The sequence below is a fragment of the Sciurus vulgaris genome, assembly GCF_902686455.1.
Source record: "Sciurus vulgaris genome assembly, chromosome: 2".
Taxonomy (NCBI): Eukaryota; Metazoa; Chordata; class Mammalia; order Rodentia; family Sciuridae; genus Sciurus; species Sciurus vulgaris.
In genome coordinates this window covers 192702291-192772821 of record NC_136462.1, presented here as the reverse complement: position 1 = coordinate 192772821, position 70531 = coordinate 192702291, and the positions used below count along the sequence as shown (strand labels likewise).

Sequence of the window (70531 nt, the reverse complement as noted above, 5' to 3'; positions counted from 1 at the left end):
TTTTGTATTTTAACATCAGTTATTTCCTAAAGTTTACATAATAGGCATATATTACTTTTAAATTCTGAATCACTGACTATTTTTATATACTTCCTAATTGGACATAAGAATTATTTTTTTTACACAGATGATATGAAAAGTATATTTATATCTTGTGAATTTTTCATGAAAACCGTTTTATTTTCAAACAGAAGCTTTCTTTGAAAATGCCATATTCTAATGAGAAGCCATTGCCAGCAGGAGGAGGAATTCATCACTATCCCTCAAGAGAAAGGACCGGATGTCAGGAGAAACTCACTGCGTGTCCTTGAACTAATCAGATGCCCTCGCTAGGTCTCAGTTTCTACATCAGCAAAACAGGGACAAGTAGACAGTTCTGTCAGCTGATGGCTGTCAAGTTGCCAAATGTGCCTTAGACATAAAGCAGATGATGCAAATAATTTTTTTTTCCCTTAAAAACCATCTGCTCTCAGATGGACCTTTAAGGAAAATCTGATGCAATGTGTGTCACAGAGAGTTGCCTTTCAGGTCAGCACTCTGTGGCTGCTGCTTCCTCTGTCTTACCAGAGTTTATGGTTGCCCTTGCGTCTTTAAAATTGTAATAATCAGTACATAAGCCATCATTTAGCCACAGTAAGAGTACATCTTGGACTGGGGCTGTGGCTCAGTGGTGGAGCTTGGCTAGCATGCATGAAGTCCTGGCTTTCATCCCCACTGCAGAAAAAAATAAATTAAAACAAACTTCCTGTGTCCCCATTGAGGCTGATCACAAGGTGCCTTCCTTTGGAGAGTGGCACAGAGGGGAGAGGTTCAGTATCTACCCTGCCTTGGCAGCAGGGACTGTGTCTTACATCACCAAGGAGCATCTGTATTGGGAAGACTTGACTTACAGAGAATATCAGCTAAAGACAGAGCTGGAACCACAGGCATAGATGCCAGTCATGTCACAGCCTTTAGGGTACAGTCAGGTCCCCGCTTGGGGACCAGCAAGTGGGGTGTGTGGAGTCACTTGGACACTGCGAGAGAACCCAGTCTCCTGCCACAGGACAGAGTACATACCTAAAAAGCCCCTTTCTCCCAAATCAGGACTTTTGCTGGTACTTTCATCAGTACTCTCAAAATAAAAAGTGAGAGGGGTCGGGATGTGGTTCAGAGGTTAAGCGCTGCCAACTCTGATCCCTGGTACCGATAAATAATAAATGCAACGCGATGCCACATGGCATGCAGTGCTGCCTGCAATGCTTTCTTGCCGAAATATTTACCTTGACTCCACCAAGCCTTTGGATGAAACACCCAATTCCAGGAGCTGCGGGGTGTGGAGGAAGCAGGAAGAGGACCCCGGGACAATCAGCGGACCAGGGAAGGAATGCGTGCTCCAGACAAGTGGACAAGCCCGTGTTCCCAGGGAAGGGACATGCAGGTGCTAGCATAGAAGGCACCGCAGAGACACTGCGGGCTCATGGAATGCACAGAACTTTGAGGGACAAGCGGGAAATTGATTCATGTGGAGAAATGAAGATAGGTAACAGAGAACAGGTCACAACAGCATTAGAGTATAAGGCCACTTGGGAAAAAATACATGTGGCATAGATAAACACTAGAAAAAGACCTAGGAAGACACACAGTGACATTAACAGTGGCGGCTCTGAGTTGCTGTATTTTTTTCTTTCTTTTTGTATTTCTGACTTTCTACAATGCACATATTCTGGTTTGGCAATGATGAATGTATTTTTAATTCTTTATTTTTAAGTAATTATAGACTTACAGAGAGCTGCAAAAATAGTACATAGAATATTGTGTACCCTTCACTGAGCTACCCCCCCCCCCCCCCCCCCCCCCGTAGCAACTTACATAACTGTAGTATGGTATAAAGCTAAAAGGGAATAGTTAGATGTGATACTGTTTAATGAGATTCAGACTTTATTCTGTTGTCACATTTTTGTACACACACAATTCTGTGCAACCTAATGCCTATATAATTCTGCACGATTTTATCCCAGAGATTCCTATTTTCCTGTAACCACCAGCACAATCAAGATAGAGAACTCATCACCACAAAAGGATCCTTGTGCTATCCCTTCAGGCCTGAGCTCCTCTCACCCAGTCCTGCCATGAGCTAGTCTTCATCTCTGCAGTGATTTTTTGAGAATGCTCTATAAATGATCATTTAGATGCAAGCTTTGACACTGGCTTTTGTCACTAAATATGTTTTGTTTTTTTTTTTTTTTTTTTTTTTGGGTGCTGGGGATTGAACCCAGGGCCTTGCAATTACAAGGCAAGCACTCTACTAACTGAGCTATCTCCCCAGCCCCTAAATATGTGTTCTTAAGGTCCAAGTCTTTGTTATCAATAGTTCATCCTCATAATAGTTATTTTTAGTAAGAATATATTTGAGTGTATATCCCACCTGAACTTTAATATGACTTTAATGTTTTTAAATAAATAATTATGTCCCTATTTTCAATGTGAAAGAAACCAAACACCCAGGTAGATCAGCAGCTTCGTCTTTTCTCCCTTGAAATTCTATCCTGACTTAGGTAGTTGGTGTCTTGGCTGTGACCTGCAGTGGGGCCCAGATGGGGGTGATTATCCATATTGTCTCCACTTTGGCTCAGAGCAATGCTTTGTCCCCAGGGGATGTTCAGGACCGGCTTCTTAAAATGGTCCTAATTAAACCCTTGGGGAGGGGCAGGGATACGCATTGACTAGGAGTTTATTCTCAGAATAAGTCTTATAAAACTCAACACCATTTTGCCGGTATTTTTAACAAGACCAATTGCCTGGCAGGCACAGAGAATGTGTTTGGCAACATTTCCTTCAATTGTTGTGGAAAAGCGGTGAAAATGAGAGCAGACGTGGTCTCAGCCAGGATGGAGATGCCGAGCAGTCAGCAAGGGGCGCTGGGAGGCCTTCGCACAGGTTATGTTGGAATCAGGGGTTCAAATCCAGCTCTGCCTCGGTGCCCACCATAGACCACTGGACACAGAGGGGCTCAAGTGGGGTGTAATTCCAGAATGACATAAGGGCTAGTGCAGAGCCCTGGAGCTGGAAACGGAGGAGGCACCCCTAACTTGACGGGGCCAGAAAGGAGCAGTGACTGAGTCCAGAAGGAGAGTCAGTGGCAGGAACCCTGGAGAGATGCTGGCCTCTGCTGGCCGCCCCCTCCCCCACCACAGCAGGCCCTCCCACCAGCACACAGTGGCCCTGTGTTGCTGGTCTATTTTAGCAAAAGACCATTTGTTTAAAGGATCCTGCCAAATGAGAGGGTCCAGATTTCTCCTTTTCCTTTAAAAAAAGTCACAGATAAAAATAAGTTTCAGATGGTCTGTTTCTGCCAGAGCTGGTTTATCCCCCAACACTCATGTTGAAATTTGACTGCCCTTGTGGGGGAGTTGAGAGGTGGGACCTTTAAGAATGATTAGGTCACTAAGAAGCATGCCTCTCTCTCAGGCCTGGGTTATTCTCATGCAACTGGAGTAGTTATCATCCTGAGAGCAGTTCTTACAATGTGAAGCTGCCCCTCGTACTCGCCTCCTGTGCACAGGTGCACTTACTGAAAGAATGGACATTTTTTTAAGCTGTCTATTTTATCTCAACTCCCTAAGGTCTCCCTCCCAGTGCTGGGAACAAAGCCCTTAAAGCTGTTCCAGGAAACAGCCCCAAACAGAGAGTAAAAGAGTAATTGGAGCAAGATAGTATTCAGGCAGTTAAGACACCAGAATCTACACCCTGTTGTAAAACATTGTGAAACATGTTGTATGTTATCAGCAAACCCAGACTCCCTTTGAAATTTCCCGGCAGCTTTGTTCCCCTTTTCCCTTTCATGTGCGACCCCTCCCGATGTGTGGTCTCTGCCTTTATAAACCTACAAGATTTTTTGCTCTGGACCCAACTCCTCGACTCCTGCAACTCCTGCGACTCCTGCGTGAGTCATGAGTTGGGTCCCAGCGCGCTGGAATAAACACCTCTTGCGGTTTGCATCAAGTGACACCTCCTGCGGTTGATTGGGGTTGCCGTCGATCCATGGGACAGAGTTGGGGTTTCCTTTTTGGGGGCCTTACATTACTTTTCTGTTTTCCGCCTTTAGTTGAAGCAGCATGAGGCCCTTGCCAGCTTCACGCTCTTAGGCTTCCCAGCCTCCAGAACAGGGAATCAAAATAAACTCCTTTCCTTTTAAATCATCCAGTCTAAGGGATTTTGTTATTGCAACATAAGCTGGACCAAGACACCTTCTAAACAGAATTGTAATCAACTACCATCAGGACCATGGAAGGAGGGATGAGAGAACCTGTCAGGTTGGCCACCCGCTGCCAAGTCCACCCACCCAGGCTATGAAGCCAGTTTGGAGACTGACTATTGGGCAACTCCACACCCCAATGCCCCCAGATAACCTTGGGGGAAAAAATTCAAGTTGACAAATTATATGAAAGTTACTCAGGAGGTACCAGGTCCACGGAGCTGCATCTTAAAGAACAGGTGCCACCGTCCCAAGCCTAAGCCAGGTGCCCTGAGACAGGGGTTGCCAGGTTTTGCAAATAAAAATACACAATGTCTCATTAAATTAGAATATCATATAAACAAGGGATCCAAGATGGCGGACTAGAGGGAGGCTGCATTCCTTGTCGCTCTGTAACTCCGGTTTCAAGCAGAGGATATCTGTTTCTTGGTGCCTATCATCCGCCATTTGCCTACCTCTCGCCTGTCCATCGCCTGCCTTACACCTATCCATCACACGAGGTTCACCTCCCGCTAGTCCAACAACAGTCAGCAAACTGATCGCCAACCGCCAGTGGAGCACCAGCTGCCTGCTGTTGCCTGGAAGTGCACTGTTACAGTACCTGCAGGATCCCTCAGCCCAACCGATCACTCCCTGCCTCTGGGGCCCTCACATCGACTGACTGCTCCCTGCCATCAGGGCCCCCAGACCAACTGCACCCTATAACCGGGACCCCAGACTGACTGATTGCACCCGGCCTCCAGGATCCCACAACCACACCAAACACACCCGACCTCCAGGACCCCTGCCTGACCATGGCCACACCCTGAGCTGCAGCTCCCCATTTGCCAACACATTTCGAAGCCAGAAAGGCCATCTTGGATAATCCTGGAAGCCGTAGCTCTGATGTTTAGGTGGGGCAAATCCCATCCTGCCATGCCTGCTGGAGGCTTGAAGCTCATTGTCAGGTAACTCTCATGCATCAGGCTACTGAACTCTGGGAGGTTTCATTACTATGACTGTTATACTGTAGATATTCTTTTTTCTCCTTATAGAAAAAATTTGTTTTTATTTCTTTACTTTTCTTGCTCTCTTTTCCTTTTGTTTACCTATTCCTCAGAGTCTCTTTCTCCCTTCTTTGCATGCTAACATCCAATTTCTTTTGATTACACTCTCACCCTTTCTATTATCTAGAACTTCTGTATAATCTTTTCTTATCCCATTAACAGCCACATTCTACATCCCTCTGCATCCTGTTTGTCCTCCATTAGAAACTGTAGACCTTATTGCAAATCTGTTTGTTTTATTGAAGATAATATTTTAACTCATTCTGTTTATTATGACAATTTTGTTATTGTCCTCATAGGGGCTATTTGGTCTAGGATTGCATAGTGTCTGAATTGGGCACTGCTAATATTGATCTCCCCTTAAAGAAAGGGTTTTGGAAACCTATAGAGCCACTATAAACCTATAGGGGGAAATCTGCAATACCCCAGATCTGCACTGCTAGAGGGGACGATATATGAACAACATGAAAAAACAAGGGAAGAAAATGATCCAAACAAATCTAGATTCTATATTAATAGAATCCAATGACAGTATGTTAGAAGAAATGTCAGAAAATGACTTCAGATTATACATGATTAAGATGATTCACGAAGCAAAGGATGAGATAAGAGAGCAAAAGCAGGCAATGAATTATAATACCAATAAGCTGAAAGAGCACCTGCAGGAAGCAAAAGATCACTTCAACAAAGAGATAGAGATTCTCAAAAACAAAAAACCATATGGAAATCCTTGAAATGAAGGAAACAATAAGCCAAATAAAAAACTCAATGGAAAGGATCACCAAAAACTAGACCACTTGGAAGACAGAACCTCAAACAATGAAGACAAAATATTGAATCTTGAAAATAAAGTTTTCCAAACAGAGAAGATGGTAAGAAATCATGAACAGAATCTCCAAGAACTATGGGACATCATGAAAAGACCAAATTTAAGAATTATTGGGATTGAGGAAGGCACAGAGATACAAACCAAAGGAATGAACAACCTATTCAATGAAATAATATCAGAAAATTTCCCAAGCCTGAAGAATGAAATGGAAAATCAAATACAAGAGGCTTACAGAACACCAAATGCACAAAATCACAACAGATCCACACCAAGGCACATTATAATGAAAATGCCTAACATTCAAAATAAAGATAGGATTTTAAAGTCCACAAGAGAAAAGCATCAGATTACATATAGGGGGAGACCAATACGGATAGCAGCCGACTTCTCAACCCAGACTCTAAAAGCTAGAAGGGCCTGGAACAACATATTTCAAGCTCTGAAAGAACATGGTTGCCAACCAAGAATCCTATACCCAGCAAAACTAACCTTCAGATTTGAAGATGAAATAAAATCCTTCCATGATAAACAAAAGTTAAAAGAATTTACAAATAGAAAGTCTGCGCTACAGAATGTTCTCAACAAATTATTCCATGAGGAGGAAATGAAAAACAACAATGGAGGTCAGCAAAGGGAGGAACTACCTTAGAGAAAAACCACTCAAAGGAGAAACCCAGCCAACTTAAAAACCAAAAATAAGCCAAATGACTGGGAATACAAATCATATCTCAGTAGTAACCCTGAACGTTAATGGCCTAAACTCATCAATCAAAAGACACAGACTGGCAGAATGGATTAAAAAGAAAGACCTAACAATATGCTGCCTGCAAGAGACTCATCTCATAGAAAAAGACATCCACAGACTAAAGGTGAAAGGATGGGAAAAAACCTACCATGCACATGGACTCAGTATAAAAGCAGGGGTTTCCATCCTTATATCAGATAAAGTGGACTTCAAGCCAAAGTTAGTCAGAAGGGATCAAGAAGGACATTTCATACTGCTTAAGGGAACCATAAATCAGGAAGACATAATGATAGTAAATATTTATGCCCCAAACAATGGTGCATCCCTGTCCATCAAACAAATCCTTCTCAATTTCAGGAATCACATAGACCACAATACAATAATTCTGGGTGACTTTAAAGCACCACCACCACCACTAGATAGATCTTCCAAACAAAAACCGAACAAAGAAACCATAGAACTCAATAACACAATCAATAACCTAGACTTAATAGACATATATAGAATATTCCATCCATCAACGAGTGGATTCACTTTCTTCTCAGCAGCACATGGAATCTTCTCGAAAATAGACCATATGTTATGCCACAAAGCAGCCCTTAGGAAATGCAAAAAAATAGAGATACTGCCTTGTGTTCTATCAGATCATAATGGACTGAGAGTAGAAATCAATGATAAAATAAAAAACAGAAATTACTCCAACACCTGGAGATTAAATAATATTCTATTGAATGAAACATGGATAACAGAAAACATCAGGGAGGAGATAAACAAATTCTTATAGGTCAATGAGAATGACAATACAACATCTCAAAATCTCTGGGACACTATGAAAGCGGTACTAAGAGGAAAATTCATTGCATGGAGCGCATTCCAGAAAAGAATGAAAAGTCAACAACTAAATGACCTAACATTACAGCTCATAGCCCTAGAAAAAGAAGAACAGAATAACAGCAAAACAGCATAAACAGAAAACAGCAAAAGTAGTAGAAGATAGGAAATCATTAAAATCAGAGCTGAAATCAATGAAATTGAAACAAAAGAAAGAATTCAAAAAACTGACAAAACAAAAAGTTGGTTCTTTGAGAAAGTAAACAAAATAGACAAACCCTTAGCCACACTAACAAAGAGGAGAGAGAAAACTCAAATTACTAAAATTTGTGATGAAAAAGGAAATATCATGACAGACACCACTGAGATACATAACATAATTAGAAGCTACTTTGAAAATCTGTATTCCAACAAAATAGAATCTACCGAAGACATTGACAAATTTCTAGAGACATATGCTCCTCCCAAACTGAACCAGGAGGACATACACAATTTAAACAGATCAATATCAAGCAATGAAATAGAAGAAGCCATTAAAAACCTGCCATCCAAGAAAAGCCCAGGACCAGACGGATTCTCAGCCAAGTTCTACAAGACCTTCAAAGAAGATCTTATTCCAATACTTCTCAAAGTATTCCAGGAAACAGAAAAGGAGGGTACCCTACCAAACTCATTCTATGAAGCTAATATCACCCTCATACCCAAACCAGGAAAAGACACATCAAGGAAAGAAAATTTTAGACCAATATCCTTGATGAATATGGATGCAAAGATCCTTAACAAAATATTGGCAAACCGTATCCAAAAGCATATTAAGAAAATCGTGCACCACGATCAAGCAGGGCTCATCCCTGGAATGCAAGGATGGTTTAACATCCGTAAATCAATAAACATAATCCATCATGTTAATAGACTTAAGGATAAGAATCATATGGTTATTTCAATTGATGCAGAAAAAGCATTCAACAAAATACAACACCTCTTCATGCTCAAAACACTAGAAAAAATAGGGATAGTAGGAACATACTTGAACATTGTAAAGGATATTAATGCTAAGCCCATGGCCAACGTCATTCTTAATGGAGAAAAACTGAAACCATTCCCTTTAAAAATGGGAACATGACAGGGATGTCCTCTTTCACTCTTCTATTCAACATTGTCCTCGAAACTCTAGCCAGAGCAATTAGACAGACTAAAGAAATTAAAGTGATACAAATAGGAAAAGAGGAACTTAAGCTGTCACTATTTGCTGATGACATGATTCTATATTTAGAGGATCCAAAAAACTCCTCCAGAAAACTTCTAGACCTCATCAATGAATTCAGCAAAACAGCAGGCTATAAAATCAACACGCATAAATCTAAAGCATTTTTTTTTTTTTTTGGGTGCTGGGGATAAAGCATTTTTATACACAAGCGACGAAACAGCTGAAAGGGAAATGAGGAAAACAACTCTATTTGCAATAGCCTCAAAAAAAAAAAAAAAAAATACTTGGGCATCAATCTAACCAAAGAGGTAAAAGATCTTTATAATGAAAACTACAAAACATCGAAGAAAGAAATTGAGGAAGACCTTAGAAGATGGAAAGATCTACCATGTTCTTGGATAGGCAGAATTAATATTGTCAAAATGGCCATATTACCAAAAATGCTATACAGATTCAATGTAATTCCAATTAAAATCCCAATGATGTATCTTACAGAAATAGAGCAAGCAATCATGAAATTCATCTGGAAGAATAAGAAACCCAGAATAGCTAAAGAAATCCTTAGTAGGAAGAATGAAACAGGGGGTATCCCAATACCAGAACTTCAACTATACTAACAAAAACGGCATGATATTGGCACCAAAATAGACAGGTAGATCAATGGTACAGAATAGAGGACACGGACACAAACCCAAATAAATACAATTTTCTCATAGTCGACAAAGGTGCCAAAAACATGCAATGGAGAAAAGATAGCCTCTTCAACAAATGGTGCTGGGAAAACTGGAAATCCATATGCAACAGAATGAAACTACACCCCTGTCTCTCACCCTGCACAAAAATCAACTCACAATTGATCAAAGACCTCGAAATCAGACCAGAGACGTTGCATCTTATAGAAGAAAAAGTAGGTCCGAATCTTCACCTTGTTGGCTTAGGATCAGACTTCCTTAACAAGACTCCCATAGCACAAGAAATAAAAGCAAGAATCAATAACTGGGATAGATTCAAACTAAATAGCTTTCTCTTAGCAAAGGAAACTATCAGCAATGCGAAGAGAGAGCCTACAGAGTGGGAGAATATCTTTGCCACTCATACTTCAAATAGAGCACTAATTTCCAGAATCTATAAAGAACTCAAAAAACTCTACACCAAGAATACAAATAACCCAATCAACAAATGGGCTAAGGATATGAACAGACGCTTCACAGAAGAAGATCTACAAGCAACCAACAAACATGAAAAAATGTTCACCATCTTTAGTAATAAGAGAAATGCAAATCAAAACTACACTAAGATTCCATCTCACCCCAATTAGAATGGCGATTATCAAGAATACAAGCAACAATAGGTGTTGGAGAGGATGTGGGGAAAAAAGTACACTCATACATTGCTGGTGGGGTTGCAAATTAGTGCAGCCACTCTGGAAAGTAGTGTGGAGATTCCTTAGAAATCTTGGAATGGACCCACCATTTGACCCAGCTATCCCACTCCTTGGCATATACCCAAAGGACTTAAAATCAGCATACTACAGAGATACAGCCACATCAATGTTCATAGCTGCTCAATTCACAATAGCCAGACTGAGGATGTGGAACCAACCAAGATGTCCTTCAATTGATGAATGGATAAAGAAACTGTGACATATATATATATATATATATATATATATATATATATATATATATATATATATAATACACACACACACACAATGGAATATTACTCAGCTATAAATAATAATAAAATTGTGGCATTTGCAGGCAAATGGATGAAACTGGAGAATATCATGCTAAGTGAGATAAGCCAATCTCAAAAATCCAAAAGGTGAATGATCTCACTGATAAGCGGATGATGACACATAATGGGGGGTCGGAGGGGGGCAAGAATGGTGAAGGAGGGACTGTATAGAGGGAAAAGAGGGGTGGGAGGGGTGGGGGGGAGGAAAAAATAACGGAATGTATCAAACATCATTACCCTATGTAAATGTATGATTACACAAATGGTATGCTGTTACTCCATGTACAAACAGAAACAACATGTATCCCATTTGTTTACAATAAAAATAAATTTTAAAAAAAGAATATTATATAAACAACAAGCAATTTTTTACTATGTCCCAAATATTGCATGGGACATAAACACTAAAATATTATTTGTGGTTTATCTGACATTCACATCCAATTGGGTACCCCACCTTTCACCTGGCCTCCCGGCCCAGGAGCGACAGGACAGTGCCACAGGGACACAGTTGCGAAAGTCCAAACTGGCGGCCTCGGTGCCACGAGGCCCGTTCACGTGTGTTGCGGAGTTGTTTGTTTATAAAATCAAAATCAGTTGCCAAGACTTCAGGGAGTAGTAGCTGGTAGTAGCCGCCCTGCTATGAAAACAATGAAACAGAAGGAAACTTTAAAGAATGAAAATTGATTACCGATTTGTTAATGGGTTGCAGGATGGACCTGGAGTTGCACAGTTGCAGCCTGGGGAACCAGCTCCATCGCTGCAGAACATCCTAGAAGTGCTGGCTGCCAGGTCTGAAAAGCTCCCCCATCTGCAAGGCCCTGGCCAGGGCAACTTTACCTTTTGCTGGCTGGGGATGGAAGCTTCCAGGCACATGTTGATAAAATGTGTGCCCGCAGTGCCCCCTGCAGACAGAGGATGCAGCCGCAAGGTGCTGGGGGAAAGTGGGCTCCTTCCTCTCTGGTAATTGGGCAGCCACAATTAGGAGTGAGGCAGGCAAACTCCAGGAGAAATAGAAGGTAGAGATAAGCTGAGAAGAGCAAGCATTCGAGAAGTCCTTTCCAGGCAGAGTCCTAAGTGTGCGCGTACGCCCTACAATATCCCCATAGGTGGTACCATTACCGCACCCAAAATAATTGAAAACAGGGACTCAAACTGATTCTTGTGTGATGGTCACTTTAATAGTCAAAAGGTAGACACAACTGCCCATTCTTCAACAGATGAACAGACAACTAAACTGCAGCATAGACACACGGCCTAGCATTATTCGGCCACATGAAGTTCTGATTATGTGCTTCACCGCGGAGGAAGCTTGATAAGCCAGCAGACCAATTTCCAGATGAAGAAATGAGGCTCAGAGAGAGGTGAATCGCTTCCCAAAGTCACGTGGCTGGTAAGTGGTAGAGCCACAATTCAAATACAAAGAAGCTACTTCCAAGGTGTGACTTCAAGTCAGTCACTAGACTTCCCTGAGCTTCAGCTTCCCCACCCAACAATGAGCAGGGTTGGGTGCAGGCTGGTTAAGATGATAAACCAGCACGGGCCCATAGCCAGCACTCAACAAACACACTTGTTATTCTTTTTCTATCTCTCCAACATCAATAACTTTGGCAAAAAGATGTGTTTATTCATAAGATATGAATTGTGTCCCCTACCACATGTCAGGCTTGAGGCTAAGCACTTTACAGATATGATTTAATTGACCCTCAAACCTCTCTGAAGGAGGCATTGTTAAGAACCCCACCTCACAGACAAGGAAACTGAGGCTTATAGAGGTGCAGAAATTTGCCCCAGATGCCTCAGTTAAGAGGACAAAGAGTCAGGGCATGGTGGCACATGCCTGTAATCCCAGTGGCTCAGGAGGCTGAATCAGGAGAATCATGAGTTCAAAGCCAGCCTCAACAATTTAGCGAGGCGCTAAGCAACTCAATGAGACCGTCTCTAAATAAAATACAAAATAGGGCTGGGAATGTGGCTCAGTGGCCAAGTGCCCCTGAGTTCAATCCCTGGTACCAAAAAAAAAAGGACAAAGAGGAGGATCATCCTAGAAGCCTCAGATGTTTGCAGGGACTGTGGTGGGAGCTGAGGTTGGGGCGACAAGTTGCCCAGGGCAAGCACTGGAGGCCTGCCATTGTCCCCAGAGCTTGGGGAAGCAGACTGGGGTGTGGTGGGGGAGTTCTCTAGGGAGCTTTTCTGTCCCTGGCACTTCTGAACTCTGGGTGTCTCATTCACAGGGAAGTCAAGAGCATACGAACCTTGCAGAATCAGAAATGGGCTCCTTCTGGCATCTGCTGGACTGCAAAGAAGCTGAAGGCACAAACACAAGGGTCAGACTGACAGTGCTAGCTCTGCACTTACCAGCTGTGTGACCTCAGACAAGTCGTGTTACTTCTGAGCTGTCCTTCAGCCATTGAATGTGGGGTTCATAATACAACCTGCCTCAGAGGGTTGATGGACAGTGTGTTACATGTGAAGAACTGTAACAAACACATGACAATAAATCAATAAACGTTAGTTGTTGTTATATTACTATGAGCACTGTAAAGACAGTCACATTAAAAAGGAAGAGGGGATGTAAATCCCCAGTAGTAGAGCACCTGCCTGGTGAGTGTTAGTCCTTAGTTTGATCCCTAACCTCCCCACCCCCACCCCCACACAGGAGAGAGAGAGAGAGAGAGAGAGAGAGAGAGAGAGAGAGAGAGAGAGAGAGAGAGAGAGAGAGAGAGAGAGAGAGAGAAAGGAAAGAGAAGAAAGGAAAACGGAACTGGTCTCTGGGGCTGTGGGGAATTGGAAAACAAATGACCTGCCTAAGGGGGTGGACATGATTCAGTAACAGCCAATCATTATCTAGTAGAAAATAGGCGCACAATGGCTGGACTTCCCATTTTTCAAGGGAAGCCTTTTACTTCTTGAACACAAGAGGCAACGGGCACATTTTTATCTCCTGGCCTTAGCACTTGCCTGAACACTGCCTGCGGGTTTTCCTGTTCTGTACTTAAAAGCTCATCTTCGTTTCCGCATCTATTCCTTTTCCCTTGGGTTGTCTCCACTGCACCGTCCATCTCCTTAGACGCTTACGGTGTTATTTTCTATTCTGCTTCTCCCTCTACTGGCAAAGTCATCTCTGATACAGGCAAGCATTTTTTTCTGGTTGCTTTTCACTATTGTATTTCCAGCAACTAGAATAAACCCTGCCATGGGGTAGGTATTTGAGAAATATTAATGCAGTGACTGTGTGAGTACAGTTGGCCCTTTCTCCATGAGTTCCACACCTGTGGACTCAACTAAGGCTCAAGAATATTCTTTAAAAAAATGCATTTGTACTAAACATGTAGACTCCCCACCCGCAGTGGTAGGTATCAAACCCAGGTCCTCATACAAGCTAGCCAAGCACACCTACGAGCTACATCCCCATTCTTGTCAATTTAGGCCAAACGATAGCATATTTATATAACATTGCATTTGTTAGCTATTATTATAAGTACTCTGGACATGATTTAAATACTGGAGGAGATGCATAGTTTCTATGCAAATACATTTTATATATGGGACTCCACCATCCTTAGATTTTGGTATTCACAGGGATCCCTAAACTAATTCCCTAAAGACACTAAGGGACAAGTATGTATTCTTTAAGAAAACATTCTGAGGCCAGGTGTGGTTGTGTACACCTATAATCTCAGATAAGGCAGGAGGATTGCAAATTCAAGGCCAGTCTTAGCAATTTAGCAAGACTCTCTCAAAATTAAAAAGGGCTAGGATATACCTCAGTAGTAAAACATACCTGGGTCCAATTTAAAAAAAAAAAGAAAAAACAATCTGCAGCTGGGGATGCAGCTCAGAGGCAGAGTATTTACCTAGATATGTGAGGCCCTGGGTTCTAGGTACTATACCTGGCATTACCAAAAATACATTCTGTGGGTCCCCAAACATCTTCAGGCTGCCAGTTTGAGTAATGATTCAAGGAACTTTTTTTTTTTTTTTTTTTTTTTTAATTTAACACCCACTATATGAAAGAATAGCTTAAAAACTTTTGGGGACAAATAGAAAGCACTCCTTCCTCTGGTAGATAAGTCAGAGAAAAGGTGTTTCTCAGATGGAGCCGAGAACCACAGCTAAGTTCTCACTGTGCCTCTGGAATGTGCTGGTTCTCTGCTCACGGCATCGACGCGACGCTTCATGTACGTTAGCAGTCCTGCCAGGGCCAAGCTGATTCTTTTTAGTTGTGGAGGACACAATACCTTTATTTTTATGTGGTGCTGAAGATGGAACCGGGTCGCACATGTGCTAGGCAAGTGCTCTGCCACTGAGTCACAACCCCTGCTCAGATGATTCATTTTTTTAAAAATATTCTTAGATGTTGGGTGTTTTTATTGATTTATGTGGTGCTGAGAATCAAACCCATGCCTCACATGCCAGGCAAGTGCTCCACCACTGAGCCACAAACCCAGCCCCTAATTCATTCTTTTGTGTACCAATATTTACTGAGTGTCTTACCATCTTCCAGGCTCTATGCCCTGTGCCATAGAGGTGACCAAAAAGGAAGAGGTGCAGCTGGGCATGGTGGTGACACCTGTAATCCTTACCGCTCAGAGGCTTAAGTAGGAGGATCTCAAGTTCAAAGCCAGCCTGCCAACTTGGTGAGACCCTCAAAAAAAAAAAAAGGGGGGGACTGGAGCTGTGGTTCAGTGGCAGAGCACTTGCCTAGCATGTGTGAGGCACTGGGTTCAATCCTCAGCACCACATATAAAAACAAATGAAAGTGCTGTCCATCTACCAAAAAAAAAAGCCAGGTATGGTGGCACACACCTGCAATCCCAGCTCAGAAGACTTAGGAGCCTCACCAGTTCAAGGCCAGCCTCAACAACTTAGCAAGACCCTAAACAACTCAGAGACCTTGTCTCTAAACAAAATATAAAAAAGGGTGAGGGATGTCGTTCAGCAGTTGAGCAACCCTGGGCTCAATACAAAAATCAAAAAATAAAAAAGCGCTGGGGAATGTGGCTCACTGCTTAGTGCCTCTGGGTTCAATCCTTGGAAACCTCCCCCCAAAAGAGGGTGAAGAGGTGTTACACAATGGTTTAGTGGCAGGAGACAAAAACAATCATATGCAGTACACAGAACATGTGCAGGGTGCACAATTTAGGCATTAAAAGGGAATAAAGTGGCAGTAAAGACAGGCATGGTGGTTCACACCTATTATCCCAGGGACCTGGGACACTGGGACCAATCTGGCAGTGAGATCTCAAAAATACTGGGTCACCAATTAATTGTAGGGGGAAAAAAAAGTACTGGGAGGGGTAGCTCAGTGCTTGAATGCCCCTGGGTTCAATCCCCAGCACCAAAATTTGCCAAGTTTTATTTGGGGAATGAGAGCAACATATTGACATGATTCCAGGGCTTTGGGGCTGGACTGGGACTGTTGGTCTTACTATCTAGAATGGTTTAAGTCTAGAAGTATAGACTTAGGGCCAGGGTTGAGGGAGGTAGAGGTCAGGAACTCTGCTTAGGGAATATGAAGTTGAAGAATAGAAGACATCTGGAAATCTAAGGGCCAGTCAGAAACCAAAATGAGGTCAGCAGATGCAGACTGTCAAGACGGGGCAGCATTTTAGTATTCTATTGCCCTGTAACCATCCCAAGTAGCTTGAAATGCAAACACTATAGGTCAGGAATCCAGGCAAGACTGTCTACTTCAGGGTGTGAAGGGCAGGTTCACCCTCCCTGGGTAGCTTTTGTCACATCCCCCTCAACAGTGGTGTAAAAATTCCAATCACAAGTCATACTTGAGGCTAAACAATCACCCATGTTCTTCAGGAGTTAATAGAAGTTGGATTTCATCCACTGCCTGGTCCCTCTGATGTCCCACATGGCAGGCAGAGGGGGAGCCGTGGGAGCTGTCTTCTCAGTTTGCAGGTCCTGGCTGGAAGCAGGTATGTCACAGCAACCTATCAGCAGAAGTCCTAATTCCTGTGCTACTAATAACTAAGCTGTATTCAGCTGGTGTCTCCACTAAAAAAGCACCTGCTTACAAACTTGCTGGCATAAATGTCCCTTACTAATCGCTTCAAAATACCCAGTCCCTTGCAATCTAGGCCCTTTCAACATGGCAGGCTGCTCTACTGGAGTGAGCAAGGCAAAGGTAGAGACCTAGCAGGTCAGAACTGCCCACTGTTTGACTTTCTTACAAAAACCAGCAAACATTCCAAAGGAAATTTGTAGATACCTGTGTCTGCTACTTGTTATCTGTTGAAGATCTACCTCCCATGACAAAATACAAGTTTTAATGTCCAGGTAGGAAGGTTTCAAGTAGGAAATTTAATTTTTGATTTTTTAAAGAAATCTCTATACACAATAGCCTCGTGGGACTGGTTCAGCTGGAAACGGGGTTTTTCTTTCAAGGACTTCTACTCCAACTCCATGGCTGAGCAACTTCTAAAAGGAAAACAAGAAATAGATTATGATCTGTTCCACTTTGGTTCCTATATTCACTAGCGCTTCCTATTTGTGATATGGGAACACGCCTTTTCCCTACATTTGTCCACCCACTTTATCAAGGAGCTAGATAACTCCCACTGACATAACTGTCTCTTCTATACTACCAATATTATACCCATGCTGCCATAATTGAAATGCTCTACAATAAACCAGAAATAAGCCCTCTGGGTCCCCCCCACCAAAAAAAGTGAAAGTGAAGTGGACACCTGACTATAGAACTCAATGTTCCTAGTTAAGGACCATCTTCAGAGTTTTTTTGCATTAGAGATCAAACCCAGAGGTGCTCTGCCAATGGGGTACATCCAGACCTCTTTCAGATAGGGTCTAAGGCCTTGAACTTGCAGTCTTCATGCCTGTCTCCCAAATAGTTATAATTATAGGAGAGCACATACTACCATGCCTGACTGAGAATTCTTTAAATGGATGGCAATCTTCAGGGGATTAAGTCATGAAAGTAGCAACAGACTTTTAAGTGGCTAGAGTCTGAATCTATATACCAGAACACTTTGAATCTAGGGTAATGAGTGATTACAATCTAAATTTCTATAGCTTTCAGTCTTTTCATAAACAAAAGCTGGGGAATGAATTACCAGGAGATATCTATAGCAAACACCATGAGTCAGGAAGAGAGACGAGCTGTCACTATTGTTGCTTACTCCTTTCGCTAATTAAGGATTCTAAGCAAGTAAGGGAATAAGCACTAAAACTTGGTAGAAGCAGCTTCTCTGTGCTGGATACAATGTACTGAAGGATTATTCGGGTCAGCATTAGGGGTGCAACCAAAGTCTGACTCAATTAGACCAGTCTGGTTGATCTGCTCAACCAGACAAGGAGGCACAAATTCCCTACCTCCCAAAAGACAAAGGGGGTGGTGTTGTTTCCTGCATAGAGGTGGGAGGAATAAACAAAACGGCCATCTGTGCATGCCTGCTTCTGCTTGCTCACTTGGATGAAGCAAGTTGATATGCTAAAGAGGCAGGAAATGAGGGTGGCCCCCAGTCAGCCAACAGTCAAATAAGGCTTACAACTGAATCCCTCAAAAATAATCATGATCAAAAAAATCCCAATGCACATGTGACTTGAAGTTCCTTATTTTAAAAAATACAATATTTGCCAGGACAAGAAAACCAATGTCCAGCAACTTGCAAGATCTTCTAGTACCAACAGCCCAACATCATCTCCCAGTAAGCAAAACTGAATCTTCCCCCTCCCACTTTACACCCAACTCAGAACCAGGTCTCAACTGGGCAAATCACTTTGCTGTGGGGTTTGACAGTTGGAAAGCAGAAACTTCACCTGTTGCAGGATGTTGCAGAGACATCAGACTGACATCAAGTTAGTGGCACCCAGGGCTCCTATAGGAAGTAAGCAGACAAGACTGAAATAATCTCAATGCTAGAAAAAAAGAGGAAGCAGAAAACTAGGATAGAAGTTATTTTGTGTCGATGCATCAGATAAAACTGGCTTAAATCTAGTTAGATCAACAGGGTCGATCTGATGGGGAAAAAAGTTATGTCATCAGCTGCATCGGCTGAATATGGTCAACAAAGGACAGTTCCACACTGGGAAAGAGCAGTTACTACGTTCTTAATGTCCATTAAGTTGAGGAAGAAATGTGGACACCACTTACCACAATTCTGGATTTCGTCCTGGTTTATTCAAAGCCTGGTTTCTAATAGCAAACCTACAATAAAATGAAGTTGAGTTCCCATCAGCTAGATGGCCAAGGGAACAGGGGGCAGTTGGTGCTCTAGCAGGCATATCAGACAGAAACTGGCTTAGAGAAGTTAGATCAACATGGTCGATCTGTTGGGGAAAAAAGTTCAGTCATCATATATGCCAGCAACAAGCTTTTTTCTCTTTGGTACCAGAGATTTAACCCAAAGGTACTTATCCCCAGCCCTTTTCATATTTTATGTAGAAACAGGGTCTCATTAGGTGGCTGAGGCTGGCCACTGGGATTACAGGCAGCTAGCTGCTCTTTGAGCTCTTAACAAAAATGCTGCCTCACCTGCCCTCATTCCGTGAGCACATCTTTTGTGTCCTATTGGTTGCAATATTGTAGCAATGACAAATTACCCCAGCCTCAAGAGTTAACATTGTACAAGTTGAGGTCAAAGTGGGTAACAAGAATACATACCTCCAATTACTGCCACTTGGGAGGCCAAGGCATTGCAAGGACTGCTTGAGCCCAGGAGTTCCAGTATTACCCTAAGGAACATGTAGCCAGACCCTGTGGGGATGGGACAAGACAATCTCCAATAAGATTTCAGTTGTAAGTGCCTCACTTCTGCATCCAAGGGGGGGCGGGGTGGGAAGCTTTGCAGTTGGTGGTTAGGTCAATAGAAAAATGCATTTCGTTTTTCAGAAATGCAAACGCCCAAGAAAGCCCTTTGGACATTCCTTAAAAACTGTTTCTTCCCTAGGAATCCATCCAATACATTAATTGTAATAATTTAAAACAGAATAATTTTAATATCAAGTATCTAAGAGATTCAACAGAAATTCGCTGTTGCACTGGGAAACGTAAGTCTGTGGCAGGACACATGTGTAGCATGCACAAAGCCCTCGGTTCCAACCAGCACCATCACACACACATAATAAATGCTTAATTTCCCCCCTAAGTTTGCAAGGGCAAAGTATATGTCTTAGATCAAGAGACACGTGCTTACCCCAGAGCTCCGGAGACATAAGGCTGTATACGTCTAAGTGGGGTTCCCATGGAAGCCCAGAGGTGAGCTCCTCTTCCAACATCCATTCTGTATCCAATCGCATTAACCTGCGAGACAAAAGGTAGTCAATCGCCATCTTCCCACGGCCAGGATAGAACCAAGACCGAGTCTCTTGAAGCTGGTGTATCAGAAATAACTGGCAAGTGTTAAAAGAGATCAGCATTGTCGATCTGATGGGGAAAAAAGTGAAGTCATCATTTGCACCAGCCGAAGGCTCCTCAGGGTCACGCAGAAGGCGCGAGTTTTCCCAGCTACCTCATCTCCCCACGGCCCTAATGTCTCTTTAGGGCCTGCGCTGGATTACAGTAGGCTTCGCCGCAGAGGCGACAGCACTAAGAGGGTAAAAGAGGCCCGAGCTCGCGAAGGGAAAATGGAGTCTCCACTCACCATACACCAAACGTGGTTACCAGGGTAGGAAGACATCCTGATAAGCACACACCCTCCACACGCAGCAAGCACCGCAGGGGAAAAAGAATGAGCGAGCACGGGGGCTCCCTTATATAACCAGCGAGGAATAACGCGCGTGCGCACTGGCAGGAAGCCGCCACTTCCGGCCCGCCGCGACGCCCTCTGGGAAACGTAGTCCCTGAGCCGCGTAGCCCCAGGCGCTCTAATGGTTGTCAAGGCCCCGCCTGGCCCCGCCCCCCGCCTCGTACACACTGGGCAGCCGGGCTCCTCGGCCTCGCCGCCATGTCGCGCTTCTCACGCACCAAGCGGCCCGCCGGGTCCTGGCTCCCCCGGGACCGGCTGATGCCTGCGACGACGCTGGGCGCAGTTAGCCCGCCCCCCGCAGTCCCCTCCCCGAGGCCGCGCCCGCCCGCGCCCACCGGCCCCGCCGCCCGGGGGAGCTGAGGCGACGCCCGCCCTCCGCCCGCCCCGAGGGCGGGGGCGCTCGGCCCGGCCCCTCGCCTGCGCCCGCGGCCCCGCCGCCGCCTCCGCTTTCTCCTCCTCCTCCGGGCCGCCCGCCCGGCTCCTCGCCCCGCCCCGGGTCTGCGGGAAGGGAAACCGAAAGTGCGCGGCGCCGGGCGGGGCCGCCGACCTGCCTGGGCCCGGGCCTCACACCCGCCGGCGCCGCCACCGCCGCCGGAGTCCCGCAGCCGGTGAGTCCCGCCGCGCCCGCACCTGCCGCCCCGCGCCGCCCGCGCCCCGGCGTCCGGCCCCTCGGCTCCGCGCCCGTCGCCCCCCGGCGTCCCGTCCCCTCTGCTCAGCCCCTGTCACCCCCGGGCGCTGTCACTCCCCAGAGTGCCGTCCACTCCTCAGCGCCCGTCACCCCCGAGTTCCCGACCCTCTGGCCCGCCGGACCCCGGGCCGTCCCCCAGCTCGTCCCCTCCTCAGCCCCGTCCCTCTGGCCAGCCGGACCCCGAGCCCGTCCCCTTCTCCGCCCCGACGCCAGCCCAGTCCCTCTGGCCAGCCGGACCCCCAGCCCGTCCCCTCGGTCCCTGACGCCAGCCCAGTCCCACCGGTCAGCCCGACCCCCAGCCCGTCCGCTCCTCCGCCCCGACGCCGGTCCCTCTGGCCAGCCGGACCCCCGACCGGTCCCCTCCTCGGCCCCCGGCCCCAGACCCGTCCCTCTGGCCAGCCGTCCCCACCCAGCGCCCCGCCGCCCGGCTCAGCGACCTCCCGGGCGCCGCTCAGCCCCTCCGCCCCCTCGGTGCGCGGCACCGCTGCCGCCCGCCCCGCCGCGTCCGCCTCGGCCCCGCGCCCCGCCACCGCTTCCCCGGTCCTGCGCTGAGCGCCCTCCGCACCGGGCTCCCCTGCCTCCCGGGCCCCCGCATCCAGCAGCGGCCTTCCTGCCCCGCTGCCCGGCCCCTGGCCGCCGGCGGCCCCTCCGCGCGGGGACTGCCTGCCCCGGACGGACACCTCCGCAGCCCGGCCTCTGCTCCCCGCCTCCCCGTCCCACCTGGTCACCACCGCGTCCTCACCCCGCACCAGCCCGGCCATCACCCGTTTTCCTCTTCCTCCCTCTTGGCCTTCGTTCCCCCCAAAAAACATTTTTGTCTGCTTTTTTCGTAGCATTTCCTGTGCCTGAGCGCGCCTCCCTTCCTTGCTGACGTTTCTTTTTTTCTTTTCTTTCTCTCATTTCTTTTATCCCCCCAAATTTCTGGGGTTTTAGTTTAGTATTTTTCAAAAAGAGAAAGAAGAAATTTCCTCCTCGTGAAATTGAAAACCAACAACAAACAAAAAAACTGTTGAACCTCCACCATGAGAGCATGGTTTGATGACATTAGGGAAGAAACGCCCAGAAATATTCCCAGAGCCGAGAAGAAGGGGACTCCTTTCTCTGATGAGGATAAAAGTGCCCCTCATATAACGTCAGATCTATTCAGTTTCCAACTATGAATATTTTAAAACTTAGGACAGTCTCAAAAATCCCTTCGCTGAGGACTCTGAGTCACCTGCTTTTTCCCCAGCCCTCGACACAGGATATGCGTGAGCTAGATTGAGAGGGTCCCTTAGAGGAGCTTCCTCTTACAGAACCAGTGTCAAAAATCATTCAGATAAGGGAAAGAGGAAAGAATTACACATTTCTAGTGGTTCTGAGGAAACAGGACCCATAGGTGCTAAGTTAATCAATACCCTTCCAAGTTACTGAAGCCTGTGATTTCTTTCTCTTGAGTAGAGCAGAGGGCTTGATCATTTCGTTGTGTTCCAAGGAATAGGATAAGAGCTAACTGCTCACTATTTTCAAACTATAGGGGATTGCAAGGTATAGAGTACTGTATAATAATGCCAGATAGGGTGGTAAGTACATGGTTTTGGATTAACAAAAAGGCACTCCTTTGCCCTGGCAACAATATTTGCTTTATAGGAGAGGAAAACGAAACCTAGCAACTGTTTAAGCAACTTGGCTAGAGGCATAAACCAAACAGTAGTTTTGCATGTGAATTGATGACACTCCCTCTACCCCAAGAAAATGCAGAGAAGAATTTGACCCTAAATTGTGAATTTAATGTTTTATATCATAATTGGTCACTCACAAAGTTGAGCACCTGCATTTAACTTTTAGTTACTAAATCAGTGAAATCTGGAGGCAGAATGACTGGCTTGATGGTGTTTGGTTCTTGTTATTAGATGCTGTGTTTCAGGGGCACTGATAATTCTTAACCTGTGCAGTTCCAGATAACTGCAAGTAACGTGAACCTGAATGAATTCAAGTGACTTAAACATGGAAGACCGAAGACCTCATCTGGAGGCCAGGCCCAGGAATCCCCATACCAACCACAGAGGTAAGCAAGATTTCCTACCTGGTGAAAAGGAAATTCTAAGTAATAAGAAAAGGAAACTGGGTTGCCTGCGAACAGGCCTACCTGAGATTGCCTGCATCTTTCAAGTAAAGAATGACTTAGTCCTTAAATATAGCATGAATGACTATGAAAAACAGATAGCTTTCCCCTTTCCCTAAGAGAGATGATGGATGGGTACAGTTCACTTTAGCAAAAACAGTGATGAGTGAGGTGTCAGAAATGGAAATAACTCTTGGTTTGGCCCTATGCTATTTCATAGAAACATAGTAGAAACCCATAACATAATTTTTTTTTTTTTTTTTTTTGGCATTGCTGAGGATTGAACCCAGGGCCTTGTGCTTGCGAGGCAGGCACTCTACCAACTGAGTTATATCCCCAGCCCCCATAACATAATTCTTAAATTTTCTGGTAGCATCATTGAAAACAAGTAAAAGGAAGCCGATGAAATTTACTTTTAAAATTTAATACTAATTTCCTCAATAGATGAAGTGTCATGAATAAGCATAAAACATTTCAAGTGATTATAATCTTTCTCCTATAAAAGTGTTGAGTGGGGGCTGGGGAGATAGCTCAGTTGGTAGAGTGCTTGCCTTGCAAGCATAAGGCCCTGGGTTCAATGCCCAGCACCACAAAAAAAAAAAAAAAAAAAAAAAGCGTTGAGTGTTTCAGAATTGAATATACTCATTAGAAAAAGGTGATAAACATACATCTTAGACTACATTTATTTTATTTATTTTTTTTAGATGTTAATGAACCTTTATTTTATTCACTTATTTATATGCAGTGCTGAGAATTGGACCCAATGCCTTACACATGCTAGGCAAGCTCTCTACCACTGAGTCACAACCCCAACCCCTACATTTTTTTTAATCTAGAGATTCTTTTGGAACATACAACTAATGAATTACAATTTAAAAAAATCTTTCTGTTAATAGTATAAGACAAAGTTAATAAACAAAAACTTTTTTTAAAGCATTTCTTGAAAATTGTTTCAAAAATTTAACTTCAGGACTGGGGTTGTGGCTCAGTGGCACAGCACTTGCCTAACAAGTTCAATGCTCAGAACCACATATAAATAAATAAAATAAATGTCTATCAACATCTAAAAAATATTTTTAAAAAATTAACTTCACATTGATCCTAATTCTAATACCCATATCAGAAAAGCATGATAAAATTCCTTTATATCGAATGGCACATTAAGTTGAACTACATGAAAATTCCTGCAGGTTTTAATATTCTACAATTGTCTCTTTGAGGAAGAAATTTAAAAACAGGGATCAGAGGTCAAATCTAATTGGCAGTAAAATCAGGAAGACCTTTGTTAAGATAACAAATACTACAATTAATTTCTAGTATATAATATTTGCTTGCCTATCTTCAACAACATAAAATTGTGACTCAATTTTTTTTTGTAACAAAATTTAAGAGTAGAAATTTTTTGATCATATTTAAAGGTTGCAAGTAATTAATAAGAAATTCTTTGTGGTTTATTTCAGGAACAGATATGGAATTATGCTTTATTCAAAAAATTTTAATACCAATTTAATAAAAATTTAATGATCTCTTATTATATCCAAATACTATCATTTTATAATTGAATGTACTTCATTATCATAATATTTTAATAACTTTAATAATATTTTTATTCCTCTCAAACACTTAAATATTAGCCATATTTCACATTTTTTTAAATTAACTTTATTTTTACTTACTTATTTTTATGTGGTGTTAAGGATCGAACACAGTGCCTCACACATGCAAGGTGAGCGCTGTACCACTGAGTTACAGCTGAGCCCAAACATTTCCCATTCTTAATAGCCTAGTGGGGCTAGTGGCTATATCCCAGATATGTGGGTCTAGAGTCCTAGTCCTCAAACCAAAGTTAATTTCAAGAGTATCACTGTACTGAAGAAATCAGTGCTTGCTTAGAACTTTCAAACATAAAACAACCAGTGGATTCTCGCTTTTTTTAAGTTTGTAATGTGTCGTTCAAATTTTAGTTGTGGAACAAATGAGGAATTCCTGTGGAATTTTATTTATGGAATGTGTGAGTGTTAAAAGAATGAGAAATGATACAATTTTTCATTCTTTCAAGATAACAGTCTTCTAATCAGACCTAAATATTAAAAGTAGGAATTTCTTAGGTTGTGGGAGTTGGAAAAAAGTAAATGTGAAAATAACTATAAAAATTTAGAGTTTAGTTGTACAGCATTCATATTTGCCAATGATTCCTTTATGTTGTTACATGAAAATTTTCTCTACAAAGTTCAAAATCAAAGGGGAAAAAAAAAAAGAAGTACATACATAGATTTGGCATCTGGTATTATAAATGGTATGATCATCTTAAATATTTTGTGTACTTTCAGTTTTCATAACTTTTTTTATCCAATCATTATATACAGTTTTATTTATTTATTTATTTTTGATACCAGGGATTGAATCCAGGGTTGCTTTACCACTGAGCCTCATCCCCAGACCTTTTTATTTGTTATTTTTGAGACAAGGTCTTGCTAAATTGCTGAGTTGCTGAGACTGGCTTTGAAACTTGTGATTCTCCTGACTCTGCCTCCTGAGTCACTGGAATTACAGGCATGTGCCACCATGCCCAATTTATAGTCTTATTCTGTTTGTTTTTAAAATCACAGTGTCATTCTGATAAGTCAACTCTAGAATCAGTTTCAGTGGAATGGAAAGTGAAAAAAACTGGACTTTGGGTATGTTGGGTAAGGTCACTTAGGAAATGTGTAGAAGACCAAGGAAAACAATTCCGTGTCATCCACAGAGTGGTGTTTGTATTCCTATGTGTAGGAGTGTGATCTCCCATCCCTGGTCTAGCCCATCTTTCTGTATGAGTGTTGCCGGTAATCGATAAGCACTGTGTGTGTGAACTTCTACTCAGGAAAGAAGAAAACTTAAGTTTCGTTTTTCAGTTTCCTGAATCAAAGTTTGAGTTTCGTTTTTCACTTTCCTGGAACAAAACTTGATATCCATGTTTCAGTTTCCTTCACACTCTATTAGCTGAAAAAACATCTTGGTAAAGGAAGTCCTACCTTCCTTTTTCCTGTTCAGACTGCTTTTGCTGATGCTGGGCAAAGTTTAGGTAGTGTTTTCCTTCAGAGTTTTATACTACTTGACGTCTTTATTATGGTAATTGTTCAGCAGAACCAGTGACCACAGAAATCAAGAGTATTCCAAGTAGAAAATAATTATTACTGCTACTAGTAGTAACTAATATTTACTAAGAACTTTTCACCTGTCAGGTACTATTCTAAGCATTTTATAAACTTTTAATCTATGACAAACTAGTCATTGAGACCTAGAGAAAGTATACAACTTGGTCATGGTTATGCAGTGAAGGACATGGCCAAGCCAAGATCTGTTTGGCCCTGAAATTTATGTTCTGGCTGTTACTTGGTAGTGGCAAGAAATTAGAACCAATGAGCCAATCTTCATTTATTTATTTAGTTGCTGATGGATCTTTTTTAAAAATAAATTTTTTTTTTAGATGTTGACAGACTTTTTCTTCATTTATTTATATTTGATGCTGAGGATCGAACCCAGTGCCTCCCACATGTTAGGCAAGCACTGAGCCACAACCCCAGCCCTCTGTTTTGACCCTCTAAAACTTAAGTCCCAGCTTGATTAAATGAGATACCACATATATGTATTCTCTAGCATGTATTAGGCATTCAACAAATGCTTATTCTTTTCCCTTTCTGTCCTTTGGAAAAGTGATATTTTTGTAATTTGTATGGCACTCATAATAAACTGTTTTTTTTTTGTTTTTTTTTTTTTTTTTTGGTGTTATGGATAAAACCTAGGCCTTGTGAATGCTAGACAAGCATTCCACCACTGAGCTACAGCCCCAACCCTGTCTTTCATTTATTATACAACTTGGTAGGAAACCTTTTGTCTCTACAAAACCTGAGGTCCTTGGTTGTTTTGGAATATGAAAGCATGTTCGCTGTTGTCTTGTTCAGTTTCCTTGCCTCTTAATTCTGTACTTACCCAGTATCCCACTGTGTTTAGGGCCTATGGATGGAGAATTACCACCAAGAGCTAGAAATCAGGCCAATAACCCACCAGCCAATGCTCTCAGAGGAGGAACCAACCATCCTGGAAGGCATCCTAGGGCCAACAATCACCCTGTTCCTTATCGGCAAAGAGAAGAGAGATTTAGGGCCATGGGGAGGAACCCACATCAGGGCAGGAGGAACCAAGAAGGCCATACCAGCGATGAAGCTAGAGGCCAAAGACATGGTCAGGAGAATGATGCCAGGCGGAGAAATGACAACCAAGAGGGTAGGAATCGCAGACCACCATGGTCCAATGAAAATTTCCAGCAGTGGCGAACCCCCCACCAGAAGCCTACGGAACAGCCACAGCAGGTAAAGAAACTGGGCTATAAGTTCCTAGAAAGTCTTCTGCAAAAAGACCCCTCTGAGGTGGTCATCACGCTTGCCACAAGTTTAGGGCTGAAGGAACTACTGTCTCACTCTTCCATGAAATCCAGCTTCCTTGAGCTCATCTGCCAGGTTCTTCGGAAGGCTTGCAGCTCCAAAATGGACCGCCAGAGTATTCTTCATGTACTAGGCATATTGAAGAACTCCAAATTCCTCAAAGTTTGCCTGCCTGCTTATGTGGTAGGGATGATTACTGAACCCATTCCTGACATTCGAAACCAGTATCCAGAACACATAAGCAATATCATCTCCCTCCTCCAGGATCTCGTAAGCGTCTTCCCTGCCAGCTCTGTGCAGGAAACTTCCATGCTCATTTCTCTCCTGCCAGCTTCTCTTAATGCTTTGAGAGCCTCTGGTGTTGACATAGAAGAGGAGACAGAAAAGAACCTGGAAAAGGTGCAGACCATCATTGAACATCTACAGGAAAAGAGGCGAGAGGGCACTTTGAGAATGGATACCTATACTCTAGTGCAGCCTGAGGCAGAAGGCCATGTAGAGAGCTACCGGACCATGCCCATCTACCCTACCTACAATGAAGTGCACTTAGATGAGAGGCCTTTCCTTCGCCCCAACATCATTTCTGGAAAATATGAGAGCACAGCTGTCTATCTGGATACCCACTTCCGACTCCTAAGAGAAGATTTTGTCAGACCCCTGCGGGAAGGCATTTTGGAACTTCTCCAAAGCTTTGAAGACCAGTGTTTGAGGAAGAGGAAGTTCGATGACATCCGGATTTACTTTGATACGAGGATTATCACTCCTGTGTGTTCATCATCAGGCATTGTCTATAAGGTTCAATTTGATACAAAACCACTGAAGTTTGTTCGCTGGCAGAATTCTAAGCGATTGCTGTATGGGTCCTTGGTATGCATGTCCAAGGACAACTTTGAGACATTTCTTTTTGCCACTGTTTCTAACCGGGAGCAAGAAGATCTCTGCCGAGGAATTGTCCAACTCTGTTTCAATGAGCAGAGCCAACAGCTGCTAGCAGAAGTTCAGCCCTCTGACTCTTTCCTCATGGTGGAGACAACAGCTTACTTTGAGGCTTACAGGCATGTTCTGGAAGGACTCCAAGAGGTCCAGGAAGAAGACGTCCCCTTCCAGAGGAATATTGTGGAATGTGACTCTCATGTGAAGGAGCCCAGGTACTTGCTAATGGGGGGCAGATATGATTTCACCCCCTTAATAGAGAATCCTTCAACCACAGGGGAATCTCTAAGGACTGTTGAGGGTCTGAGACGTCCTAGAGTCAATGTCTTAGACCTTAGCCAGTGGCCCTCAAAAGAAGCCCTGAAGCTGGATGACTCCCAGATGGAAGCCTTGCAGTTCGCTCTCACAAGGGAACTGGCTATTATTCAAGGACCTCCTGGAACAGGTAAGGCACACCTTTTCAGAGCAGTTGACATATACCCTTTAAAATAGGCAAGGGAGGCTTTGCTCTAGGTTTCTAGAATGTCTGTCTTAGAAACAATGCCCTGAAATGGCATACATTTTGTTTATAAAGTAGCCACTCAGTGATTTTCCACTGGGGACCATGGGCATGCATAGTAATAAACCCAAATCACAAGATGAGAAAAGACTTCTAGAGGTCAAATTCAGGGAGATGCATTCTCTCTGCTTCATTGAAGGACTATCAATTTAATTTTACATTATTCACTTTTGCAGTTCTAGGGGTAGAACCTGGGATCTGAGGTATGCAAGGCAAGTGCTCTATTACTGAGCTACATCACCAGCCCTTTGATGTTACTTTAATAGTATCAAATATATAATAATCACAGTATGAGCCAAGCTCTGTTTCACATGCCTTACATATGTTAACTCATTTAGTCCTCACAATGGTCCTATGAGTTAGAAACCATTACTAAAACCATTTACAGTTGAAGAAACTAAGGCAAATAACCTCTGATTTCAGAAATTTGAAGTGTGAAGCTCACACAGATGGTTAAGTGACAGACCTAGCACTTGAGCTCAGGCAGCCTGGCTGGAGAGTCCCAGCTAATGTCATAGCCACTTCTCATAGACAAGCATACTTCCCTACCACCACCTCCCCATGTGTGAGTCTTGCATCTGCAAGTCTGTAAGGTCCAGGAGGATGCCAACCAGGATACAAGCCATGTTTATTTTGCTCACTATTGTATCTGTTGTACCCACCCAATGTCTGACACCTCGTTGGCACTCAGTAAATATTATTTGAAGGAAAAAAAGGAAGAAATTATTAATTATTATGCTGTATTAAAGTCTTTGATTTTCCCATATTGCTTCCTCAGTCAACTGATACAATGTAAAAATTTAGCAGTTTGTAAATTTAACTAATATGTTCATGGCTCTAACTATAATGTTGATTTTCATGAGTTTTCTCTCATCACAAAGGCAAATTTACCATGCTGTATAAAAAACATTTCTAAAGAATTTGTTATATGAGACTTGAAACAACATATATGTCCATCAGAAGGGAACTAACTAGCTGAAAATTATCTCCATCATAAAAAAAAGAGAGAGAAGATTGTTTTTATGTACTGATAGAGAACTACTTCCACGGTATATAAAGTTAAAAAAAAAAAAAAAAAGCTGTGGAACAGTGAAAATAGTCTATTATTTTTATCTGAAAAAAATTAAAAAAATAAAAAGATGTGGTGGGGGAATGCTGAAGACTAAGGAAAAAAATGTATATGTGTACTTGTGTATGCACAGAAAGAGTATCTCTGGAAAGTTACACGAGAAATTGGTAACATTGGTTGCTTCTACTGAGATAAAATGGCTTATGAGACTTCACCATATACTTAGTATGCTATTTAGATTTTCAATCATCTCAATGTATTACCTCAAAATTTAAAAAGAAGGATGAAAGCCAGACTTGGTAGTATACAGCTATAGTCTCAGCTACTGGGAAGGGTGAGGAAGGAGTTGAATCCAGGAGTTAAAGGCCAGCCTGGGCAACATAGAGACCCTTTCTCTAAAATAAATAAATAAATACATTTCTCTAAGTAATTAATGATTCCTTTTCCTAGAATTTTTAATTTCTTTTTCTTTATTTTCTAGGCAAAACCTATGTGGGTCTAAAAATTGTTCAAGCCCTCCTAACCAATGAGTCCGTTTGGCAAATTAGTCTCCAGAAGTTCCCCATCTTGGTTGTATGTTATACTAATCATGCTTTGGACCAGTTTCTGGAAGGTAATGTCTTTATCAAAACATTTATGGTAGAATCATCAGAAACTTCAATAGTTTTCTATTGCACTTTGAATACAAAGTCCACAGTCCTTACCATGACTTGCAAGGCCAGGTGTTCTAGTGTGAACCTGTACCTGATCTCTGTCCTCTTCCTTCATTCCCCCTACCTCCATTAACACTGATTGTCTTCAGTTGCTTGAACTTTAATTATTTATTTATTAGTTTATTTAATTTATTTATTTGTTGTAGTTCTGGGGATTGAACTCAGAGCCTTGCACATGCTAGGCAAGCACTCTACCCCTGAACTACATCCCCAGCCCTCCTTGAGTTCTTGTAGTTTCTCACTTGGCTCGTGCTGTTCTCCTGGCTAGAATGTACTTCTTTCCCCCTCTCTCTCCAACTTGAACTCATCTGGCCTGGCTGGCTCTACTTCATTCTTCAAGTCTTTCCTTAAATCTCTCAGGTGGACTTTCTCCATTGTCCCCCAAAAAAGTTTATCTTTTGTAATTTTTCTTCTTTTCTTTTAATCTGTTTCATGTGTCTCTGCACTAGACCCAAATACTGAGGGCTGATCAGGTTTCTTACTGTATTCACAGATCCTGGCATATATTATACAGTCAGAAAATACTGATTGTTGCCTTGGAGTATAGCTCAGTGGTAGCTAACATGTGCAAGGCCCTGGGTTCAGTTTCCAGCACTGCAAAAAACACCACCACCACCACTAATAGCATTAATGAATAAGTGTTTTTGTTTTTGCTTATTTTCCATTCCTCTATAACCTCCTTTCACCTACATCTTCTTTATTCTTAAAGTTTCAGTTTAAATAGTAGATCCTCAAGAATAGATCTCTACCCGGCCCAGATCAGGTAAGGTCTTCTATTATCCACTTGTAGCATCATGTACTTACAGGACTTATACTTACTGCTATTATAATAGATTGTTTAATGAGTATCTTCTCTGTTAGAACTTGAAACAGAAGAACAAGTAAAAACTGAGTTTGTGTTTTGACTGCTGTATCTTCAAAACCCAGCCCATGCCTGGGACATATACGCAGTAATCAAATCTGCATGATAGATAACACTTACTGAGTGCTTGCTTTGTGCCAGGCCCTTGCTAAATGCCATAAAATTATTATTTTGTTTATCCAGATACAGCCCTATAAGAAAGTTATTACTGTCTCCAAATCACAATGAAACTGATACATAAATTACATAATTTACTCAAGTTGCATAACAATAAGTGTTAGAGACAAGGTTTATGTCCCCAGTTGTTTGATTCCAGAGCCTTTGGTCTTAAGCACTATACTTTATAAGCTTTTATCTTCTCAAGGTCTCCTGACTCATTAATTGGGTAAATTTCCTGTAAGCACAGTTTGTTCCCTACGGGACCACATGAGACAAGATCCCAAACGCACACAACACTCACCTGAGACAAGATCCCAAACACACACAACGCTCATCTGAGATAGTTCAGCATAGGCCTTCTCAACCCTGCAATATTTTTCTTTGCTCCCCAGGCATCTACAAGTGTCAAAAGACCAGCATCGTGCGGGTGGGTGGAAGGAGCAACAGTGAAATCCTGAAGCAGTTTACCCTGAGGGAACTGAGGAACAAGCGGGAATTCCGCCGCAACCTCCCCATGCACCTCCGAAGAGCCTACATGAGTGTAAGCTCCAGCTCTGGGATCTCTCAGGTGGCTCAGGGGAGCTATGCAAGACAGGGGTAGTGTTCTGAGCAGGCCCCAGGGTGGATATGGAGGCTCCTCAGAGCTCTGAAGGACCCAGGTTCCTTACAGCATTCATTCTGCTCATCCTTTGGTGTGGTCCCTGCCCTCAATCCAAAACAGAGGAAGGATGAAGGGCACACTGCCCCTCCCTGCCCCTACCAGGACCTTCAGGCTACTTTCCCAAAGCCACCACAGCACTTCTCCATGTAGCCACTGACTAGGGAAATGTCATCTTTAAGCTGGGCAGCATTGTGTCCAATCAAAAATCTGAGCTGGGCTTAGTGGCATTCGTCTATGTTCCCACCTACCCAGGAGGCTGAGGCAGAATTTTTTGAGCCCAGGATTTTGGGACCAGACTGGGTAACCTAGTGAGACTTTGTCTCTTAACATTAAAAAAAATAAAAATAAAAATAAATAAAATGAGTTCTTTTTGTTTTGTTTTGGGGTACTTCGGGTACTGGGGATTGAACCTGGGATACTTTACCCCTGAGCTAACTCCCCAACCCTTTTTATTTTTTATTCTGAGACAGGGTCTCACTAAGTTGCATATGGCCTTGCTAGCCTACAGTTTCCTGCCTCAGCCTCCCAAGTCACTGGGGTTACAGGTGTATGCCACTGTGCCTGACTGTTGAGTTCTTATTATTAAGGAAATGAGAGAATAAATACTGTGAGGCTTGTAGTCTATGCCACAGTAGTCTTGGCCTGTTTTTATGTCATGTGTTTCCTCTTCTTACCAACGGATAGGCATCTTTTAGATCTTTTGGTTACTAAACCTTTGGTTTTAAGACCACAATAATGTGTCTACTGGTTTGTTGACCTTTTTTTTTTTTTTCTTTTTTTTTTTTTTGCGGTCCTGGGGATTGAACCCGGGGCCTTGTGCTTACGAGGCAAGCACACTACCAACTGAGCTATATAACCAGCCCTTGACTGATCTATTTATTCTCTATTCCTACTTTTCCTTTCTTAACTTTGTTTTCTCTCAGGGCAGGGACCAAACTGGGGGGAGAGTAATATTTCTTCATCACGTCTTTCCTTCCCTTCTTGGCAGATCATGACTGAGATGAAGGAATCAGAGCAAGAGCTCCATGAAGGTGCCCAGACCCTAGAGTGCACCATGCGTGGTGTCCTGCGGGAACAGCACTTGGAGAAGTATATCTCCCCCCGGCACTGGGAAAGCCTGATGAGTGGGCCAATGCAGGTAGGGCTCCTCCAGAGGGCCACACGACTCCGCCGCAGCACTTAGAGACGGCCCCAGTGGGAGCAGCGTGCAAAGCCTTCGCTGTAGCATGATCCGATGCTGCCGTAGGGCAGAGTTCCCTCTCATGATGAGAAGTGGTTGGGCATACTGGTCAGGAAGAAGACTCAGGCACCAACCTGCCCAGTTTGAATCCTGGCTTTGCTCTGTGTCTGTTTCTCCTTTTTCTCAGGGATAATGATAGCATTAAGCTGAACCATATGAAATTGCTAGTATTTGTAAAATTTTTTTTTTTTTTTTTTTTTTTTTGCGGTACTGGGGATCAAACTCAGGGCCTTGTGCTTGCAAGGCAAGCACTCTACCAACTGAGCTATCTCCCCAGCCAGTATTTGTAAAGTTTGACTTAAAGATGGCAATTTTTTATAGGTCAACTTAATTCTTAGAGGATTATCATTTAGATAAGCAAAGTTAGTATTGGTAAACCTCTGAACTTAATAAGCATGCTAAAAGGGTCTGGCATGGTGGTATATGCCTATAATCCCAGTGAGTTGGGAATCTGAAGCAGGAGGGTTGCAAATTTGAGGCCAGCCTCAGCAACTTGGTGAGAAAAGATATCTGGGGACATAGCTCAGTAGTGAAGTTCCCCCGGGTTAAATTCGTAGTACCAAATGGAAATGAAATCCTAACCAGAAGCAACCTAGTGCATCTAGAGCTTTAGGAGTTGACAGACCTGGGTCACAGACTGACTGTGACTTGGGCCAGTGTGATCCTCACCAATTAAACTGGGATAATAATAGTGCCACCTTCAAAAGATACCGTAAGACGTAATTGAGACCAAATCCATACAGTGACTCGCCAGGAACCCAGTGAAACAGGACCTCTTTTATCACTGGGTTGATGATTTCCAAGGCTTGACAAATTCCCTAAAAAGGGAATCAATCAGATAGAGTAAATAAATCAAATAGTTTAAGTGTGAAACATTAGGAAGGAGAGAGGGCTATGGCAAACAGGGAAGGGAGTGGCAACAACCCAGCTCTAACCATTTGCTGCCATTTTAGTAATAAAGGCTTATTGGCATAGATCCTGATTTTGTCAAGAGAATAGGAATTTTGATTTTTAAAGTTCTGTGTAAGTCATATTATAATGTCCAGTTGCCCAAGGAAATGCCAGTTTGCAATTTCCGAATTTTAAGGGAGTCTTTTTTTGGGTTTTTTTGAGATGCTTAGGATGGAACTAGGACCTTGCATGTGTTAAGCAGGTGTTCTACCACTGAATTACATCCCAGTCCTTAAGGGAGTTATTTTTGATCCTTTGAGGAAACCCTGCCTTCATACTGGTTGTCATGGAGTTCTCATCACTCATACTTCCTCCTTCCTTAGGACAGTGAGTGGATCTATTTCCAGCATTGGAAGCACTCCATGATGCTTGAATGGCTGGGTCTAGGTGTTGGTTCTTTCACTCAAAATGTTGCCTCAGCTGGACCTGAAAACACAGGTAAGAAGTGCATGTCAATCTGGAGCCACATCTTCAGTTGGAATATGGTAAAGACCAGAACAGTAGAATTTAAAGTTAGTACTCAGAATAAATGAAAAGCTGTGAATCAATCAGTGAATGACAAATAGCATAATAGGAAAACAGATAAAAGACCTTGTATAAGCACATCACAAAATAGGAAATCCTGTTGATCAATGGACAAATGAAGAGTGCTCATTAAAACTAGGGGATCTGGGGGGTATAGCTCAGCTGGTAGAGTGCTCGCCTCGAAAGCACAAGACCCTGGGTTCAATCCCCAATATAGCAAACAAAACAAAACAAAACAAAAAACCAAAAACCTAGGGGAACCAGGCTGGGGTTCTTTCTTAGAGGTAGAGCGCTTGCCTAGCATGTGTGAGGCACTGGGTTCGATCTTCAGCACCACATAAAAATAAGTAAAGGTCCACTGACAACTAAAAAAATATTTGAAAAAAACAAAACTAGAGGAGCCAGGCACAGTGAGTGGCACATGCCTGTAATCCCAGCAACTCAGGAAGCTGAGGCAGGAGGGTCACACGTTCAAAGCCAGCCTCAGCAACTTAGCAAAGCCCTAAGCAACTTAGTGAGACTATCTCAAAATAAAAGTAAAAGGGCTGGGGAGGTGGCTCAGAGGTTGAGTGCTCCTGAGTTCAATCCCTGGTACCAAAAAAAAAAAAAAATGGGGGGAGTTAAATACTGTCACACACTCACAAAGTTTTACGTAACCCCTCATGAGACTGTGCAGCAGTGGAGTGTTAGTACACTGCTAGTTGGTGTATAAATGTGACAAGCAGGAAAACAGGACTCAGATGTCCATCAACATCTGTACAATGGGTGGGTCAAATACTGTCTATTAAGATAAATACTGTGCAGCAGTGACAAGGAATGAATCACAGCATGTACAGCAATGTAGATGAATCTCAAAAACATACTGAAAAGGAAAGGCAAGTTACAGACATCGAACAGTGTGGTACTTAAAGGATATATACGTATATGTATATGCTGTGTACATATATGTAAATATATGTATTCATGTATGTGTGTGTGTGTGTGTATTTTTATACATATACATCTCATAGTAAAGTTTTTTGGGTTTTGTTTTTCAGTAAGAGAATGAGTTATTCAAACTTAAGATTAGAAGGACCCACAAGAGGTCTTCAAAAAAAATTGGTAGTTTCCACCCAATTTGGGAGGATGGTACTTGGATGTTCATTTTTATATACTTTTTATTACCCTTATTTATTTATTTAGCACCAGGAATTTAACCTAGAGGCATATTTAACCACTGAGCCACATCCCTAGCCCATTTTTATTTTGATATAGGGCTTCGCTAAGTTGGTGAGGCTGGCTTTGAACTTGGGAACCTCCTGCTTCAGCCTCCCCAGTCTGTGGGTTTATAGACCTGAGCTGCTGCACTTGTTATTATCCTTTACATTGTCTTTACATTGTATTTACCCTCCTTTGTGTATTTGATATAAGTAAAAACTTTCTTTAAAAAGCATAGTAATATGATTTTTTAAATGAAAAACATAACAAAACATATATTAGGAAAGCAAAGTCTTCCTTCCCTGGTGGTCAGTCCTCCCAGTTTCCCTTTCCCAGGGTTACCATTTAAACCCCATGGGAACGTCTTCATACACCTCAACTCTTGGAGGTGCCCCCTTCCTTCCCTGGACTCCAAGTCTCCATCCCTGCATCGTTCCACCTGCTTTCCTTTCTTTTTTTTTTTTTTTTTTTTTTTTTGCGGTGCTGGGGATTTGAACCCAGGGCCTTATGCTTGTGAGGCAATTGCTTTCCTTTCTTAGCCCAGGCAGAAGGGGAAGAAGAGGAAGAAGGAGAAGAGGAGGGGTCGCTGATTGAGATCGCAGAGGAGGCTGACCTGATTCAAGCAGACCGAGTGATCGAGGAGGAAGAGGTGGTGAGGCCCCGGCGACGGAAGAAGGAAGAGAATGGGGCAGACCAGGAGTTGGCCAAAATGCTTTTGGCCATGAGGCTAGACCACTATGGCTCTGGAACCACAGCTGGACAGGAGCAAGCTACAGGAGAGTGGAAGGTAAACTCATTTCCCTCCATGTAAACTCCAACAGGATGAGAAACAGATGTTCAGTTATTACTGCCAGGTGGGCATGGGTTAGACTCTGCCGGAACAGGCCTGAGAGTACCCTGACTACTCCTGTCTTCCCCAGCTTTTATGACTTTACTTGATCCTCACAGTTAGCTAATGTACTCATTTTGCAACATAACCCTGGTGTAAGTCTGAATCCCAAGGGTATAAAAATTATGATTCAGAGGGGTGCTGGCAAGAAGTACCAGTTTAGAAAGACAAGAATCAGTAACCAAGTGCTTCTCTGGTACTTACAGAAGAACGTAGTACCTACAAGTCAAACATGGGTTTCAGTGCTTCACGCCTTCATGGCAGTCTTCTCAATCACAGTCTGTGGACCTACATTACATTTTTAGAGAATTAAAGTAAAACAGTAAAGCAAATCCTCCAGTCTAGATGGAGTGCTCACCCTTCGCTCAGCATGGAATTTGACATTTCTCTTAAAGCCAGAGTGGTGTAAATGCTGTGCATCTCCATGTGGACCTTCTATTACTCCTTTTGGTGGAGCCCAGTGATCCTCTGTTGCAGCAGAGCACTGGATACTCACAATGCTAATTTGTGAACCCAACCACACACAATTTAAGGGACTTTTTAAAAAAGAGCAACTTTGGATGCAGTTTTCACCTGAATGATGTCTTTGCACCTGATCTCCTAGTTCAGTTCAGTGTCCCTGTATGTGGTGAGAGGCATCATGATCTCAGTCCTTGGAAGCACAGATTGAGTACGTTTCTGCCATGTGGCATCTGGGGACAGGGATTTTAATATAACATTTGCCTCACATGTCATCCTTTTAAAGGCCCATGGCCTCACCAGTGACAGAGCTGGAGGGGAGCACTTTCTCAAGCAGTGCCTTCACCCACTTGTTAAAGGTACCGTGATGGCATTAGGACTATTGGAGCAGGCCCTTTGCCATGCCCTGCACTAAACACCAGGGGCCCGACACTGACAGCATCCAGTAAGAGAGCCCTGCCCCCACTGCATTTATGACACACACATTTTAGGAACGGGAAATAGACTAGAATCAAAAGGTACCTGGCAGTAACTAGTGCTGGCACTATTCTTTCCCTGTAATGATCTACCAGAGCTGTGCTGTTATTCTTCCCATTTTATTCAAGGAGATTCTGAGGCACATGGACATCAAGTAACCTGCCCTAGGTCCCATGATCTAATAAGAGGTAGAGCCCAGGCGTACTGGCACTAGAGTCCTTGTTTAGCCACTCTGGTAGAAAAGCTGTTGTGAGAATGTGAGACACTTGAAGTCTGTCAGAGGTGGCTGCCCATTTTCTTACATGCCGGGGCCCCCGTGTTGGGCTTAGAATTGGGCTTGCCTCTGTTGATGGTGCCCTGCCTGCTGTTGATGTCTACAGACCCAGCGTAACCAGAAGAAGAAAATGAAGAAGAAAGTGAAGGTTGAACTTCGCAAACTGAACACCATGACTGAGGCTGAGGCCAATGAGATCCAGGATGTCTGGCAGCTGGACCTGAATTCTCGCTGGCAGCTTTATAGGTACTATGCCCCATGCCCAGCTGACCCTTGTCATTTCCCCAGGAGTTCCTCTTCTGTTCCCAGAATACTCTCGGACCTTCAAAAACGTTAAGTTGAGTACCACCACTGAACTCTGAGTGCTGGGGAAGTAGCATTAGGATAGCAGATACTTGCTCTATCGTCATGTTTAGAGTTTGTATTCTCTCTGGAAAGATAAAAGTCATCACATAATTTCACAAACAAAAAGTTATACATGGTATAAACACTAGGAAAGAAGAGTAGGGCGTACTAAGAATATTTTGTGGGATCTGAGCTGGTTTGAGGTATCTAAGAAAGTGACATTGGAGGCAAGATCTGAAAGATGAACAGACATGGTCAGAGTGAAGTGGAGCAGGTGAGATTGAGAGGACCCACACAGGGAGGGCCCTGAGCTAGGAGGGAGAATGGCTGTTGGACAAATGAAATACTTTGGCACAGAGACATAGATTTCAAGTGAGGTCTGAGGGGTGAACAGGGGTCAGACTAGGCAGGGTGAAGTATCCTATGCAAAATTAAGGGAGGGCAGGAATGGGATAGGGAGAATTTATGAGAAATTCTTCCTGAAGCTTTTAAAGTCCTTTTCTTTCTTTCCAATAGTTAACCCTTTTTCTTCCTTTGTGGTATTGGGGATTGAAAACCAGGGCCTCGCTCATGAGACAAGCACTCTTGCACTGAGCCACATCCCCAGCCTTGTAAACTATTTTATTTTGAGAAATGTCTAAGTTGCTAGGCTAGCCTTGCAGTCCTCCTGCTTCAGCCTTTCAGGTAGCTGGGATTATAGGTGTGTGCCACCACGGCCAGCTAACATTTGTTCTTTATCACACTCCCTTCCTTCTTCAGCCTTTCAGGTAGCTGGGATTATAGGTGTGTGCCACCACGGCCAGCTAACATTTGTTCTTTATCACACTCCCTTCCTTCTTCAGCCTTTCAGGTAGCTGGGATTATAGGTGTGTGCCACCACGGCCAGCTAACATTTGTTCTTTATCACACTCCCTTCCTTAGCTCTTAACCATCCTGCACATCTTTTGGGGGCATTTTGGACTCTTGGATTCTGTATTTCTGGTTCGTTCTCTCTCTCTCTCTCTCTCTCTCTCTCTCTCTCTCTCTCTCTCTCTCTCCCTCTCTCTCTCTCTCTCTCTCTCTCTCTCTCTCTCCCTCTCTCTCTCGCCCTCTCTCTCTCTCTCTCTCTCTCGCCCCTCTCTCTCTCTCTCTCTCTCTCTCTCGCCCTCTCTCTCTCTCTCTCTCTCTCTCTCTCTCTCTCTCTCTCTCTCGCCCTCTCTCTCTCTCTCTCTCTCTCTCTCTCTCTCTCTCTCTCTCTCTCTCTCTCTCGCCCTCTCTCTCTCTCTCTCTCTCTCTCTCTCGCCCTCTCTCTCTCGCCCTCTCTCTCTCTCTCTCTCTCTCTCGCCCTCTCTCGCCCTCTCTCGCCCTCTCTCACCTACCTGTAAACTCCTCAAAGGTCTTGGGTTCACTTCCTATATTGGCACAATGAAGGGCATTCCTGTACCTTCTCAAAGAGCACATGGCTTCCTTTCCCTGATTCTTCCATTCTCCAGGCTGTGGCTACAGATGTACCAGGCCGACACTCGCCGGAAGATCCTTAGCTATGAACGCCAGTACCGCACATCAGCAGAGAGAATGGCTGAGCTGAGACTCCAGGAAGACCTGCACATCCTTAAAGATGCCCAGGTTGTTGGCATGACAACCACAGGTGAGAAAGTGTGGGGACATTTAAGCTTTTCCAGCCAATTTCTCTTCTGGTACCCAGATTCTATCAGATTATCTAAGACAGGTAAAGAGGTTAGAGGAAAATACCATGAAAAGCTATTGAAAACAACCCATATTGGGACTGCTTCATGAAATTCTCACTTGCTGCTGAGTTTGGAACAATAATGTGAGTTTGAAGCTCTAGAGACCACCCAGTGCTCATTTTCTTATTCAGTGGTCATCTCAGCCCGACAGGGACCTAGAAGGTACAGGGAACTTAGGCTCAGAGAAAAGGGGATTACCAGTGAGCAGTGGCCCTGTGGATTCTGTATCTCAGCTCAGAGGAGCCTCTCATCTTTCCCAACTCAAGGTGCTGCGAAATACCGCCAGATTCTACAGAAGGTGGAGCCTCGCATCGTCATTGTCGAAGAGGCTGCTGAAGTCCTTGAGGCCCATACCATTGCTACATTGAGCAAAGCTTGCCAGCACCTCATCCTGATTGGGGACCACCAGCAGGTAAAGCAAGAGCTCCTGGAAGGTGGGCCGCCCCTCAGGAAGGTGGAGTGACAGGAGGACTCTTCCCTCTGTTTTAAGAGTCCACAAAGCCGTTAGTGGCTTTTTGTGATTCCTTTTTTTCTTTACTTCCCACATTCAATTTGAGAACAGGGGCTATTAGGTTTGACATACAGCTTAGCAGCAGAATCCTGGCTTCATCCATGCTCTGCTACTGTCCGAGCCTACTATGGCCTTTTAAGTGGACTGTTAAAACAGCAAGTTCCCCAGTCTTCCTGCTTCCATTTGTGCTACCCTGTAATCAGACATCCTTTGTAAAGGAGCCAAAACGAATGTTAAAATTTTAAATCAGATTGTCACTCTCCAGCTTAAAACCATCCAGTGTTTCCCACTGCACTTAATATTAAAAATCAACCTTCTCAAAGTGGTCTACAGAGGTCTATAAGAAAATCCAGTTTCAGCCTGCTTCCCTGACTTCATCCCATTTGCTCATGGTATTCCCATCCCCTCCCTCCATATCCCCTCCCACGGCTTGTTTTTCAAATGACTGAGTAACTGCCTGTCCCCTCATGCTGGTGTCAGCTCAGATGTCACTGCTCAGAGAAGCCTAGTTAAAGAATCCTCACCCTTAGGCACTCTTGTCACATTATCCTTAGTTCTTGTCTTCAGAGCCCTGTCACCCTTAACTCTTAGCTTGTCAGCACCTAAGAGTGCCTGACATACAGTAGATACTTGAAAAACATTTGCTGGATGGATGAATAGTTGGTGAACACGTTTTCAAGAAAAAATCTTCAGCCATGTTTCTCTTCTCAGCTGCGCCCCAGTGCCAACGTTTATGATCTGGCCAAGAACTTCAACCTTGAGGTGTCCCTTTTTGAACGGCTAGTGAAAGTAAACATTCCCTTTGTCCGTCTGAATTACCAGGTGAGAAACTGGTCATCTGTTATTACCAAATACCCAGGAAAAGGCCCATGGGAGCCTGCCAATTGTCTGAAAGATATCGTAAAAATAAAACTGGTTTAGTAATGAAACCACTGTCAAACTTATTTTGTTTCCTGTTTTAAAACACCACAAAGTCACTCTGTTGAGTTTTTGTTGAAGGAGCTGTTTATATGGTGCTCTTTCTCCCTGTTTCTCCATATCAAATGTTACCTTTCTAAATTCTCTGCTAATTAGAGAACTTGTCCTCTGCCTATTTCTAATGACAAATGTTGTTTCAGCACCGCATGCGCCCTGAGATTGCCCGCCTTTTGACCCCCCACATCTATCAGGATCTGGAGAATCATCCCTCTGTTCTCAAGTATGAGAAGATTAAGGTGAGTCCGTCCTTCCTGATCTGTCTCTGATGGTGTCAGGAATCTAGGAGGTCACCTTTCCCTAGCATAGGTTTCCAAAAGGGAGTAGCCAGCCCTAAGGAAAGCCGGTCTGAAGAGGAGTGTAGTAATGGAGAACACTCCTGGGTCTCGAGTCCCAACTCTGCCACTGAGTAGCTATATCCTTGAGCAGGTTATCTAAGAGTTCCGTGTCGGGGTCTCCAGCCTCATCCCAGTGCTGTGCAGGAGCAGGTGCGCAGTGAGCCAGCCGCTCCATCGTCTTCACCACCATCACCACAGCTGTCTCTTTTGCCCTTGGCTGTAAGGGTTGAATCTTGGATGGCTGTTTTTTGAATATTAATATCAAACAAGTATCTTGAAAACTCGACCTAAGTTCCTTGTCTAGCTCAAAATTTTCCTTGGCCCCAAGGTAGCATATGGTGACCACCTTCAGAATTAAAGATTGTGATATGGAGGGTACAAAAACCTTGTAGGGTCGGTCTTTTCCTGGAGCTGGATATGGTCAGCGCATGTGAAGATGCGGGGGTGAAGGGCCATGAGGGATCCATTTAACATGTCACTTTTTTCCTTTTCAGGGGGTCTCTTCCAACCTTTTCTTTGTAGAACACAACTTTCCTGAACAGGAGATCCAAGAAGGCAAAAGCCATCAGAACCAGCATGAGGCTCACTTTGTGGTAGAGCTGTGCAAGTACTTCCTGTGCCAGGAGTACCTGCCCTCCCAGATCACCATCCTTACCACCTACACCGGGCAGCTTTTCTGCCTGAGGAAGCTCATGCCTGCCAAGACATTTGCTGGCGTCAAGGTCCATGTTGTGGACAAATACCAAGGGGAAGAGAATGACATCATCCTCCTCTCACTAGTGCGAAGCAACCAGGAGGGCAAGGTGGGTTTCCTCCAGATATCCAACCGCATCTGCGTGGCCTTGTCCAGAGCCAAGAAAGGGATGTACTGCATTGGGAACATGCAGATGCTAGCCAAGGTGCCCTTGTGGAGCAAGATCATTCATACCCTTCGAGAGAACAATCAGATAGGCCAAACGCTCCGACTGTGCTGTCAGAACCACCCTGAAACCCACACCTTAGTATCCAAAGCTTCTGACTTTCAAAAAGTGCCCGAGGGAGGCTGCAGCCTGCCCTGTGAGTTCCGTCTAGGCTGTGGGCATGTCTGCACCCGCGCCTGCCACCCCTACGATTCCTTGCATAAGGAGTTCCAGTGCATGAAGCCATGCCAGAAGGTCATCTGCCAAGACGGCCACCGGTGCCCCCTTGTTTGTTTCCAGGAGTGTCAGCCTTGTCAGGTGAAGGTACCCAAAACCATTCCTCAGTGTGGCCATGAACAGATGGTCCCTTGTTCAATGCCTGAGTCAGATTTCTGCTGCCAGGAGCCCTGCCCTAAGGTCCTGAGATGTGGCCACCGATGTAGCCACCCGTGTGGTGAGCTCTGTGTGCAGCTGTGTTCAGAAATGGTCACTGTGAAACTCAAATGTGGGCACAGCCAACAGGTGAAATGTGGTCATGTGGAAGACCTCAAGTACGACATGCCAGTCAAGTGTACCACCAAGTGTGATACCACCCTGGACTGCGGGCACCCTTGCCCTGGCTCCTGCCACAGCTGTTTTGAAGGGCGCTTCCATGAGCGTTGTCAGCAGCCCTGCAAGCGCCTGCTCATCTGCTCACACAAGTGCCAGGAGCCCTGCATTGGCGAGTGCCCGCCCTGTCAGCGGACGTGTCAGAACCGTTGTGTCCATAGCCAGTGCAAGAAAAAGTGTGGCGAGCTGTGCAGCCCCTGTGTGGAGCCCTGTGTCTGGCACTGCCAGCACTACCAGTGCACCAAACTCTGCTCTGAGCCCTGCAACCGACCCCCGTGCTATGTGCCTTGTACTAAGCTACTGGCTTGTGGTCACCCTTGCATTGGTCTGTGTGGAGAGCCATGCCCCAAGAAGTGCCGTGTCTGCCACATGGATGAGGTCACACAAATCTTCTTTGGCTCCGAGGATGAGCCCGATGCCCGCTTTGTGCAGCTAGAAGACTGCAGCCACATCTTCGAGGTACAAGCCCTGGACCGCTACATGAACGAGCAGAAGGATGAAGAAGTTGCCATCAGGTTGAAGGTCTGCCCCATCTGCCAGGTGCCCATCCGCAAAAACCTGAGGTACGGAACCAGCATCAAACAGCGACTAGAGGAAATCGAAGTCATCAAGGAAAAGATCCAGGGCTCAGCAGGGGAAATTGCAACCAGCCAGGACCGACTGAGGGCCCTGCTGGAGAGCAAAAGCCTCCTCCACCAGCTGCTCCCTGAAGATTTCCTGATGCTGATGGAGATGTTGGCCCAGAAAAATCTGTCAGTCAGGGACCTGGGGCTTGTTGAGAATTACATCAACTTCTATGACCACTTGGCCAACCTGTGGGATTCTCTGAAAAAGATACATGTCTTAGAACAGAGTAAAGTGAGGACTCGACTCGACCAAGTCCATGGGTGGCTGGCCAAGAAGCGCTTGAGCTTTACCAGCCAGGAACTGAGTGACCTTCAGAGTGAAATCCAGAGGCTCACATACCTGGTGAACCTCCTGACCCGCTGCAAGATGGCAGAAGGGAAGGTGAAAGGGAGCGTAGCACAAGAGGTCTACAGCATCCGGAACATTCTTGAGAAAACCTCTAAGTTCACCCAGGAGGAGGAACAGCTTGTGCAGAAAAAAATGGATGCTCTGAAAGCCACCCTTCCCTGCTCTGGCCTGGGCATCTCAGAGGAAGAACGAGTGCAGATTGTTAGTGCCATGGGTTTCCCTCGTGGCCACTGGTTCAAGTGCCCCAATGGCCACATTTATGTGATTAGTGAATGTGGAGGAGCCATGGAGAGGGCCACTTGTCCTGACTGCCAGGAGGTGATTGGTGGTGAAAGTCACACTCTGGAAAGGAGCAACCAGCTTGCTTCTGAGATGGACGGAGCTCAGCACCCTGCCTGGTCTGACACGGCCAACAACCTGATGAACTTTGAGGAGATCCGGAGGATGATATAGGAAGATAGCGCACTGCTGCCTTTTGTCCCAGCCACCATTTGGCTGGGGCTGGCTCCCTTAACGGAGGAACTGAAGTTTTTTTTAATTACTGTCCTTTAGTCTTAGCACCTACCTAAGGATCCACTTTTAGGGCTCGCCCACATTTGATTCTAGATTTACCCCTGCGCTAGAGTAAGCACTTTACCTCCAGAACTGAGAGCAGAGTTAACAGAGCTCGCCTTTCTTTCCTGAAAGTATGGGACAGACTCTCCAGAGCACGTCTGGGGCTTCCACATAGGGCTGCCTAGTGGTAACTCTGTGAGTCTCGATGTTTCTTCTGCGGTATTCCCAGGGCACAAGTGTGAGCTCCGTGAAGCTGACTGAAGCTAATTGCCAGATCCTAACCTACAGACTAAATTTCATGGTAATAAGTGACCCAGAGGAGTTTGGACTGCTTATCCCTTCAAGGAGCACAAGAAACCCCCACTTCCCACCTCCTCGGGCACCCCTCTCCAGAAGCTGGAGGCATGTGATGGACAAAGATTTTTTAGCTCACCCTGACCCAGTTACATATTCACTGAGTGGGGAAGTGCATTACCATTGGGAGGGTGTGTGCAGCAGGCTGACTGGCTGGGAGTGACCCCTGTGCCCTTTCCTGTAACTTACACCTGGACAGTGGTTTCATTACCTACCATCCAAGGTTCAGTACCAGTGCTGGTTTCCCTGGCCCGAATGGAGCTAAACTCACATTCAGTACCAGGATCACCCCTCCCAAGTGTAAGCCTTCATCCCGGCACTTGCAGCTTTTACCTGGGCAGGGTTAGCATGCCAGCAGCTTCTGCAGGCCCCAGCCCCAGGCCAGAAGCCAGCCCCAGGCCAGCCGCCTGTGTCTGCATTCCCTCTGTCCAGTGTTCCTTAGAACAGACACTTAGGTATCTCAGGTCCTTTCTAATGTTGGCAAGAAAAAAGTCCCTTTCCTATGTTTGCATTTTCTTTTCTGTCTTTACTATGCACTTTAGCCTATAAAGCCAATTAATAAAAACAATGACGGAGAATCTGGTCTATGTCTGTCCTTTTAGAAACAGCTTGGGTGGCATGAGACAATCTGGATAGGACAGAGCAGGTTACATCAAAGCCATGTTTTTGTAGTACAGGTTTTTATTTAGCTGATGAGTGGAAAAAATTGTTTCTTCCAACTTGTACAAAAGGTATACAATGTTTCCTTCCCCAGCAGCAACCCTGTTCATGAGTGGGAGGGGTGACCAGCTGAAGCAACATATATCCCTTTTCAGAGACAGTGCACTTGGCTTTTTAATGGCCCACCCAGGACCCACTCTTCCTGCACAGCATAAAGCTGAGTCTGAACCATGTCCCATCTCACAGGTGTCTGTCGTTTTCTGTATCAGACGCTGTGAGGTGCAGCATCAGCCTGAATGAATAGTTTGGAGTTTAGTCTAGCACATACGCTACTGGAGAGCTATTATCATTTTCAACCAGGATCGGGGGGTACACTCAAATTATACAGGATATGAACTGCAGTTTCCCAAAGGGTGTCCCATAGCTAATTCTGAAAGGGACCCATTATCCATAAAAGGATGAGAACCATTCTGCAGAGTAAAAGCTGGTTTTGACAATAAGGAGCTAATTTATGGGGTCAGAGCTGTTCCTGCTGATTTCAAAAACCTGAATTCCCAGCTATGTAACTGGAGAAAGTTACTCTTTCCAAGTCTCTATTAGCAAAATGAGAACAGCAGTACCTGCCTGGTAGGTACTGAATTAGACACAACTCAGTGCACCAAATGTCCAACGCATGGTAGTGCCCAGTGGCAGCCTTTTAGTTCTAGGGCATCAAGAAGAGAGCATTTCTCCTAGCTGGGGACACAATTCAGTGGTAGAGTGGTTGCCTAGCATGCAAAGTCCTGGGTTTGGTCCCCAGCACCACAAAAAAATGAATAAATTCCTCACTCTACACCCAGGCCCCATGAGCAAAAAGATAATCCAAGTATTTATGATATGCCCAGCTACAGACTGCCACACAGGTGAGACACTGGAATCCTTCCAAACCAAGTAACTCAGTAAAAGGGACCCTTGATGGACGCTTAGGAACAGCTCGCTTCCCTCGGGCCTCAGGCATGCCAGACGAGGCAAGCACTCTACCACTGAGCCACATCCCCAGTCCAACTTTTTTTTTTGAACACAAGTGACAGGCTTTAAAGAAATTTTTTTTTTTTTTTTTTAAACAAATGGAGAAAAGACAGACCAAACCAGGATGACTTCCCACAGGGAAGGGAATAAGACCGCCCCACACACTTCATCAGGCTGCCATGGCTACTTCTTCCTCTTGTATCTATTGAAGAAAATTAGCAGAGTGAAGACTAGAAAGAGGAAGCAGTTTTTCCATAAAAGGTTTGTTTTCCAACACCAATCGCAACCTCCAGCCTTCCAAAACCCACGTGCCACCACGCCCAGCTTACCTGGACTTAGATTTGAAGTTTCCTCCTCTTCTCTGATGGGGCAGACCCAACTGTTTCCTTTCTTCAAAGGAAGGACTGTAAGTGAGAAAAGGAAGTGCTGAAACAGCAAGCTGTCGGACACACGGGTGATGTCTCGTGCCCACCCCACCGTTCCACGTGAAGAGCAGCGTTGCCAGGATCCAGTTTCCAGGGCCTGGGTTCGAAGCCCTACTCTTTCTACCTGACAACATGCATTTCTGGAAGTTGGGCCCCAGCTTTAAAATAAGCTCGGCAGAGGCCCTTCTTCACCCGTGACTACTAAGACTCCCTGGGAGGCACAGGCTGTCTCCCTGCAGCCCAGGGAAGAGTGGCAGGACAAACCATTCCCATGGGCAAACCCATGGATTATTTTGTGACGGGTTCTACAGGACTGATCCTTCAAGGTAAGAGCGGTTATACTCTCCCAAGAGAAAACTGTATCTAAACTCAAAAACAGGCCATCTCGCCTCCAAAGCAGAAGGGCCACAGCACTATGGAAGAGTGGTAGCTTACACTGCTCTCACCTGGGATCAACAGGCGAGCTTTAGGTGGGTGGGGGACAGAGAGGCAACCCTGAGTTCATATATTATAATGCTATGGGTGTGTGAGAACTGGGAGTGGATAAAGAAGCAAAAGATTCATAGTTTCCCTCAAAACACCAAGGACTCCTTGATGACTTAAAACGCTACCCTGCTCGATACTGTTTCAGGGCCTTCTTGCTGGTGTTGGTGAGTTCCTCATCAAATACAGATTTCTTCCTCGGCTTCTGCTTCTTGGCTGTGCACAGAAAGAATGGGTGAGATACGATCCTCTTTGGCTCAAGCCCCAAAACCCCCTTCAGCTCCACATAATGAGTTCAAGTTCAGTGATCTGTTGTGTGTAAGGACCCTCTGCCCTCACCGACTCCTCCAAGCAGCAGCCAGGAAGGACTCGGGAGAATCAGAAAGGCCAGAGTCCAAATCCTAGCTCACCCCACCAACCAAGGGTCACTCCACCTCCTGAAGCCAATACGAGAAAGTTTATTCAAAAAACATGGCCACTATCACCCCTCCAATTTCCTCTCTGACCACGAGGACAGGCTCAGGGAAGGCTCCTCTCACGTACCAGGGCCTCTCGCCGGCTCCTCTTCAGGCATAGCCCTGGCCCGCTTGGCTCTGCGGTTCCTCTTGGCCAATCGCTCAGCAAACATCTGTGCCTTGAGGATTTCAAACTGGGACCTTTCCTCTGCCTGGGAAAAGGAGGGGGTGAATGCAGAACAGACAAGGCACTGACCCCCCAGAGGCGGTGGGACCAGATTCTACAGGGAGGTCACTCACTGTCATCTCCCCCTTTTTCTTGGCATCCTTCATAAACTTCTTCCTTTTTTTCTTTCCTCTTAAGGCCAAGTCAAACTCCTGCAGAGCCTTGGCAACTGAAATGAGAAGAGACGTGAGATTTCAGAGATCATTTTGTATTTTTAAGTTTATAAGCCAAAGCACACCTACTACTTTAAATTAGTATATAACAATTTTAAAAATGACAAGGAACAATGACTAGTGATTTCCTCCACCTCACTAAACAATATGCTTGTTTACTATTTCTTATTAATCCACTTAAGGTATTCCTTCTGTACCAACCTGTTATGAAAGAAGGTTTGGTTCCTTAAACTACCCCACTCCTTCCCACTGATCTAACTATCTTTAACATGAAAATTTAACATACACACACCTATTTTTTCTTTTTTTCTTTTGGTCCTATCAAATACAAGCAGTATTTCTGCAGTTGCTGGTACAATCAGAAATGGAGGATAATTTTGCAATTGCTACAAGAATTAGAAATAACCATGCTCTCTGACCTACAATTTCCACCTTTAAGAATTTCTCCTCCAAGTCAAGTGCACTTGCTTAACTATAAAAAGGCCAACATACTAGGCTATTCACATCACTTGTTCATAATGGCAGAAAGTAGCAAACAACCCCAATGTCCTTCCATAAGAAACCAATTAAGGAACGCTGTGCGCCGTGAGGAGCGGCAGCCGTGGCCCCGCCGGGCGGGCATGGGTTGTAATTGGAGCCTGTTCCACAACCCAAGGGCAACCAGCACCATGAGGTTACTAACTGCCCTTCATTTACCTATTTATGCCTCCCAAAAAAGACACTGCCAACGTTCCCACAAAACTCCGCTGCTATTCCACCAGCAACCACTGGAGGGCCCCAAACGTCACTATGGAGCTCCACAGAGGCCCATGGCGCACACTCGACAGGTGCCCAGCAAGCCTATTGACCTAGCACCATCGCTTCTTGGGTAACACCTCAGTTTGATACAACTGTAGAAAGTTGGTTCCCAGCCCACCGGAAACATCATCACCAAGACCAGGCAAGACATTCAAGCCGAAAATCTACCTACAAGTTTCCGTGTCTAACATTTGAGAGTCCACAGTTATCTTCCAGTTCAGAGACACTGGGGATCCCCGAAGTAACAGGGTGCACCAATCAATCAGAAAAGGACATTTCTAGAAAGCCCTTAATTCCAGTGCTCAGTCCCCAAAGCTGTGGGGAACTATCAGTACATGCACTTCACAGCTTTCCTTACGTGTTTATTCCACCTGATATTCAGACCCCAGAGTCATCTTCTTTGAAGGAGGACTCCATTTCCCCAGATCAGAGGGAAAACAGCCTTGAAAGCTGTATCCTTCACACTAGTACTCCTACCAGCCCAGAACCTGGACCTATTCTGGTTAAAGACACCCCTGAGGAGAAGTATGGGATAAAGGTCACATGGAGGAGATAAAGACACCTGTTGGCTTACCTCAGGGAAAGAGGGAAGCTGAGCAGAAGCCAGTTCCTTGTGAAAAGCTGACTGGATTTGTTGGACATCATTCTCTCTCATCAGCAGTCTCAAAAATTGCTAATTTTTGTAACATTGATAAAGTCATTTTTCTGACTCTAAGAGACTTTATTGAAAGAATAAAATAAAAATAGTACCAACAGGAAAAACATTTTAACTAGAGCCCTAGAGTTGCAAGGGAATTCAGTTTCCAGATTGGCTTTTAATATTTCATAAATAGGGGGCTAGAGTTGTAGCTCAGTGGTACTGTGCTTGCCTGGCATGTGTGAGCCACTAGGTTCGATTCTCAGCACCTCATAAATAAATAGATAAAGGTCCATCAACAACTAAAATATGTACATATTGAAAAAAATATTTCATAAACAGTTAAATTTAATGACATGAACTGTTCATATTTTTCTTGTTTAATTTTTTAAAATATCTTGCAGTAACTTTAAAATGTATGTAAACAAAGGGCTACAGAAAGTTCTTAGAAAACTTTGCTTCTGTTAGTATTGTGGCAATATTGCCCATCCACAAAAAGTCATTTCCTTTAACTATTATCATTAATCCTTTAATTGTCTCATTTAAACTAATTAATTCCACTATTACTCAATGTGGGGATTTTTTTTTTTTTTTTCATGCTAGGTTAGCACTACCACCTAGCTACTACAACCCCAAGTCCTTCCCACAATTTTGAGTACTGACTCTGAGGCTCTGCGGCAGCTTCCTCTATGACCTAATGGATGCAAAAAATCAAGGCAAACTCATCAGACATTTTATGATTGACTGCCACCTTTCCAACTTTGGCTTATCCGAAAAGGCAAGATGAAATGGAGCAAGCCCTATTTTAAGTGAATACAGTGGGATGAGGGATCACAGACCAGTCACTTATGTTTGATTCTGTTTTGAATTTTTGTTTCCAACTGAAGAAATTTGTAAATATTAAATAGGGTGGGAAAATGGTTTCTTATACTAAGGGTTTAAACTGTAAATAAATATGGAACATTTTTCAAAGAAAAAAAAAAAAAGGGAAACCAATTAAATATATTATGATCTACTCATGATAAAAGACCATGCAGCCACTAAGGGAAAAAGCAGCTATGCATATCCCTACATGGAAGGAGCCCTGAGCTATGAAATTATGTGAAAAAAGCAAGGTCTGTGGAGCAACCGGGCTCATTAGTAGGGTTGGTTGGTTTTTAAATGGAGTGGAAAAAGGATTATATATTAAGTATCTCCTTTTTTTTGAAAAAATAATTTTTTTTGTAAAATATGTATCACATAAAATTTGCCATTTTACCCATCCTGACATATATAATTTAGTGGCATTTATTACAATCACAGTGTTGTACAACTATCTGTTCACAAAACTCCAGACCACTTACTACCATAATCCCAAGCAGTGAAACAGTGGGTATCACAATACCAGACCTTCAACTCTACGATAGAGCAATAGTAACAAAAACGGCATGGTATTGACACCAAATTAGACAGGTAGATCAATGGTACAGAACAGAGGACACAGAGACAAACCCACATAAGTACAGTTTTCTCATACTGACAAAGGTGCCAAAAACATACAATGGAGAAAAGATAGCCTCTTCAACTAGAAATTCATATGCAACAAAATGAAACTAAACCCCTATCTCTCACCCTGCACAAAACTCAACTCAAAATGGATCAAGGACCTCGGAATCAGACCAGAGACCCTGCACATTACAGAAGAAAAAGTAGGCCCGAATCTTCATCATGTCAGCTTAGGACCAGAATTCCTTAACATGACTCCCAAAATGAAATAAAAGCAGGAATCAATAATTGGGATAGATTCAAACTAAAAGGCTTTTTCTCAGCAAAGGAAACTCAACTATGTGAAGAGAGAGCCTACACAGTGGGAGAAAATCTTTGCCACACACACTTCAGATAATCTCCAGAATCTAAAAAGAACTCAAAAAACTTTACCCCAAGAATACAAATAACCCAATCAATAAATGGGCTAAGGAAGTGAGCAGACACTTCACAGAAGAGGATCTACAATCAATCAACAAATATATAAAAAAAAGTCCAACATCTCTAGTAATAAGAGAAATGCAAATCTCTCTTATTTGGCGCCCCTGCTTTCAAGCAGGAGTACAACGCTGGGCCGGCCGCAATTCCACTGTAACTCTACAAAACTGCACTAACTCACTTTTCTCCTTCTTCCTCTCTTCTTTGGTCTGAAACCAGCTCCTCTCAGGCTCTTTGTCCACGGCCTCCTTCCCCTCTTCCAAGAGCCGCTTTGCGGTGCTGATCTGTGGGGACAGGGAAAGCAGAGCCACTGTGAGACCGTGCTGCTAGCCCACAGCAGGCAGCGCGACCCCAGGGCAGAGGACGTGAAGCACCGAGAAGGTCGCCACCTGGGCTTCGGACCGCTGCATCTCCTTCTCCTCTGCCTCCAGCTGCAGCACTGTGTACACGTCTTTCTCCATCTTCTCAATCTTGTCCCGAAATCTGAGGATAACATCTCCATGGAAGAGAATCAAGGGTATTAAAATATGGGTGGACACTAACTCTATGTAGCTAATGAAAACAATACAGAGAGGAGGAGAGACATCTGTGACTGGGAGAGTCCGTGAGGGTGTGTACTTGCAAACATGGTGGGACCAGGGGAGGACCAGGGGAGGACCAGGGATGCTACCAATATTGAGCTACGTCCTCAGCCCCTTGTTTACTCTTTATTTCGAGACAGGGTCTCAAACTTGCAATCCTCCTGCCTCAGCCTCAGAGTTGCTGGGATTTATGGGCATGTGCCCCTGCACCCAGCTAGCTCTTTGGTATACGCTTTTATTTATTTACTAATTTCAGACGATGAATACATGTTACTTCTGTAACATTAATACAAGGAACTTTAAAAGAAGATGGCCTTTACAGGACCCTGCAGATCATGAAAATACCTGTGAATGGACTCTACGTTTTCATTTCTATTATCATTCCCTTTTGTACATAAAAGCCTAGGGTCCAGAGAGGTGAGGTGAGACCTGCCCAGAGACTCAGCCAGGAGTTGGTCAAGCGGGGACTTAAGCTGGCTTGACTGCAGAGCACCACTCTCAGATGCCACCTCTGTCCGCCCTGCCCCAGCTGTATTCTCACCCTGGGGAAGAATACGGGCCTTCACAGGGGCCTTGGCAGCCTTCACAATCTCCTTCAGCATCTTCCGTTCCTCTTCTCCCACCAGAGAGACTGAGCGCCCAGACCTGCCAGCTCGCGCAGTCCGCCCCACCCGGTGTACGTAGTGCTTGATAGTATTGGGCATCGTGAAGTTGATTACCTGGAAAGTCAGACTATGGTCAGACCCTGCTGCCCGGGAGTCAGGGGTGGGAGGTGCCGTGCAGCCAGAAGTCAAAAACACTCTCACTGAAAGCGAAAGCTATACGACCTTCTCACCGTTTTGACTCCTTCAATGTCAAGTCCACGGGCTGCCACATCTGTGGCCACAAGGATGTCAATCTGTTCATCCTTAAAGCGCCTAGAAACAGCCACAGAGATGCTTATTCAGATACCCTATCCCAGTAATGCTCCCCAGGAGCCTGAGAAGCAGAGAAGACAAAGTGAACACTAAAGCCACCACGAAGCCTCTGGGAGTCAAGCAGCAGGGATATTTCTACATGGCAGCCCACCAGCCCACTCCCCCTTAAACAACTGACTACACGGGGAAAATGCAGTTTTGTGTTCTATCTCAAGCACGGCTCCTGTCCAGATCCAAGTGTGAACCAACGAGCTAGACTACAGGCCACAGCGAGGCAAAATTCTCAGCGCTCCAGACTTGCCTAAGGCTCCCAGCCCCCTGTGAGAACGGGGTGGGTGGGGAGCTGTGGAGGGCGCCACTGTTCTCTGGGAATGAGTGCATCTACCACAGGGCCCGACAGTGCCCCAAGTCTTCACTTTGCTTTGTTTTTTAAAACTATGTTGTCCCGGCTGCCCTTGAACTCCTGGGCTCAAGTTAGGCACGTGCCTCAGCCTCCTGAGCAGCTGGGATGACAGGTGTGCTCTGACTGCCATGCTCAGTTTAAATTTTTTTTTTTTTTTTTGGTGCTGGATATCGAACCCAGGGCCTTGTGCTTGCAAGGCAAGCACTCTACTGACTGAGCTATCTCCCCAGCCCTTAGATTAAAATTTTTTAAGCAGGGCATTGTGCTATCTGTATCTCTGCCCTGTTCTAACATAACCCTCTGTATCCTAGGTTTCCCTGTCAAATGAGGAGAACCCTCTCTGATCAGCCCAAGGACGGAGGGAGCTGAGGGGGAATGGTACCTGAGGGCCTCCAGTCGCTGGGTCTGTGACAGATTTCCGTGGAGTTCACCCACCTGCAGCCCCAGAAGCCCCAGGAGGATGTGCATGCGGTGGGCCTGCTTCTTGGTCTGGGTGAACAGCATCACGTGGTCGGTGAAGGTTCTCGTCAACAGGGCTGGCAGGAAGAAGAGCAAGCCAGCTCCTTGTAGGCCCCTATTCAATGGCACCTCCCTCACTCGAGAAGTGAAGCTGCCGTGCTTGGCACTGGGACACAGGCATGGTCCCTGCCATGTGGAACTCACAGGCCAGCAGCTAATTCCCAAGAGTGATAAATGTCATAAGAGAGAGTAAAAGGAGAGTGGCAGAGGAGCTTGAGGGAAAGAGACTGAAAATGAATGACAAGGCAGACTCCCCACATGAAGAGAGAAGAAAGAGCAATGTAAATGCTTGGAAGTCAAACAGGCATGGCGGATGAGAAGGCCCAAGCTGGCAGAGTGGCTGGAGCCATGAACAGCCTCCACAGCTGGCAGCTCAGGCAGGAGGTCCTCCAGGGTCCTGAGGACCCACCAGGGAGCCTGGATTTCCATCTCAGAGCTGGAGGCTGCCACAGAGTGTTTGTTAAGTAAGAAGTAACAAGAGCAAATATTCTTTTGTAAAGACCTGTTCTCAGGGTGAAGAATGAATTTCCAAGGGTCAAGAGGAGGCAGGAAGGGCAAGTCAAGAGGCTGCGGCAGCAATGCAGGCGACATACAGCAGCGTCTGCACCAAGAGGCCAGAGCGGTAACTGGTGGCAAGTGGTCGGGAGCTCAGGAGGACACCAAGAAGACTGGGGGGTGGGGAGGAGTGAGGTGATGCCAGCAAAGATTGTGAAAAAGAGGAACGGCAGTGCAGCTGAGCGAGCAGAAAACCCTAATGCTGCAGGTGGACATCAGGAGGCCCAGCCCTGCCCTGGACCTTCACCTGCCACAATGGCTTCCCGGTCTCCTTCCCGATTTGGCCGGATCCGAATGAACTCCTGCCGTAGAAAGGGAGCCACATCTGTGTTGCTGTTCACAAATACCCGGACAGGGTTCTTCAAAGAGACAGAAGCCAGATCTTTCACCTGCCAAGCACAAAACCAAGGACGCTCAGCTTCCTGCAAGGAGGAGGAAGGTGGCAACAAGGTGCACCCAGGCAACACCCCTCGAGTCCAGATGGGGTCCTCTGCAAGCCCCCTCTGCAGAACCACCATGGAGAAGCCCCTTGGCCCACCTCATCTGTCATGGTGGCTGAGAAGAGCATGGTCTGGCGGTGGTGGGAGCACATTCGGATGATCTCCTTCATCTGCTCCTCAAAGTACTCATCCAGCATCCTGGGGCAGAGAGAGGACGTGGCAGACTGGGGAAGGCTCTTCTGTCAGAGCAGGTCTGGCTGTCACTGCTTGTGCTTAGAATTCACCTACTTTATTTTATGATGGCTTCTGTTATTTTACCCTTTCACCAAGATTGAGAATCATCATTGTGCCACATTTGCATTATGTCTCTCTCGTTGTTGCTCAACTGAATACAAGTCACAGATCTCATACCTCACCCCAAATATTCTAGCCACAGTAAGGACAATGACCTTCTCCTAATAACCATGTGTCACAGTCAAGACTTGGAAGTGTCTGAGCAACACCTGCAGTACAGGCCACATTCAAATGTTCTCAATTGAAATGCAGGGAATGGGCTGTGCATCACGAGGCTTCAAGAGCCAGTCTCTCCACTATGCTGGGGACACCTGACCTTCTCCCTCTGTGGTTTTATAGCTGCCCTCTGAGCACAAAAACCAAAGCTCCTGTGTTGTCACTGGCTGCCATGTCTTTTGAGGCTCCCTTCACCCAGGAAGTCCCCTCAGCCTCATTCACACACTGGATTTGTCCAGCTGCCTCCAGGTGACTGGAGTCAGAGAAACCATCACTGGGATAAGGTGGCCAGATGAGGTCATGTCCTTCCCTCTCACTGAAGAAGAAACCTGAAGGAGGCGGAGAGGATGGGTCCAACCTGGGGGCCAGCACTGCAGAGCCCCACAGCCGGGGAAGCCGACAGAGTGTACCGTGGTGTGTCACTGGTGTGATAGAGCGGAGACAAGGACAAAGTAAGGATACACAGGGTCAGACGCTCGCACAGGACTGGCTAGTTCTGAGATACTTGTGTGAGAGGAAACCTCAGCCGCTCCTGGCTGTGACTTCCTCCCTGCACCTCTGTCAGTGTGGCTCACCTGGCTCAGGCATGAAGGCAAGAGGTGAGCAGACAGGGCAATTGTGAAAGAAGAGGCAGGATAGAGGGAGGGACGCGGTGCCCCACCGGTCAGGGAGATGCCTGCGGAAGCCACTACACACAGCTGCTCCCCGCATTCCCCCTCGCACCACCCACCACAAGGCGGGTACTTACTCCTGACCCCGTGTGCAAACAGGAAAAGGTTTTATTGAGAATCTAGGTAACCTTCCCAGATCTCAGTTAGAAGCCACAGAGCCCACATTCAACTCACCTTCCCTCTTAACCATTATCAGAGAAAGAAAGAAGCAAGCAGAAAAATCTGGGCAAAGCAAGAACAGAGGCCCCATGTGGGCGGGTAAAGCGGTAGCCCCACAATGGCTAAAGGCCCTGCAGAACAACGCAGTGTGGCAGCACACAAGGCTCACCTGTCAGCCTCGTCCAGGATGAGCACCTCAATGCTGCCCAGGTGGAAGGAAGGGCAGTTGTGGAGGTGATCGATCAGCCGACCCGGGGTGGCAATGAGGATGTCAGGGGCCGCCCGAAGAGCTGCTTCCTGAGACTTGACATCCAGGCCGCCTGCAAGCAGAGCCCCAGCGGGCGGCCAGGGCAGCCAGTCATTCACCTGTGTTCTCAAACACCTGCCACTTGCCTTTGTCTCATGTCAGATGAACAGGAAACAGCTAAGAACAAGGCCAAAGGGGCCTTGTCCACATGGGTACAATACATGGGGAGAGACAGATTATTTAACTGCATTAGCTTAGTGAAAAATCAAAACAGATAACAACACAAAAGCACTTTAAAACAGAATGACTGGAACATCCCAGGTCTGAAAGCAGCTCAGTGAAAACTGATGATGTCTTTATATGTGAAGACAAAGTCACCTTTGACTTCCAATTGCATAAGGAGGGTAAACCGCAGGCTATATGCCACTGCCATACAACTGTGTGTGTGTGTGTGTGTGTGTGTGTGTGTGTGTGTGTGTGTGTGTGTGGTGTGGTTGAAGATAGAGAGCTTGCCTTTGCGTATTTTTATGCAGTGCTAAGGCTTGAACCCAGTGCCTCATACAAGTCAGGCAAGTGCTTGCCCACCAAGCTACAGCCTCAGCCCTCATATAACTTTATCAGAGAAATCCTGCCCCAAATAATATTTGACTTCTTATTCCCGCTAAGCAGAAATTATTTACTGAAGTTGTTCAATACCAAAAAAGTCCTTCATAATTTTGAAGTTCCAGTCTTCAAGGTTGGCTAAATCTCAATGAACTCTCTCCCGCTCGCCTCTACCACTGCTGTGAAAACATGCCACCCAGTTTTTAAGTGGATTCAAGCAGACATAAAGGCCTTTCCTGGGCCCTGGCCCCTTCAGAATGAGCCATGTCCATTTTCCACCACATCTTGGTTTCCTCAGTGGGGGACAACCCTCACCAGGCCCAAAACTCACCCACAGCCAGACAGGTAGTGATGTTACAGAACTGGGCCAGCTGCTTGGTGACAGAGTGCACCTGGATGCCCAGCTCTCGGGTGGGAACCAGCACCAGGACGCGGGTTACAGGGCCTTGGCGGGGTTTGTAGATCAGACGCTCCAAGACGGGCAGAGCAAAAGCTGCAGTTTTACCTAGAGGGAGCCCGCGGGAAGCAAAAACAGGCTTGGTTACCTCCATGTTTAGGTCCTTGGCCGATGCACAGAAAATCTACAGGAGTCTGGTCAGGGGAACATGAAATAACTTATTTTTCAAAAGAACTCTTTTTTTTACTTTCAAACTATATGGTCAATATAAAAATACATAGGAAATGTAAAAAAGCATATAAATAATTAAAATGACTCAGAATTCAGATAACCAGAAATAAACTATTTTCTTGCATTGGTTTTGGTTTTCTGTTTGGTTGTTTTTTTTTACAGTAGTGGGGGACAGACAGAACCCATGGCCTCACCCATGTTAAGTCACATCCCCAACCCTCCCTTTTTTAAAATCCTCTGCATTCTAACACATGAGTATCTCTATATAAATTAACTGATCTTTAGAATTGTAAGTTTTGGTTGTTTATCACTAATGCACAATATAGTGATGAACACCCTTTTTATATAAAATCTCCGTTCCTATGAAGGGCTTATCACAGCAGGACCAAGAGGTAAGCGTCACAGATACCTAATAAAGATAACTTCCACTGGACCCCTTGACACCTGTGACCCAGATCTAGACTGGACTTTCTCCAAGGCCTCGGACAAACTGAATAGGCTCTAGTTAATACGACTGGATCAATGCCAATTTCCTGGTTATGATACTGGCCTACTGTAACGTGGAAAGTTACCACTGGGTGAAGGATTCAAGGGACTCACTCCATTATTTTTGCTACCTCCTACTGATCTGTAATAACAAGGTTAAATTTTTTTAAATCCGGGGCTTGAAAGTATTTAACATATGTAAGGCCTCAATCCTTAGTACCAAAAACATAAAGAAATTTTTTTAATCCTTTACCTCTGAATTGTGCTATCTCTTTATCTCAGTTAAAAATATTAATATGTGCCTGGTGGGGTGGCACATTCCTGTAATCCTAGCAACTTAGGAGGCTCAGGTACTCAGGCATGAGGATCACAAGTTCAAGGACAGCTTCAGCAACTTAGCAAGGCCCTTTGAGCTAACATGGCCCTGGAAACCCCCAGTATCACAAATGATGATAAAAATGATAATAATTTACTATTTGTAAACATTTAAAATATACAAGCAGATCAACACTGCAAAGGCTTATGTAAAAACTCATCAAGCTGCCAGGTGCGGTGGCACGAGCTTGTAATCGCAGTGGTTTGGGAGGCTGAAGCAGGATGATCACAAGTCCAAAGCCAGCCTCAGCACCTCATTGAGGCCCTCAGGAACTAAGTGAGACCCTGACTCTAAATAAAATTTAAAAAGGGCTGGGGATGTGGCTTAGTAGTTAATGTGCCCCTGGGTTCAATACCTGGTATTAAAAAAAAAAAAAAAAAAAAATCAAGTTCTATACTTAGGATGCAACATGTTGAGTTTTACAGTATATAAGCTATGCTCAATTGAAAAAGCGATAAATAAAAATTAGCAAAAATAAAAGCTGCCACAATATGCAATCAAAGAACACCCTGCAGGTGCCCTCTGGACAATCAGCCAAGATAACCCACTTAGTGAGAAAGGCCACGTATAGCCACATGTAGTCCGCTACCTTGGGCCGCGGCATGTGGTGGCGCAGATCTATGCATGTGCACTTGAACTGAAATGTATCTCAAATGCTTCTGTATTTACCAAGAAAAATGCAAACACTCTGAAGTATCCACTGGCATAAACACATTAGGGGGTGAGACAGAATCTAGGTGGATGGGGGAGTTTTTTAGTGTACCCCTTTCCAGTATATCTGCATTTCAATCATTATATGTACTATCTATTTAAAAAGAAAAATGTTGTAGAAATTAAAGAAGCCAATTATTACAAACGATCATTCCTAAAACCCTGGTCTTGTCACTTATTCAAACGCAGAAGTAAGTCAGCCTTCTTGACCTCAGCTTACACCCAGAGTGTAAGTTAGTATAAAGAACCGAGACACTCTTAACACTTTTAAGTCAGTCTGTGTATTGCCAAACTGCCTCCAAAAATGTGAATGAACTGTGAATGAGCATGTGAATGAACTGTGACAATTCTCAATTTGCCACAAAAAGTCTAACAAAACTTCAGAATGCAATGTGGCACCCACTGGGTCTCCACCACCGGCCACGTGGTTTGAGAGAAGGGACCTAACGCTGTGCAGTGCCCCAGAAGGTGCTGACCACAGTGCTGTCTGTCATGTCACTGGAGCCCTGAAGAGAGCACTGAGTGGCCGCCCAGCAGGGCTCAGGCAAAGGCGGGCTCCCAGGCTCCACAGAACAGGCCGACTGCCAGCTGTCGCAGTCCCGAAGCTGTTTATCTGCAGCAGTTGGACTTCTGATCTTGTCTTCTTCACAGTATCTTAAGGACTGGACTAGTCAACCTGTTTTTCCCTCAGCTCCCTGCAGTGGCCGTGGGGAGCTGGGACAGAGGTGACCTCAGTAGGTCCAAGGTAGAGAGACCTAAGGTGGAGAGACCTGGTCTCCCACACGCACATGCCTCTGGGACTGGCGTCTGTGCTGTGTGGCACTCTCTTCGGTCTCACCCCACAACAGAGAACCCTTCCTGTTTCCTCATGTTTCCTCCTGCTACTGTCCCCTTGAGGGGGAGGTGCCAGAAACAAACTCAACGTTCTATAAAATGAGCTGTGAGGACAAAATTGAAACTCATCTACTCAAAATTTCTCCACATCTGCAAAAGCCACTGAAATCACCAGAGAATTTCTGTAGAGTCTTTATATAGTTAAGAAAACCAAGCACATTTTGCAAACCAGCATGTTAAGTCAACTAGAACCCTATCTGGGTTGTGACATCCTTTCTCCACCACCCTTCACCTGTCCCGGTGGCTGCACAGGCACAGATGTCCTTCCCCAGCAGACCCACGGGAATACACGCCTTCTGGATCGGGGTGGGTTGCTTGAAGCCCATGGCTGTAATGGCCTGAAGAGAAAAGAAAGAGTCAGACCAGGCGCGTGAGCAAAGAGGAGTCTCAGCAGGAATCAACCGGGGCAGGCACAGTGGGACTGCCAGGCAGGGTCTCAACAAACCCTGAGTGGGTGAGGGAGAACTGTAATAGACTTCTAAGCAAAGAGGGAGAGGAATGGCAAGTGCAAAGGCCCTGCAGAAGAGGCTATCTGACCTGTGTGAGGCCAGAGATCAATGATGAGTGCTGCGAAGTCACGAGAGGGGGCCGGAAGGGGCAGAGTCTTATACGGTGATAAAAGGAATTTGGCTTTTCCCCAAGTTAAAGTGGGTGCCATGGAGGGACATGATGAACTTATTGCTTTAGAGGGTCCTCTGACAGCAGCCTGGACAAGAGTTGAGGGAGGAAGAGGGCAGCAAGGAGTCCAGCTAGGGCCACTGCAAGGTCAACCCAGCTGCCAAAAGCAGACACTACCTTCAGAAGAGGCCGGGACAGGTTCATGTCCTGGAAGGAGAGGTTTTCATCGTACTGAGATGCATCTTCAAAGAAGCCTCCTGCCTCCTACACCAGACCAGAAGACAGAACGACAGTCAGCAAACAGGGCCCGAGAAAACCAGACAACCTTACGATCGTTTCAGGTTGCCACAAGCTACCTGCTCCCAAGCCCGGGCTCACCTGTCCCTTCTTCTTCTTCTTCTTCTGCTCCTTTACTTTGAGTGTATCTACAGAGAAAACACACCTGCTGAGCACAGCTGGACAATGCCCGAAGGGCTTCCTGTGCCCCCGTCCCACTTCAAAGATGAGGACACCATGTGGGTGAAGTAACTCAACTATGGTCAGACAGGAGGGGTGGTCCAGGGACCAGGCTGGCAACACTATCCCCTCTCCACACACCCCGACACCTTAGCACAAATCTCTGCCCAAGACACTTACTGAGCTACCTGGGTGAACCCAATGATGTGGACACCTCAAATTAAGTGTGAGTCACAGAGGCAGCTGGCAGCTGTACAGATGGGGAAAGAGGAGCCGCCAGCGAAGTATAACTCAAGCAAGATCCCAAAGGAAGAGAGAACCTGGAACCTAATGAGAGCAGGGCGGTCTGAACACCGCTAGCAAAGCAGTGGAGGGCTGGCCACAGGGCGCAGGGCACTTGTGACCCCAGAAACGCACACCTGCTTTGGTGAGGATGTCTTCCTCAGCAGACGAGTAGTTGCTCTCTGACTCCTCCTCTGCCGAGCCCACCTCTTGTGTCCCCTCCAGGTCCCCCTGCTCCCCTGGCTCAGAGCCAGTCTGAGCTTCCTTCTCCTCCAGCTTCCCGGACTTGGCTTCTTTATCCTGGGGGAAAAAAAAAAAAAAGCCAGAATAAAGCAAGGGGGTTAAACAGTTCAGGAAATTCAGGATCTAAAGGATCAATACTGAGCTCTGGAGTCTGGACAGAACATGGGGCTTCTGAGAACGCGCAGCACTAAGAGCACCCGCACGGCGGCACCGCAACCCGGGCTCACAGCGACGAGAAGTGGCTCCTGTCTCACCTCCGTTTTCCTTTTCTTTCGCACTTTCTCGATCTTCTCATCTAAGGTAGTAGCTGCCCTCTGCAGATAAAAATACAGAGAAAAAATATACATGGAGGAAAGAGGTCAAGCAAGGTTTCCTCGAAGGTCAGATCTTAAATGTTAATACACTTCTGTTCTTGTCTCTTCTTGGACAAATGCATCATTCTGTAGATCATTCAGAGCCAAAAGAAAAAAAAGTAGGCAGGTGTGAAAGTGCACACCTGTAATCCCAGGTCAGCCTCAGCAACTCAGTGAGGCCCTAAGCAACTCAGTGAGACCCTGCCTCTAAATAAAATATAAAGAAGGGCTGGAGGTGTGGCTCAGTGGTTAAGCACCTCTGGGTTCAATCTTTGGTACCAAAACAAAAGAAGAAAGAAAAAAAGTATTAAATAAATGTGCTAATTATTAAAAAAACAAAAACAGGGGTTGTGGCTGTGGCTCGGTGGTAGAGCGCTTGCCTTGCATGTGTGAGGCCCTGGGTTCCATCCTCAGCAACACATAAATAAAAGGTCCACTGAAAACTAAAAAAATGTCAAAAAAAAAAAAAAAAAAAAAACAACTTTAATAGGAACCAATGAAAATATCCACATTTTAGAAGGTATTTACTATTTAGAAAAATAGAATTTTCAAGAGATTTAAGAATTTAATCTGGAAGCTACTTAGAAAAATAATTTCTCTTGCCAACAAGACCTAACTTAGCCTGCTAATTAATTAAACTGCTAAAAGAGAAATGATGAGGTCGTGCCAAGAGCGCAGCTCAGGGTACAATGACATGATACATGCTGGCAATCCCAGCGACCAAGAGGCTGAGGCAGGAGGATTTCAAGTTCAAGGTCAGTCTCAGCAACTTAGCAAGACCCTGTCTCCATATGAAAAATGAAAAGGACTTGGGGTGTAGTTCATCTGTAGAGTGCTCCTGGGGCCCCATTACGCACGCTCTAAGCACCTGCACCACTGCGGCACTCACACAAATGTAATCATCTATGCGATTCTTTTTTTTTTTTTTTTTATTGTCAAGTTTTTATTACTACAAATAAGATTGCAGTAAACACCCTCACATACCTACCTGTGCATTTTCTGCGTATTTCTAGAAAATAGATTCCTGGGAGTTAGATTATTGGTTGATGAAATCGTTATTGAATACTGGTTATTACCAGTTTACACTTTTTTTTTTTAAACCAGTTTGCAGTAGCAGTGGGATATCTCATTTTTTGTCCCTTCCTTTTTGATATTAGCTATTTTTTTTTTAAAGTTTTTTTGGTTGTTAATGGACCTTTATTTTACTTAGTTATATGTGGTTCTGAGAATCGAACCCAGTCCCTCACACATGCCAGGCAAGCGCTCTGCCACTGAGCCACAACCTGAATCTGTTGAGGATCATCCCCTAGAGGACGGGAGGATCGGCAGCACCGGGAACCATCGGAACAGGAACACAGGAGAGCTAGAAACTGACCGAGATAGACACGGGGCCATTCCCGCCAGAGGACAAGTTCTAATGAGAGGCCTGGCAGTGGGCAGGCCCCAGGACGGGATCGGGACAGCCAAAACCGGCAGGCTCAAGAGGAAGAGCGGGAGTTTTATAATGCCAGGCCCGGGAGCATCGCCAGAAGAATGAAGTCAGTGGCAGTGGCAATGAGGCTCGGGAGGTGATTCCTCGACCTTCTGGGTCGACACCAAGGTCGACACCACTGCATTGCAGACATTCCAACTGATCATCCCTCTTGTTCAAAGCAGCATGCAGTCTTTCAGTATCGGTAGGTATGCCTTCAGAGGAAGGACCTACACTCCTTGCAAAATTGCGGACCATTCAGTACTGGGGCTGAGAAGTTAGCTGGGGCCAACATTAACAATTCTGGACCGATGCGGGGCACACAGGAGTCTTAGGAGGCTTAAGGAGCTGCTTGGCTTTGGCACGGTGCAGGTGTGGCGTCCTTGGAGCCCGGCGAGCAGGGCTCCTATGTGATTCTTTGTACGATTATTTTCTACCCTGCTAGACTACAAGTTCCCAAGACTAAGTCCTTCAATACATGTGGTCCATACACTAGGATCTGGCAATAAATGTAATATTTGCTAAATGAATCCAAAACAAATTTTCATCAAAACATGGGACAGAACAAATACTTCATAATTAATTTGATAAAAATTTCTACAGAATTTTCTGAAAAAAAGAAAGAATATATCTATAAAAAATAAAAAGTCACCAGGCGTGGTGGCACACACCTGTAATCCCAGCTATTTTTTATAGACGTATTCTTCTTTCTTTTTTTCAGAATATGCTGTAGAAATTTCTCTTTATCAAATTAATAATAAGCCAAGGCAGAAGGATCACAAGTTTGAGGCCAGCCTGGGCAACTTGGTGAGACCCTGTCTCAAAATAAAAAAGAAAAAGGACTGGGGATGTGGCTCAGTGGTTAAGCGCCCCTGGATTCAATTCCTGGTACCCATAAGTAAACAAACAGATAAATAAAAATTAAAAATGAAAAGTCTTCTCCAGGTGATATTAAAAAGGCAATACTGGCTTACTTTAATCAAAAACAGATCAGAAAAGTCAGAAGTGAACAGCCTGCTGGTTTCTCCTGGAAACACATGAAATGGAAAATAATTTTGATGTATCTTCTAGCTTATTAACCAGAGTCACAGAAAGAACCTGACAAATGAGCAGACGAGAATGACATTGGTGGCAGCTCTGCTTGTGCTGTTTGGGAACCAGGGACCATGAACAGTGATACCAGGTGACACCATCTGGCACAAGACAGAATGGCTGTATCCACAGGTCAGAGGCAGAGTCCAGCAAAGTCACCACCAAGGCCTCCTACTACATCATTCACCGTGACAAACTGATGTGAAAAGGTTTCTCTCTAATATTCAAAACAAGGAGTGAACATCTAAAAATAAGGTCACTTTAACACCACTATGTAATTTTTTAAGTCAAACAAGGTTGGGTGTTCCTAAACCACTGCTATTACCAGATTTCCTGTAAGAAACGGGGCCTATGGCCGGGAGCAGTGGCACACGCCTGTAATCCCAGTGGCTCAGGAGGCTGAGGCAGAAGGATCTCGAGTTCAAAGCCAGCCTCCACAACTGCGAGGCACTAAGCAACTCAGTAAGACCCTGTCTCTAAATAAAATACAAAACAGGGCTGGGGATGTGGCTCAGTGGCTGAGTGCCCCTAAGCTCAATCCCCTCTAGTACCAAAAAAAGAAAAAGAAAAAGTAAGAAGGTATGTCTTAATACACCTGAGTTCATGCGTTCAGTATCCCCCCTGTTCCAGGAAAAGCTGTCATGTAAATTTTATAAGGAAAGAAACATTTTTGATCCTTCTAAATATCATCTATAGTTGTGAAAGTGTAACTATAGCCTGTGATGAATCAATCTGGGGATGTTTTACTTCAGTATTAATACTTTAATCAAGGCTGTAGGTCCCGTGACTGCCTCTCCTCACCCCATCAAAACCAGACCACACATGTTCACAGGATTCTGGCATCTGCTGAATGTAAGCAGGGCCAGAGGCTGTGATGGCAGGGCTAGTCCTGAGACCCACTGTCTGGAATGCCCATCTGTCCACCTCACCTTCTTCTTGAGCTGGCTCATCACATCAGCCAGGGCCCAGCTGCCATCATACATCCCCTCCTTCTCAGTGAAAACGAAGTCAGGGTTGAAGTCAGCACTGCGGTTCTTCTGCAAGGCCTTCTGCTTTCGGCCCAGCACAACGGGCCCCTGGGAAGAAGACAGGTGGGGTGATTATGGGGTGAGATGAAAGAATAGTAGGAAAGGAAGAAGGAAAGAAGGGTGTCCAATAAGAAAGTAGAAACCTACAAGACTATCTAGATAACGAGAAGAAACTGCCCCATCTACTATTGTCCCAGGGGCTTTTTAACACAACTCTCACAGTAACTGACTGACAGACCAAGGCGACCAAAATTGAGTAGGTCTGTACAAATCTGATCAACACAATTAACAAGCTTCATTCCAAAGCACATGTGCGAAACACCACACCTACCATTCGAGAATGCACACAGAAATAAAAAAGTCAAACTCACAGAAACAGAATGGAATGGTGGATACCAGGGGCTGGGGTGTGAGAGAAATGGGAGAGAAGGAAGAAGCTGTCAAGAATCACTCCAAGGTGCTGGGGCTGTGGCTCAGTGGCACAGCGCTTGCCTAGCGTGTGCGAGGCACTGGGTTCGATCTTCAGCACCACACAAAAACAAACATATAAAATAAAGGCATTGTGTCATTTACAACTACAAAATTGTTTTTTTAAATATATATATTAAAAAAAAAAAAAAAAGAATGAACGACTTGGCAGGATGGGAAGCTGAGGGAGAAGAGAGGCTGGGCTTTGTAGGACTTGACTTTGTAGAGGTCGTGGGACATACTAGAGGCGGCTTCAGGAAGGCAGGTGAGAGTGCAGAGAGGGACACCTGGGCGGAATCTCCAAACCGTAAGCACCTTCTTCACGTCGTGCTGCTTAATGTCCAAACCATCCCACTTGGACGCAAGCTTCAGCGCCCATCTCGGCTCACTGCCGTCCCCAACGCTAACCACCACGTCCAGCACGTGTAAGTAGTCAACTAGTGGCTGGATGAACAGATGAATGGATGCAAAACATGGCTCTCTGAGCAGGAGCCAAGACTGACTTCACCTCTGGATTTCTATCACGCGGGGCCTGAATTAAATGCCAGGTCAGCGAACGAATACTGAGTTCAGCAAGGCGTCACGGAATGGCACGGCCAATAGCAGAGGTGGAGAAAAGTCAACGGCGAGCAAACTGAGGAAGATCCCGGGGTCCAAGTGAGACCCTGCCCAGGGGACGCTGAGGATTCGGGGACAGAAACCTGAGGAATCACGGTAAAGGGAAACGAGCAAGGACTCCCGAGGGGCTGGGACCCCGCCCGCGGCCGCGCGCCCACCCTCGGCCGGCTCTTACCTCCTCCTCCTCGTCTCCGGAGTCAGACTCGGGCTCCACCGGCACCTCGTCATCTTCGCCTATGGTCCGGATCAAACCGAGCTCCGCCAGCATGCTGAAGATGCAGCCACTTCCGGCGGCGAGCGCGGCGCGCCTCCAGGCCCTTGCGCTTCGGCAATCTTCTCATCGTCACTGCGCAAGTGCAACGCGTCACTTCCGTTCGAGGAAGACCCGCCCACCCGGCGCCATTTTCCTGAACTTTCAGTGCGCATGCGTCCGCAGGGGGCGTGGTTTGTGTGTCGAAATCAAAGAGACAGACGTTGGTGTAAATAAAATTCCGTTGTCTGCGTTCTCGGAAAGTAATGGGATTCTTTGAGCAGTGTGCGAGGGCTGAAGGAAAACGTCCAAAGAGGTGTTTGATATGCCGTATATGTGTACACTTATGGACACAAAATTCTGGAAGAAAATACAACGAACGGTTAGCCCTGATTGTTGCTGGGTAGTAGAATTCTAAGTGATTTTTTTCTTGGATTTTTCACCCACAATAAACATTTACTTTTTTTTTTTTTTTTTTTTAGATGTTGATAGACCTTTATTTATTTTTATTTATATGTGGTGCTGAGGATCGAACCCAGTGCCTCACACATGCTAGGCAAGTGCTTTACCACTGAGCCACAGCCCCAGCCCACAAATATTTACTTTAATAAAAAATAAAAGTAAATATAAGAATAGCTGACGCTTACCTAGCATTTACTGTGTGCTCGTACTGCTCTAAGTTCTTTTGCACGTATTCACTAACAATCCTTACAACAACCCCAGCCTGGAGGAACCCTTCCTGTTGCTATTTTACAGGGGAGGAGACTGAGGCTCAGAGAGGTCCCTGAATCACAGAGCCAGTTAATAACAAAGCCAAGAGGATAATCCAGGCGTAGCTTCAGTCCTTAGGAAAGAGGAACTCAGAGCTTACCAGCAACTTTCCCTTCATCTGTTTATGGAGATCTTACTTGTTAAGTCAGCTGTGAATACCTGCTCCAGGCAAGTCTCCCTGAGCACGGCCTCCTAGAAGTCACCTGAACTATCCAGCCTCCCTTCCATATCAATATTTTCTTCTTGAAACAGAGTCATACCATAAAAGTCGGATCCATTGTTATTTTTTTCTTTGCTACGATTTTATCCATTTTAAGTGCACAATTCAGTGTCATTAACTACACTCATAATATCGTGCAACCCTCACCACTGTTTCCAAAGCTGTTTCGTCACCCCAAATAGAAATTCTGTAGCCATTAAGCAATAACTCTCCCACTCCACTCTCCCTGAGACCATGCAAACCTCTGAGCTACTTTTCTGCCATGAATTGACCTATTCTAGATATTTCCTATAAGTGGGGTCATACACTGTCTGTCCTTTTGTGTCTGGATTACGTCCACGGCCAGTTCTCAAGTCCATCCCTGCAGTCGCATGTACCGGAACTTCATTATGGCAGAACGGACTGTGCAGTGTGTGCATACCACGTTTTGCTTATTCACTCCTCTGTTGATGGACACTGGATTGTTTCCAACCCTTTGGCTATTGTGACTAATACTGTGATGAACATTGTCAGACCAAGATCTATTTGAGACCCCACTGTAAATCTTTGAAGATATATTCCTAGTAGTGAAATTACTGGGTCACATAATTAAGTCTACCTTTCTGAGGAGACACCCAAGTGATTTTCACAGGGGCTGCACATTTTACATTTCCACCTGTGAAATGTATGTGTGAGGCTTTCCGTTTCTCCACATCCTCACCAAAGCAGTTTTGTTTTGTTTAATGATAGCCTCAAATGACTTTTTTTTTCTTTTTTCTTTTTCTGGTACTGGGGATCAAACCCAGGGGTGCTTTACCACACGGTCTCACTGAGTTGCTTAGGGCCTTGCTAAGTTGCTGAGGCTGGCTTTGAACTCATGATCTTCCTGCCTCAGCCTGCTGAGCTGCTGCCATTACAAGCGTGCCCTACTGGGACTGGCATTCAGATGACTTTAAATGGTGGTGGTGATGGCAGTGATCTTCAAGGCCCGTGAATGAAGAGTAGCTAACGCTTTGTTGAGCGTTACAGAGCCTAAGGGAAGGTCTCTCTCATAAATGAAAAACCCACTCGGGAGCACATAAGTACAAAACCTGCATCAGCCTCCCCAACTCCATCCCCACCAGCCCAAGTGAAAACCCTCGTTCCAGACAGCAGACAGCAGAGGCTCCATCTGATTCACTCTCCATCTACCACCACCCAGCCAAGCTTACGTCACCATCTTTCCTTTGGATGTCTCCAGCAGCCTCCCCTGGTCTCCCTGGTCTCATTCTTGCCCAAAGGCTTTTGCACTGGCCGTTCCCTCTGCCTGGAATGCTGTTTCCTAGC

At 45.0% G+C, this 70531-nt stretch overlaps 2 protein-coding genes, 1 long non-coding RNA gene and 1 pseudogene across 12 annotated transcripts; 2 read left to right on the top strand and 2 right to left on the bottom strand.

Moving 5' to 3' along the window:
* Window positions 1-10981: 10981 nt before the first annotated feature.
* Window positions 10982-20450, bottom strand: LOC306653926. 8 transcript variants are annotated; one of them, XR_013761819.1, is made up of 7 exons: window positions 20253-20450; window positions 19806-19912; window positions 19274-19366; window positions 18717-18817; window positions 18430-18488; window positions 12933-13112; window positions 11933-11946 (listed from the first exon to the last, which is right to left on the bottom strand). It is a non-coding gene; the product is annotated as an uncharacterized lncRNA (long non-coding RNA). The 8 variants fall into 8 exon arrangements; XR_013761821.1 differs by lacking the exons at window positions 11933-11946; window positions 18717-18817 and adding an exon at window positions 10982-11665 and having other exon boundaries at window positions 12994-13112; window positions 20253-20428; XR_013761820.1 differs by lacking the exon at window positions 18717-18817 and having other exon boundaries at window positions 20253-20435.
* A 171-nt stretch (window positions 20451-20621) lies between these two features.
* Window positions 20622-46365, top strand: ZNFX1 (zinc finger NFX1-type containing 1). The gene is made up of 14 exons (XM_079126999.1): window positions 20622-20965; window positions 22980-23092; window positions 27143-28951; window positions 30616-30747; window positions 32261-32409; window positions 33518-33667; window positions 35044-35158; window positions 36982-37229; window positions 38648-38787; window positions 40359-40513; window positions 40880-41025; window positions 41836-41946; window positions 42243-42338; window positions 42932-46365. The coding sequence occupies exons 2-14, from the start codon at window positions 23011-23013 to the stop codon at window positions 45371-45373; spliced, it is 5775 nt and encodes a 1924-aa protein (XP_078983125.1). The 5' UTR covers window positions 20622-20965; window positions 22980-23010; the 3' UTR covers window positions 45374-46365.
* A 1238-nt stretch (window positions 46366-47603) lies between these two features.
* DDX27 (DEAD-box helicase 27) lies at window positions 47604-68340 on the bottom strand. 2 transcript variants are annotated; one of them, XM_079127020.1, is made up of 21 exons: window positions 68161-68340; window positions 66801-66947; window positions 63210-63269; window positions 62835-63012; window positions 62353-62387; window positions 62152-62238; window positions 61589-61694; window positions 58593-58766; window positions 57581-57731; window positions 56170-56269; window positions 55879-56020; window positions 54940-55093; window positions 54073-54154; window positions 53779-53956; window positions 53046-53152; window positions 52838-52940; window positions 49161-49255; window positions 48949-49072; window positions 48534-48621; window positions 47827-47901; window positions 47604-47699 (listed from the first exon to the last, which is right to left on the bottom strand). In XM_079127020.1, exons 1-21 carry the CDS (start codon window positions 68251-68253, stop codon window positions 47681-47683), a joined length of 2298 nt encoding a protein of 765 aa, XP_078983146.1. In that variant the 5' UTR covers window positions 68254-68340; the 3' UTR covers window positions 47604-47680. The 2 variants fall into 2 exon arrangements, with proteins under 2 accessions (XP_078983146.1, XP_078983147.1); XM_079127021.1 differs by having other exon boundaries at window positions 62353-62399; window positions 62850-63012; window positions 68161-68339.
* LOC306653921 (RAD9, HUS1, RAD1-interacting nuclear orphan protein 1-like) lies at window positions 49864-50977 on the top strand (annotated as a pseudogene). Its single transcript has one exon. The product of its transcript is annotated as an RAD9, HUS1, RAD1-interacting nuclear orphan protein 1-like (transcript).
* Window positions 68341-70531: the final 2191 nt, after the last annotated feature.

Coding starts and splice junctions, on each gene's coding strand:
- DDX27 (XM_079127020.1), bottom strand. CDS start 68,253: ATGCTGGCGGAGCTCGGTTTGATCCGGACCATAGGCGAAGATGACGAG. Junction 49,073..49,160: donor AGAAAAAGGGGGAGATGACA/GTGAGTGACCTC, acceptor TCCTTTTCCCAG/GCAGAGGAAAGGTCCCAGTT. Junction 47,902..48,533: donor CTGAAACAGTATCGAGCAGG/GTAGCGTTTTAA, acceptor TCTCACTTACAG/TCCTTCCTTTGAAGAAAGGA.
- ZNFX1 (XM_079126999.1), top strand. CDS start 23,011: ATGAATTCAAGTGACTTAAACATGGAAGACCGAAGACCTCATCTGGAG. Junction 35,159..36,981: donor AGCTGGACCTGAAAACACAG/GTAAGAAGTGCA, acceptor TTCCTTTCTTAG/CCCAGGCAGAAGGGGAAGAA. Junction 40,514..40,879: donor TGTTGGCATGACAACCACAG/GTGAGAAAGTGT, acceptor TCCCAACTCAAG/GTGCTGCGAAATACCGCCAG.